This window comes from Lactuca sativa, chromosome 6, assembly GCF_002870075.4.
Source record: "Lactuca sativa cultivar Salinas chromosome 6, Lsat_Salinas_v11, whole genome shotgun sequence".
NCBI lineage: Eukaryota > Viridiplantae > Streptophyta > Magnoliopsida > Asterales > Asteraceae > Lactuca > Lactuca sativa.
Window position 1 is genome coordinate 159,836,187 of NC_056628.2, and position 72,089 is coordinate 159,908,275.

Below are 72,089 nucleotides of genomic sequence, written 5' to 3' on the forward strand. Positions count from 1 at the left end.
TCCTAATCATTTTTTTTTTGAAAAAGATTATTAATATATTTTTTAAAATTAAATTTAGGTTATTAATCAACATTTTTAATTTGTTTTTTATTTTTGCAGGAAAAAATGAAGAATATTTCAGAATTTTCAACCGACCAAGTATATCTATAATCTTATTATTTACTTATGTGTAATTAATTGATGTATTTTATTGATTTTATTAACATGGCTTTTTTTAGATCTCGTGGAGATTTAATGACTTGGGTGAAAAATATCGCACGTTCACAGGGTTATGTTATCATTACTAAACGATCAAAGACAATAACTAAGGACTCCATTTCTAAAATAGTATTTGGTTGTGATCGTGGTGGCATAGCCGGAAATAAAGATGCGCAAACAAAAAAATTAATTGTGCTTTCGAATTGGTAGGGAAGTATTTGAAGGCACACGATGGTTGGAAGTTAAGGGTTGTACGTGACGAACACAATCACGAACCATCAATGTACATTGAGGTTCATATTTTTGTAATGCGTTTGTCAGATAAATAAGCTCGTTTGGTGCAAGATTTTGACAGAGTTGGATGTGAAACCGCGAAATATTTTGCTAACACTAAAAGCGCAAAATCAAAATAATGTGTCTTCATTGAGAACTATATATAATTTTGTCCAAAAGTTGGGGAGATCTCGGCGAGAAGGCAAGACACCGATACAGATTGTTATGCACATTTTGCAAACTAAAGGGTACAACTTTCGGTATCGTGTACACACGATTACTAATGAGTTAGAAGATTAATTGTTTATTCATCCAAAATCATTAAAGATGTGGAAAGCATTTCCATATGTGGTGTTGATGGATGCTACATATAAAACAAACAAGTATAATCTTCATTTTCTAGAAATTGTTGGTGTCACTTCTACAAACAAGACGTTTTCCATAGCCTTTGCATTCATGCATAATGAAAAAACGAGCAACTATATATGGGCATTAACTTGTTTTAAATTGACGATTAATGATTCCTTTTGTCCTTGTGTTAGTGTCACTGATAGAGATTTGTCATTGATGAAAGCATACAGAGATGTTTTTCCACAAAGTAATCATTTACTTTGTAGGTGACATATATTCAATGATATAACAAAGCATTGCAGACAACGAATCAAACCACAAAAGACTTGGAATTCTTTTCATCTAAAGTAGACGGAATTAGTCGAATCTATAACACTAAATGCATACACGCAAAATTATGCAGACCATTAAACATTATCGTTCGAACATGCAGGTATTATTCTTTGAAGTCTTAATTTGTTTAACAATTATTATTAATTCATTCAAACTAATTTGTTTTTTTCTTCACCTTTTTGATGTTTTTGATTATCTTTATACTGTTTGGTTGGGGAAGTATGCTGAAACATTTGTATCGTTGTGGACTGAAAAACATGTCAATTTTGGAAATTCAACAAAAAACGGAGTCAAGAGCCAACATGCCAAGCTGAAAAAACACCTGGAATATACGAAATGTGATTTGGACAAATTCATACATGTTATTGAAAAAGTTGTACAATCACAAGAAACTGCTATCAAAGAAACTTTCACATGTTGCATAATCACTTATATGCCAAGTTTAAGGATCGTATATTTGAAGTACTGCGAAAACGTGTTTCAGTGCATGCTATGGATAAAATCTTGGAAGAGCTTCATCGGTCAAAAAGATTTGTACCAACTCTTGAGAATTGTGGATGTCAATAGCGGAAATGTTTTGGATTACCATGTGCTCGTGAACTTGTGATGTATATCGGTACATGTATGTTTAATCTATTGGATTAAATTGACATTTTTATACTTATAAACACTTTATGATATTTTTTTTGTTTGACTATAGGTTCACCTATTCCATTAGATTCGATTGATGCTTTTTGGAGAAAGCTTGATTTGACGCCTTCTATATCTGTGGAATATGGTGATCTTAATGTTGATCATCTTATGCAAAGGTTTAAATAAATATAAAACAATCAACCAGATCATATCAAATACAATTATTTAAGGAGAATGGGGGTGATAACAGATCCATCAACAAATTTGATCAATGAACCTTCGGTTAAGAAAAATAACCGTGGACGCCCAAAAGTAAAGCATGTCCGACATCAAAGTTAAGCTCCTCACAAATACAGTTGTTTAGACTTAAATAAGGAGCCACCACGGTATAGTTCATCATTCATGGACTTGAACGATGATCCGATCAGACATAGTTCATTCGTCATGGGTTCGTACGAGGAACCAATAGGCCAATGTTCATACAACATAAACTTAAACGAGGAACCAATACGTCAATGTTCATACAACATAGACCTAAACGAGGAACCAATAGGGCAGTGTTCATACCAGACAGACTTGAACAAGGATCCGATAGGCCAATATTCATACAAGATTAACTTGAACGAGGAACCACCATTGGGACATAATTCATTGTTGGATGAAATTCCATCTATATTTCATCCATACATCAAACATATACAAAATGTATTGGGTGACAATAATTGTGGTTTTCGATTAGTAGCCGTTTGTCTTGGATATGGTGAAGGTCAGTGGCTTTACATTCATCAACAATTGTTTGACGAGTTATTGAGTTCATATGACGACTATGAAAAAGGTTTTGTTGGATGCGATGAAGTAGTTACTTCATTTTCTTTCTTTATGTTAGGTCCAGAAGGTGTTGCGTCTTGGGCTCGCTATTTAGTCCATTTAGTCTCCGGTATGGGCCTGTCCATCCGTGAGTTATTTTATAGGGTTTTGTATTTATAGGTGCTTGCATGCATCCTAGAACGTAAGATTTAGAAGTTATTTCTATCAAGTATTTTGATCTTTATCTTTTGTAACCCTAATATCCTCTACAGCGGAAGTTCTTTATCGAGCTCTGCTGAGGATTGAATCAATCGACTCATTCGACATATTCAGATTCATTCTTGTGTTTTATATTGCTGTTATTGCTTTCGTGGTTTACCTGTTATAAGATCTAAACGATCAAAGAGTTTCTTAAACTCATCAATTGGTATTAGAGCAGGAGGCTGTGTAATTCATACACATCTCTTCTGTGAAAGAAGTGATTAGGGTTAATTCCGCATTTACTGATATTTATTGAGCTGTCACTCCATAATTGACGAATCTCAGTAATTATTCATCTTGCCCTAATATTAAGTATTACAAGTCTGATCTTACAACAGGTTAAACAATCAAGCATGGACGATTCTCAATCCAATCCTATAAACATCTCAAACAGTATAGGATCTACAACCAAGATTCCAATTCTCTACACTCAAGACTACGAGGTTTGGACGCATCACTTTGAAGACTACGTCATTGGATCTGAAGATAATGGGTATTTGATATGGGAAGCCATTGTGTCTGGACCATTTGCTCATTCACGAACATCCAGAATTATTAAAACTCAAAAGGAGTATAATGATTTGTTAAAAGATGTGAAAGATGTTGCTTAGGACGAAAAGGAGAAGTTTCAGTGCAACATCAATGCATTGAGATTGATTCGATTCGCTCTTCAATCTGACACGTTCAGATTGGTTAGTTCCTGTAGCACTGCTAAAGAAATCTGGGATCGGATGCGAGAGCTGTATTCTACAGATGAAGATCTGGAGCACTCAATTCAGACCTTACTTCTGTCTGAATTTGGAGAGTTCAAGCAAAAGCCAGAGGAGTTGGTTACACAAACATTCGATCGGTTTAATCATCTTCTTAGTAAGATGATCAAACATGACATTGAAAGAAAGCTGATCGAACAGAAGGTTACCTTTTTAAATGGTCTAAAATCTGAATGGCGGGCGGTCGTATCAACGGTTAAAGCACATGAATAGTTTAAATCTTATTCACTGGCGAAATTAGTGGGAATTCTGAAATCGCAGGAAAAGACGGTGTTGCAAGAGAAGAGTGTGGTCTCAAACTTGGGGTCCTTGGCCCTTCTGTCTAAAAGTAAGAATGCAGTAGAAGACGAAGATCTGAACCTGGGGGACTACGATCTAACTTCAGAAGATTATGCTATGATGGTGTCCAATCCCAAAAGGTTCATCAAGAAGAAGTTTCCTACCAATAAGAACCGAAATTGGCAGGGAAGCTACAGTTCTGAAAAAGTGAGGGAGGAGCCGAAGACTGAAGAACCAAAGAAAGAGGTGAAGGTGGAAGCAGATTCTGGTGTCAGCTGTTATTACTGTGGAGGAAAGAATCATTACGCCAAAGACTGTGTTTTGAAGAAAATGACAGAGAAAGATGAGGAGAAAGATGAAGAGGCAATTCTTATGAAAAAGCTGGAGGAGATTAAAAGGAAGAAAGCTGCTACTAATCCCTCTATGAATGCTCTTATTGTGCAGGGTTCGGCAGATGATGACGAGTTCGGTGGCGTACAGGTATGGTCGACCGATTCAGAAGACGATGAGGTGAGAAAGCCTTCGCATGGAAAGGCTTATGTTGCAAAAGATGATGAAACCAACGGAAGATGTCTGATGGTGACTGACGTATCTCAGATGAGGGGATATAATACTGATGGTGGAAATGACGAGGCCAAGGAGCGAGAGGACTTATGCTTTACAGCAAAACCTATCAGTGTGCAGATCAGTGAACTTGATGAACCGATCAAGAAGGTACAATCTGTTTTTGTTTCGTTTAAAATTCCACAAAAATCATATGAAAAGGAATTAAATAACTTGAATTCAAGACTTTCAAATCTAGATAGTTGTTTAACTCAAACTCGAGTCACAAATTCTAATCTGACTGACCAAATAAGCAGGGTGTCATCCAAGAGTGAGGAGCAAAGGATGTGGATTGAGCAGAAGGAGTCGGAGCTAATTAAGTCTAGGGATGAAAACATTTATTTGCAAAGAGACAATTTGAAATTGTTAAAATAAAGGAATGTTTTTTGTTTGATCGCTAAAAGACTTTATGCTAACATTACTCAACTGCATCTAAATTGTGAAATAGGGTAGAAGATACATCGCATGATTCTACCCTTCCTTGAGTTTAAGGAGGATGAAATCGATACCGAAGCATACAACTGTGAAAGTGTTGTATCTTTCGATGATGTCAATCCCACTTATATGTATGGTCTGGACAAAATAGAATCTTTTATAAAGTCCAAAGACCATAAGGACATGCTTAAAAATCTTTTGGATGAAAACGATAAGCTGAAACTCAGGACCGAAACCATACAAAAATTCAACTCATTGAGTGCCAATTTAAGTTCAGAAAATAAAATTGATGTTGAAAACGCATATGAACCTGATGAGGACGATGATATGAGTGAAATTTCTGTAGAGGTTGAAGTCGACTGTTCTGAGTTTGTCAAGAGCGAACCCGAAAACCACAAAAACCTGATTTCTGAAAATTCTGTGGAATTCGCTCGTTTGTCCAAAACTAAGTCCCCAGCCCTTAAAGAAAAGGCCGTTGTGTTTCAGAAGGTTAGAACTACTCCCAATCAGGTGTATAAGGTCACAGGAGTAACCGAACATCAAACAGCCGAACTCACTGCCATAGTGAACGAAGACAATGCAGATGGATGTGATGAGTTTTTCTGGTCAGCTCCCATAGACAATGCAGACGAAACGGTTGGTCTGTCGGGGCGAACATCGTGGAAGACCAAAGGTAGATATGTCCCCGAACCGCTGAATAAGCCTACCAACTTTGACATACCTGGTATAAGTGGCACAAAATAAATTCATGTAGAAGAAGTCACCTCCACAAGCGAATCCTCATCTATGAAAAGTGAACCAGCTGCCAAGAAACTGAAACAAAAAGCCAATATCCACAGACAACCGAAACAGGTGAAAAATCAAAAGCAGCAGAGAAATATTAGATACAAGAAAAATCTCTCAGAGCGAAAGCAGTTTTAGTGCTCTCAAAATCCTCATTACTCTTACCATGATAAAGATTCTAAGTAAGAGAGAAAGACTTTCGGGCCAAATGAAGCACAGAACCGAAAGGATAGGTTCTATCCCAAAAGCAGCAGCAACCGAAAAGCGAGTTTCGGTCCGCCAAGTAATAACAAGCAAAGACCTAATTTTAGTCCTTCAAGCTTTTATAATAAAAGACCAAGTTTCAGACCACCAGCCAACAACAACCAAAAATCCAACTTCGGCTCATCATCGAGCAGCTACCGAAGGTCTAGGTTCGGTCCCTCTAATGACCATAAACAAAAGGGTCATTTCGAACCTCAAGTCAGGAAAAACGCTCATTCTAAATTCTCGTTTTCTAATTCTTCTCATTCTAAACCCTCTTCTAAACCCAATTCAGTCTCCACACAAAATTCAAGATCATCAACGAACTTGAACGGAAAAATGAAGATTTCCTCAGTCAAGGAGAACCAAAAGCAGTCTAGTGGTCAAACACCAGAATCTGAATCCAAAACACCTGTAGCTAATTCTAACAAAATCAAAGTGTTTACTATTAAAAGAAAAGATGAAACAACCTTAGTTAAACGCACATATCTTGTTGATGTCTCTCTTACTATTCTTGTTCCTGTGAAAGGCTCACGTGAACCCAAGAAACTTTGGGTTCCTAAATCTGCTTAATTTTTGCAGGTTATTAGTGACGAGCAGTTCGACGAAGAATGGTACATTGACAGTGGCTGCTCACGTCACATGACAGGAAGGAAGGAAGAGCTAAGGGAGTTTCGATCTCTTCAAGATGGTGGCAATGTCAAGTTTGGTAACAACTCCTATGGAACGATAAAGGGTTATGGTATGATAACCAATGGAGACTTCACAATAAGAAAGGTGGCGTACATAGAAGGGTTGCAACATAATCTCATAAGTGTATCTCAACTAGTTGGAGGTACCGGTCTCAAAGTTTCATTCGACGACGAAGGTTCAGAGATTATAGAGAAGAAATCCAACAAGGTCATTCTCAAATCAGATCGAAAGGTGAAATGTTTCCTCTGAATCTCAGACCAATCAAAGGAAGTCCAGCCATATGTCTTTTGTCCAAAGCTCATTCTGACGAAAGCTGGTTGTGGCACCGAAGGCTCTCACATCTCAACTTCAAAGACATCAACAAGCTTGTCACTGGAGATCATGTTTGGGTCTTCCATTGCTCAAGTTTGATCGAGAACACTTGTGTGCTGTATGTGAAATAGGGAAACAAAGTCGTCAAAGTCACCCATCAATTATAAACACAAAAGTTGTTGAACCACTTGAGTTGCTTCACATCGACTTGTGTGGTCCATCATCAATCGAGAGCATTGGCGGTAGCAAGTACATTCTTGTTGTTGTTGATGACTTCTCATGTTTTACATGGGTATTCTTTCTGAAGCACAAATCTGAGGCCACTCCTAAGTTAAAGATGTTTATCAAGCAGGTTGAAGTGCAACTGAGAAAAGTCGTTCGAAACATTAGGAGCGACAATGGACTGGAATTCAAGAACAAAGAATTCGAAGACTTTTTGGCAGAAAAAGGAACCAGTCATAACTTCTCAGCCCCTTACACGCCTCAACAGGATGGTATTGTCGAAAGCCGAAACTGATCCTTATGTGAGGCGGCCCGAACTATGCTAAGTTTTGCTTCTCTTCCCTTATATTTCTGGGCTGATGCTATTGCTGCAGCTTGTTTTACACAGAACAGGTCTTATCTCAACAAGCGTTTCTCTCTCACTCCTTATGAGATCATCAATAACAGGAAGCCAAACGTAAAATTCTTCCATGTGTTCGGTTCACGGTGCTTCATCTTCAACTCCAAAGAACATCGTAACAAGTTTGATGTTAAAGCTGACGAAGGAATTTTTCTGGGATATTCTCTTACTTCAAAAGCATACCGGGTTTTAAATAAGCGTTCTAGAAAGATTGAAGAAACCTATTATGTGACTTTCGATGACAGCTACGTCAAGAAGCTAAAGACTACTGAAGAATCTATTGGAGAGATTTTTTCTCAAACAGGTCAAGTCACAGCCACAATTGCTAATCTATTTGATCAGTTCATTGACCTGTTCGATGAACCTGAGAAAGCCATTCTATCAGAAGCCAAGGCGGCAGACAACAAAATCGATCATCTGAAGCAGATTGTCAAAGATGCAGCCAAACAAATGGGAGAAGGAGAACAAGTTCAAAACGAACCTCCTCAGCACGACACTTTAGTTGAGGGGGAGATTTTATTTTCTTCAAATCAACCAAACTCACACTTTCAGGGGGAGAATTCTAGTCCTGTAGCACCCAAAAGCCCAGCTACACCCGAAAGTCCTGTAGCACCCGAAAGCCTAGCTACACCTGAAAGTCCTGTAGCACCCGAAAGGCCAGCTACACCCGAAAGTCCAGCTACACCTGAGAGTTCTGTTGCACCCGAAGGTCCAAATCAACCTGAAAATCCAAATGATTCATCATCAGTCGAGGGGGAGAATTCCGATATGTTCTATGATGACGATAGTCAATCTGAATTGGAAGAAATGGCCAACGCCGAATTGGATCCATCCTATGATCCAAACTATCCTCCCCTCATTAAATGGACCAGAGATCATCCTGTATCTCAGATAGTGGGTAATGCATCTGAAAAGGTCCTGACCCGATCCCAAGTGAAGGCAAAGCAAACCTCCCTATTTTCCAAAGTAGAGTTCTGTCTGTATAATTCCTTCGTATCCAAAGTTGAGCCGAAGACCGTCAATACTGCTCTTGATCATTCTGATTCGGTTCAGGCTATGAAAGATGAACTCAATGAATTTGAAAGAAATAAGGTCTGGCGTCTCATTCCAACACCAAAAGATGCCTCAGTCGTTGGTCTCAAATGGGTATTCAGAAACAAAATGGACAAGGAGGGTAATGTGATTCGAAATAAAGCTCGTCTTGTGGTGAAAGGATACTGCCAGGAAGAAGGAATTGATTACGAAGAAACATTTGCTCCGGTAGCAAGGCTGGAATCTGTTTGAATATTGCTTGCCTACGCTGCACACAAGAACTTCGAGGTCTACCAAATGGATGTGAAATGCGCCTTTCTGAATGGAGAACTTGAAGAAATGGTTTACGTAGAGCAACCTACAGGTTTTGTGAATGAAAAGCATCCAAATCACTGTTACATTCTAGACAAGGCAGTTTATGGTCTGAAACAAGCGCCTAGGGCATGGTATGAAACACTAACTAAGTTCTTAAAGATGTCTAAATTCAAACAAGGTTCGGTTGACCCAACCTTCTTTCAAAAGAAGGAAGGTAACCACCTTATGATAGTTCAAATCTATGTCGATGATATCATCTTTGGCTCAACGAATCCTAGCTTAACAGCTGAATTCAGAAAGCTGATGGAGACTAAATTTGAAATGAGCTCAATGGGTCTGATTAACTTTTTCCTTGGTTTAAACATTAGATAGGGACCCGAAGGCATCTTTATCGACCAGGAAGCATATACCAAGACTCTTCTTGCTAAATTTGGCATGATGGGAGATCCAAAGGTCAAAGTTCCAATGGCATTCGACACCAAACTCACACCATCCTTGGAAAAACCGGTAGTTGATATAACGCTATATCGACAAATGATTGGTTCCCTGATGTACCTCACAGCTAGCAGGCCCGATATAATGTTTTCTATGTGTTATTGTGCTAGATTTCAAGCGAATCCTCGTGAACCACACATGCTAGCAGTGAAAAACATTCTCCGGTATCTGAAGCGAACCACCTCCCTTGGTCTCTGGTATCCATCAAACTCAGGTTTCTTTGTTCAAGCCTACTCAGATGCAGACCTTGGAGGATGTGGTTTAGACAGGAAAAGCACTACAGGAGGATGTCAATTCCTCGACGGAAAATTAGTGAGCTGGCAATCTAAGAAACAAACATGTGTTTCACTATCTACAGCCGAAGCAGTATTGCAGCCGCTTCTTGCACATCCCAAGTGATTTGGATCCAAAGTCAACTCCGGGATTACGGACTCAACATGAAAAAGATCCCACTATATTGTGACTCAGAAAGTGTAATTAGGATCTGTCATAACCCAGTGCAACATTCCAAAACCAAACACATTGCATTGAGGTATCACTTCATTAAAGATCACGTAGAAGACGGAAACGTAGAGATTCAGTTTGTTCGAACTACTGATCAACTGGCTGACATCTTCACCAAAGCTCTTCCTGAAGCAAGTTTCAATAAAATTCTACAAGGGCTAGATATGATGGATTCGGAGTCAGTACCAAAAACTACTTCTCAAAACTAAAAGTTGGAAGCGAAATGAACCGAACGTTCGGGTTCGGTTCACGTGAGTGCCGAAATGAACCGAGCGCTCGGGTTCGGTCCTATTCTCTTATCTTCACTTATCACTTAAAGGTAGCTTCTTTGGTTGTAAACTTTTTGTACTCTTATTTCTCATTTATTTCTTTCTTTTTCAAAGTTTTTTTTACCGAAATGAACCGAGCGTTCGGTCTATTTCGGGTTCGGTTCCAAAGTTTTTTTTTATTTATTTTTTTTAACTCAAAAACTCCAAAAATATTTTTGTTTGTTTTTCTCTTTAAATCAAAAACTCCAAAAATATTTTTTTTGTTTGCTTGTGTTCGTTATTTTTTTTGTGGATAATTGTGGAGCACTTCTTGTTCTCACGTTTTTAATAGTTAAGTGTCCCTAGAAGCATGCTGCCGTATGTGTCCAAAGCCTCACCTGATTCTGAAAAATAGCCTTACTGACTTGGTATATACAACCCTTGTCTTCCCAATTAGGCTTTTATATTTATTCTAATCATGAGCTACCTTACTCTCTTCTCACATGAGATAAGAGTTTTCTGCTTGGTCCTTATTTTAACAGCAGAGGTACTTTGGTTTCTTTACACCATCTCCCATACTTTTCTCCATCCTATTCGCCTCATACACGTAACCCTTGAGACTCTCAGTAATTACCACTGAGGTTTATGGTCACACAATTTCTGTGTTCATGATCTTAGCTACGTGCCACTACGTGCTAAGTGAAACCCACAATTCAATACCTACTATGCATTGCCGGTGAACAATTAAATTTGCTCTAGGTTTCACTAAAGAATTGACGAATTCACCCATGGGGCTGTACCTTGAAATCTCTAAATTTTCTTTTTTGTGTGATTCTTATGAAATTGTTAAATCCCATAACATTTCTTCCCTTAGAATCCAGTTTTCATTTTTTTTTTGAGATTTCACCTAATAGTATTTTACACATGCCACTTAAATTCTCTTCAAACCTACTTGTTCAACAGACTACATTGGTCTCACAAGTACTTCAGTCGATTTCTGTCTTATGTCAAGATCAGGAATTCTGAACTGAAGCGAAAGCCAGCCACATTAGCCTTATTAAAAGACGCCTTTCAACACTTCTTAATAAGTGTTTGATCGTAATTCAACGGGAAACCACACAAACACTTTAAGGTCTCTCTTGACTTTGAAGGAAAAGATTCGTGCCCGGGATCCATTGTTTTATGTCTTCATTGACATCACAATTTCCCACATATGTATTGCTTTATTTCTTTTCTTTTACACTCTATGCACGAAAATCTTTTTGATTTTCCATAATTCTGGTTTCATTAGTTACAAGCAATTTTTGGCTATGGGATTTAAGGTTATAAAAGAGTTGTGGCTCACACTGTTACACGTGGTTATTTTGCTTTATGACGACAGCTCACTCTAAAGGGATAAGGTGCTGACTCAGCCGAAAGTCCAATCGGTTTGATATTTCAAACGGCGCTTGATGGGAAGGCGTGTGAAGTGGAACCGTTTTTGACATTTCAAACGGCGCCTGATGGGAAGGCGTGTGAACCGGGACAGTTTTTCTCTCTCCTGCGTAATCATCGAGGCTCTAAACTGTCACGCGTCAATCGCCTAAGGAAACTCTTCGCATTTCCCTTGAAGATTTGGGAACATATTTTTCTCTCTCTTCTCACCACGGTATAATAGGTAACTTCCACCACAATTTACCTCTTTACTGCATCAAATCTTCAGAGAGCAAGAAAGGCTTTGTTTCTTCTACTATTCATCATCTCTCCCAAATTCTTCTCTTCAATGGCGGACTCATCATCAGTTCATGCTACTTCTCACATTTTGCCAACCCGTCCTCAACAAAGCTTGATTATCGACCTCACTCCTCAAGTTTACGATGCATTCATGTTTCCAATCATGGAATGTCTCAAGTATTCGCCGCTTGTTCCAGCTCTCACCAAGGTCGAAACAGTTCCAATGGAGTGTCTCTCGCAAATATTCTCCACGGCCCACTATGACAAGTCTGTTGATTGAATCTTCTTCGACATTCTTGATCACAAGGCCTCCATCTCCAAGCAGCGATTCTGTTCGCTTTTAGGGTTTGAACCCGATGAATCTAGGGTTAACCCTGAATCCATCCCGGTGGGACAGTTGTTTTCCATGTTTTATAACATGGGATACACTGAAATTCTGAGGACGGTGACCAAATTCAAGAAATCTTGCCTTCCTCCTCAGTGGAACGACTTCTTCACCGTCCTGTTCAAGGGGCTATCAGAACGAAGTGCAGGTTCAGACGGGGCGAGTCGTCTGCTTATGACCATTCTTTATGGTCTGTACCATGGCATCAACCTTGATTATGGGTCAGTTTTATGGCAGCAGTTGATTCAGAGTCTAGCGTCTACCTCTCGCCATTCAGAGATCTCCTATGCCAGATTCTGGACGCTGGTCGCAAAGTGGGTGATGGACAAGTATCATGTTCCAATTGTTGTTGATTCTCCACTTTCTTCGATAGGTACTTTCCACACTACGAAGATAATTGTCTCTAATTCCTCTAAGTTTCAGTTTATTGGCTCAATCCCAGAGTCAATGTATGGGGATGTTCCAAGCGACAGCCGGATCATCAGAACTTACAAGGAGTTTCGTTGCTCTGGTCCTAGAGAGCTCACTCCTGACATGATTCAATCAATTCATGATGCTGATCGGCCTGCTCCTAGGGGAAAGAAGACTGACAAGGGAAAAGACAAGAAGGTTGTCAAAGGGGTGAAAGGTCCTTCTCTGAAGAAACGCAAACCCTCCAAAGCAGCTCAATCTTCTGCACCAAAAAAGAGGAAGACTCAACCTAGGCGAAAGCTTATTCTTGCCTCCTCCTCCAGTGAATCTGAGGAAGAGAGTTCAGACTCTGAAGAGTCCCTACGTGGTAACACTCCTCCATGTTCGCCTACCCCTGAGGTACATGTTTCCACTAGACCTGTCTCTCCTCCCCCAATCTCCATCTCTATTTCCATTCCCCCATAACCTCCACTACTCAAATACCACCCACTTCTATCCCTGTACCACATCCCATTTTTACTGAAGCTACCACAACAACCACCGCTGGAGTTAGAACCAACGTATCTAATACGGGGGCTCCTACTTTAGCACCCGAACCCACTACCACTACCGAACATACATCCGTACCCGAACCTACTTCCACAACCGAGCCTCCACCATCACCCTCATCTCCTGCTCACTCAGCAGATAATGAAGAACCTTTTCTTGGAGGAGAGGACATGAAATTTGACTCGGTCTATTACAGTCCGTATCAAATGCAAAACGATGATGATGATGATGCTCCCGTCACCAAGAAGCATCTCAAGGAGCTTCCTGAGAAAATCGATTCTCTCATTGCTTCCTCCTCTTCTTCCTCACAGTCTACCATCTCAAAGGCTGCTATTCAAGGGATTGTTGATACGTTTACTAAGGCTCATGAAGCCTCTATCAACTCTGCCACTGCCGCTATTGACGCCTCCACCAAGGCGTGTGCTGCTGCGACCGAAAAAGTCGAAAAACTATTTGTTGATGCTTCTTCTATTTTGCAGTCTTTACAGGAAACTGTTGATTCCAATGAACAGAAGCTTGCCTCTCTTGTCAACAAGCTGGCCACTTCAGTTGCCTCCGAACTGGAGTCCTTTGCCAGTCTTCGTCAATCTCTCAGCGATGACAACACATCGTTTAAGGCGAATATTGAGGAGCGCCTGACTAAGCTGCATGAAGACCTAGCTACCAGGAACTCAGTAATGGACGCTCTCACTCGTAAAACCACTGCTCTCAAGGTCAAGAGTCTTCAGCTTTTCCATTCTCAAAAGGAAGTTGAATCTCTTCGATCTGAGCGAGAAGTTATTTCTTCATGTGTTTTGGATGTCCACGCCGCCCTTTCCAACATCATTGAAGCCCATGATCCGATTATGAACTACTCGGTGAGGCGCACTCTTGCAGAAAAGCTTGCTCCTGCCCTTGCTCTCTTAAGCAAACTTGAAGGGCTCCTTGAGTTCGTGTCCAATCCGAAACAAGGGGGAGAAGATGTGTCTCAGTCCCAACCACCTCACACTTCTACAACAACTAAAGCAACCGAACCTCCTCCAACAGGTCAAGCCTCAGGTTCGGGTGTCAAAGATAAAGGAAAGAAAATTGCTAAAGACAGTGATGATGATGATAAAGAGACGATTGCGGATCTCTTAAAGAAACAAGGCCGTGATAAAGATGCTGACATGAGCGCTCGTGTTGCCAGAGAGGCTGAGGCAACCGAAAGGAAAATGAAGGAGGCTCATGACCTTCTTGAGAGTCGGAAAACCCTTTTTCCTCCGTGGACTCTTGAGAAGCTTTTGAAAGAGGGAATTGAAACTCCTAGCATTCTGTGGATCGAACCAGTGATTTCATTGGATCGTATCAACTCTGTCGATTCTCAGTTCGACATGTCACTGACCCGAAAAGCCTTCATCTTTCATGCCTTTGATAACGTTGCTGATGTCCCTCATCCTCATCCAAAGGTTGATAGGGAACTCGTTGAATTCTATCTGAAGTCTGCTCAACCACAGTATCAAACTTGGAGCGCTCAGAAAATCATCAACATTCGGGTCCTCAAGCCGTTTCGTGAGGGGAACTTCACGAACGTTCGGTTCAAAGTGCTGAGGGGTTCTGCTAAAACCGAACACGCGATATCACTTGCTGATCTTCCCAACCTGAATCCACATGACTGGATTATTTTGCACAACATCCTCCTCACCAACGAAGCTGAGTATGGTCCAATTATTGATCACTTCAAAAGGATGCTCGTATGCTACATTATGGAGGTTGTCAAGATGGATCAGGAGATCGCTAGCATCTTCAAGAAAAAGCCTATATTTCTCCTGTCGGCTCTGCTAGTGATTTGAACATGATACAGATGGGAAGAATTGACCCGAAGCGGAATTATGTCATGTTTACAAGGAACGAAGGCCAGAAATGCCTGTTCGCCTTGGCTGACAAACACCTTTACACCACTGCATGCTTGGAACATGTTTTGGGAATCATTCATCGATGCAAGCAGAATTCAGCAGATGACAAGAAGTATTTTGACGATATGATTCAGTGGTACATTCGCTTCAGACAGACCATCCTTGCTCTCATCCCACGTCTGTTTGATACCACTAAGAAAGTTCCTGCAGCTGGACCCAGCAAGCCGAATAGATAGTCTCGCTCCAATTGACGCAAAGGGGGAGATTGTTAGGTCCAGAAGGTGTTGCGTCTTGGGCTCGCTATTTAGTCCATTTAGTCTCCAGTATGGGCCTGTCCATCCGTGAGTTGTTTTATAGGGTTTTGTATTTATAGGTGCTTGCATGCATCCTAGGACGTAAGATTTGGAAATTATTTTTTCAAGCATTTGATCTTTATCTTTTGTAACCCTAATATCCTCTACAGCGGAAGTTCTTAATCGAGCTCTGCTGAGGATTGAATCAATTGAATCATTCGACATATTCAGATTCATTCTTGTGTTTTATATTGCTGTTTTTCGCTTTCGTGATTTACCTGTTATAAGATCTAAACGATCAAAGAGTTTCTTAAACTCATCATAGAGCTATTTAGAATTTCATGAATAGGGATGGTAAGAGTGTTATTGGACAAAAACGTCTTAAGGTTAGATGTGTAGAAGGTGTCGTGTACATTGTTGAGTTCTTGAGGCAACTTGAGTTGGTAGGATACCAAACCAATTCTAACAAGCATTTCAAGTGGTCATATATACCTATGATTTAGCTTTCCTTGCTTTGTGAATCTTTTGACAACTTTCCAAGGAGAGATCATAACTTAGTCTCCAAGTCACGCTTAATAACTCAGTGATAAACACCCATGCCCATAAAGAGCCTCAAACGGTGCCACTTAAAGGCGAGTGTGATAACTTCTCTGGTAAGAAAACTTAATCAAAGGTAGATGAGTATCCCATGTGTTTCCATAGTCTGCTGAATTTACGGTTTAGTGAGCGCTTAAAAATAGTGGTTATAAAACGTCCACCGTTATTTAAGTAGTACAACATGCATGCAATTATTAACATGGAACATACTAGGTACCACAAATGGATTTTGGATAACATCCCTTATGCCAATCCACAATGCTCTTCCTCAAACATTTCTTCCTTGATTTTCTTCCATTTCAACTTATCTTCCTTGAAATGTCTTGGTTTGCAACATTCATAGCATACTTTGTTTCTACCAATATTTGTTTTAGGGTTTGTGTTTCAGAAATACTTGTCTTTGTGCCCTTGCTTGTTGCAGAGGCGACATAAGTGTTCCTTTCATTTACCGAGATGGTGATAGTTGCATTGATCACACTTGGGGAGTTTTCATTTCTAGTGCTTTTATGGAATGGTTCTCATAGTATAGACTTTCTTGGTGTCTTTTTCTTTCCACGATGATTGTTCTGAGTTTCCCTAAGCATTATCATTATGTTTCCTTTATTACCCATAGTCCTTGTTGTATTACCCTCTTTGACCAAGGTTCTTTGACATACTTCTTTCTGTTAGACTAAAAGCTAACCTCTTGGCATTGTTGTAGTTATTGGGTCGGGAAGCGATAACCATCCTTTGAATCTATGGGCTAGTCCCCAAATATATCTTTCAGTATTCTTATATTTTGAAGTTATAAAATTTGTGATATGGTTATGAGATCATTGAAACGGATGGTTGAGTATAGTGGTGGTGTTGGTATCGGTGTTTGTTATAATGCCGATGTTGGCATGGTTTGTTGTTATTTTGCAGACCATAGTGTCAAGGGTATTGGTTTCCTTCTGAGTATCCCCTAGTCGATAACATAAGATATCGAGAGTTTAATCATTTAGGTGGTGGTCTAACTTGATGCTTAGTAGCAAACAAACTTGTTCTCTAATAGTCCTCTTGATTTTTGCATTTTACTCTTTTATATGAGTTAGTGGTCGAGGTGAGCGTCGCGCGCTACTAGAAGAGGCATAATGCTTTCCACTGGCTTATTAGTGACGGAGGTGGGTTGTTGAGTCTAGGATGACTTATACACCTCGAATGTAAGGGGTATCTCTTTATTGACTCTCCACTGTATCGGCCCGAACTTTTCCATTTCGTCATTGAGGTTAGTTTTCTATTATGTTTCATTGTTAAGTTACTTTTGGCAAGGTTAAATTTAAATTTTTGGGGCCAAAGTGCAAGAAAATGATAATTGATCATATAGAGGGGTCATGGGGTCATTTTTCACACTCTAAGGGCCTAAAATGAAAGTTAACTCATATTTAAGGTAGCCTAAAACCTAAAACCGGGACTTCAACCCTAGATCCAACGTCAATCTCTCTCTTTGAAGCTTTTTAGGCAAGAGTTACCATTTGTGAAGTTGTGTGAAGGTTTAATGAAGTAGAGTGGTGTTTTTCTGCTGTTCTTGGGAGGAAATCATCAACTGAAGATCAAGTCATCTTCTCTCCTCTATTCTCCTAGAAATATATCATATTTCTAGAGGTAATTGTGACATCCCCAATTTCAAGGCTAGAAAACACTGATTTATTTATGCTTTATTTAAAATCAGAGTATCATTTTGAAGAACAATATTGTGGAATTTGTTCCCAAAATATGGTAAAGATATTATCAAAGCATTTCCAACGAAATGTATTTTAATTATATTAAAAAATTTGGGATGTCATCATCAATATAGTACATAAGCATAAATGGAAATAACATAGGCCTTACAACATTTATTATTCTACTGGCCTATAACCCTTAAATCACCTATCTGATCATCACACCGGTTGTAACACCCCGACTTCCAGGTATAAAATTTAAAAGCTTAAACTCATATTCTTAGACCTACTCGACGACTTGGTTGCCGCCAACTCGTTGTGTAGAAGCAGATCAGGCTACGTGATTTATCAGGTCTATTCGATGAGTTGGAGGATCCCGACTCGACGAGTAGGAGCTGGAAAATTAAATCCTAATTTTTAGGGTTTGCACCCTATATAAAGGACTTAATCCGCCTCTTGTAGCCTCCCTTACCACTTCATTATCCAGAGAAGAAACCCTAGCCGTTATTTGTTGTTTCCTTGTGCATGTGAGACTAAAAGAGTGCTTTTGATGCATTTTATTGAAGAAGTTGAAGGTTGAGAAGCTTGGAACCGGAAGGAGCTTGTAGATCCAACATCTACAACGTTTGGACATCCATTTGAAGGTAACAAGTTGTTACCTTGAACATTCTAGCAACAGATCCCCTTTTTCTTGGGTTTAAGGCCATTTTTAGTAGATTTGTGGAGCATTTCGGGTGTTGGGTAAGATCTGGAGTTGTAACTTCAGATATGGGCTCCTCTAAGTCCCTATAGTCATAAAGTTATCAGATTTAGCAAGCCTTGGCCTTTCTATTTGGTTTAAACCTATCCCTTAGATTGGTTTTGGCATTTAGGACCATGCATGTACGTAAAGTTTGCAACTTTACGTGGAAACCATGCCCTAGGAGGTTAGATCTACAATTTGGAGCTTTAGGGTAGCTTAAAAACGTCTGAATGAAAAATGGAATGAAGGGACTCACGAGTTGCATGGTCAACTCGACGAGTCAGATGAAGATTGGCCATTGTGGATTTCGGCATGGACTTGGTGAGTCAGTGAGATGACTTGATGAGTCAGTTAGGGTTTTCTCGACATTAGGACACACATGGACTCAACGAGTTATCTGGAAACTCGGCGAGTCAACTAGGGTTTTCACGATTTCTCGAGTTCTGGAAGGACTCGACGAGTCAGTGAACTGCACTCAATGAGTTGGGTCAACATGGCTTGTTGACCTTGACCGTTGACTTTGACTTTAACCAATAATTGACCAGTTTGACTTTTGTGATTCGAGAGTTTGATCTTATCACTACAGTTCAAAAATTGTGAGGTAAGTTTTCGTCACTATACTCAAGGGTCTAAGGAGTCAAGGCTGGCCCTTTTCGATTGTTATCCGGATATGTTATATGCTCGAGTATCGTATGATCTGTTAGATCAGTATCCTAGTAGAATAGGATGATATTATGCTGTTAAGATATGTTAGATCAGTATCCTGGTAGATAGGATGGTATTATGCTGTTATGGTCTGTTAGATCGGTATCCTGGTAGATAGGATGCTATTATTATGTTGTGATATTTTAGATTGGTTTGTCTTTCTATAGACTGTTATGTGATTATCAAACATATGTGCACATGTTTGATTGGTGGTTGAGGCTTATCTGCTTTGTGCGAGAGCTAACAAACCTAGGCATTCCAACCCGATGGTTATGGGCCATGATTATTCCATCCCGAGGATGATTGGACTCGTAGTATGTGGGTATTCCAACCTGATGGTTGTGGGCTGAGGGTATTTCATCCCGAGGATGACTGGACCCATAGAATGTTGGCATTCCAACCCGATGGTTGAGGGCCTGGGGTATTCCAACCTGATGGTTGATTGGACCCATAGTATGTTTTTTGTGATTATATGTCTATTGTTGTGTGTATGGGTATTTTGGGGGAAACTCACTAAGCTTTGGGATTACAATTTTTGGATTTTGGTTCAGGTACTTCAGATGATCTCGGGAAGGCGAAGGCGTGATCGTACACCTCCTCACATTTTTATGATCTTGATTTTTGGGATACTCTGATGTTTAAACTATTTTGAAAACACTTTATAATAACTTAATGGTTTTGAATGGTTGAAAAAGTTTTAAATTGGCTTGATTTTTAAAGGTGTTACAAGTTGGTATCAGAGCCTTAGTTTGAGTGAATTGGAGGAACACTTGTGTGAATCCAGTCTCAAACTAAGGAAAAGATTTTCAAAATGATTTTAAAAAGGTTTTTAAAATAATTAAAGGAGGATGAAAAGTGTAAGATCAGCCGGAGCCAGTAAGTAGACCCCAAATTACCATGCAGTTATTTGATACTGAGATATGTTAGAACAACATGCTAGTACTAGGCTAGGGATCTTCAGGAATTGCATGATTATATGATGCCTGCTAGCCTAGGGTTTATATGAAATTGACATCATTATTGTAGTTGCTCAGTGTATGCATCATAGGTGGTACATAATTAAGATCTTATAGCTTGAGAATATTTGGTTTAGCTTTATTTCATGTTCTTTTGTCTGGTTGTAGGCTTAAAGTAGGACCGAGTATTAGAATGTCTATTGGGTTCAAAGTTATTTATGGCTATCATGCACTAGTGCTGCAGGGTTGGTGGAAGTTTCATGGATGGTTGAGTTGTGTGGGGTCGGTAGGCTAGTTATAAGATAGTTAGCCTTCCTCTAGGTGTGAGGATTAAGCGATCAACATGCATATGTAGATTGTTAGGGTGTTGTGATGATACTTGAGACAAATATGGGTAGGTTTGCAAGGTAGTATGGGCCCTTACTACTGAAAACATAGGACCCATATGCATAGGAAGGAAGTCAGAACCCCTAGGGTTTAGTTGGGAGTTGGTTCCCTATTATTTATGCATATTATCTGATATCTTCCTGGTATATTTTTAGTACGGTGGTTAAGAGGTGTTTTGTGACTGGATCTGGCTTGGGATCAGAGCAGGGCGGTCAGGATGCCCCGACAGCGCCCGAGACTATGGCCAGGGTGGGTCAGTGTTGACAGATGATCGTGTCAGGGAGATCATCTGCGAGAAGGTGGTTGAGATTGTTCGGGGTCAGATTCTGGAGATGTTCGGGTCTATTAAGACCGCCATGATTGAGTATTTTGATGAAAAATATGCAGCTCTTGTTGAGACGGCTGCCGCAACAGCTACAACAACTATAACAGCGGCAGGGGGAGGAGCCAGTCGAACTTTTCAGTACCGGGACTTCGATAACAGGAAGCCCCTGACTTTTGATGGGACTTAGGATCCGATCATAGACATGAGGTGGCTGTCTGACGTGGAGGGATGTTTCTTCACATGCTTATGTCCTGCTGACAAGAAGGTCAGATGTGCCCTGAACTTGCTATGGTCCGGGGCAAAGGACTGGTGGAGGTTGATGAATGGGTCGTGTACGGATGATCAAAGAGCTGCGGTTACTTGGGAGCAATTCAGGGACAGGGTACAGAGTTACAAGAGTTTTTGGATCAGAGATAGGGCAAAGGACTGGTGGAGTTTTTGAACTTGCTACATTCAACGGGTCGAGGGCGAGCGGCTGTTACAAGAGTTTTTGTATAAGAGACAGGGTACAAAGTTGGTGAAGGAGATCACCCGCATGTTCACTGAGAGGGTGATGTTTTGCCCGGTGTTTTCTTTCGAGCAGGCTCTGATGACACATTATCTGAGCATGATCAGGACTGATATCTGTCAGTTTGTTGCTACCCAACGATGTGATACACTACTGGAGTTACAGGAGGCCGCTAGGCGACGTGAGTTGGAGATTGAGTTATAGTTACGGGAGCAGAGGCAGGCCTCAGTGCAGTCACAGCTAGTGCCGAAGCCGTGAAAGACCTCTAATACTAGATCTAGAGGTCAGCCGAGCTGTACTTGTGGGAAGTGCGGGAAGGCTCATTCGGTGGTTTGCCGATTGGGGAGCGGGTGCCACAAGTGTAGCAAGCAGTGTCATCTTGCCGGGGATTGCAGGAAGCAGACTCCAGCTTCCAAAGTCAGACTTTGTTACCATTGTGAGCAGGTGGGCCATATGAAGTCCAGTGTCCCCTACTAGCTGCCAAGCTGGCGCAGGGTCTCGCACCGGCTACACTGAGGATTACTGATGGGAGTCAGGGTAGAGCAGCGCCCCTGAGGGATTAGGGACATGCCTTATAGCTTATGACAGAGGAGGCTAGGGTAGCACCAGACGTTGTTGCTGGTATGTATATATCCCTTACCTTACTGATTATATTTGTTTTATGCTTATATGTGTTGTACCATGTTAGGTACATTCTTAGTGAACACCTTACCTGCTTTGGTATTATTCGACTCGGGGGCAAGTCGTTCGTTTGTCTCTCAGGCATTTAGTAGGGAGTTCGGTTTGCCAGTAGGTGAGCTAGAGCATCTGTTGCGAGTCTCTATCGCCAACGAACACGGAGTTTCCAATTCTTCTGTCTATCGAGGTTGCATGTTGGAGATCTTCGTGGTATCTTTCCCAATAGACTTGATTCTGACTCCCATAGGGGATGTATGTGTGATCATGGTTATGGACTGTCTTAGTCGCTTCAGTGCCATGATCGACTGCGAGGGTCAGCGAGTGGTAGTTCGAACCCCAAGTAGGGGAGAACTGATTGTCTATGGCAAGGGCACCGGATTGGGATTAGGGTTTTGTTTGGCTACCAGGGCTCGACAATACATTCATGATGGGTGTTCAGGTTATTTAGCGTACGTGGTGGATACGCGAGTCAGGGATCACATTTCAGTTTCAGAGCTTCCAGTAGTCAGGGAGTTTGCTAACGTATTGCCAGAGGAGTTGCCCGAAGTGCCTCCAGAGAGGCAGGTCGAGTTTAGGATCGACCTAGTTCTAGGTGTGGTCCCTATCACCAAGGCGCCATACTGGTTGGCACCACCAGAGATGCAGGAGCTGTCATTACAGCTGCAGGAACTTTTGGGCAAGTAGTTCATTCGTCCTAGCAGTTCTCCATGGGGGGCGTCGATCCTCTTCGTTAGGAAGAAGGATGGTTCACACCGGATGTGAATTGACTACTGGGAGTTGAACAAGTTGACGATGAAGAACCATTATCCACTCCTGATGATAAATGATCTTTTCGATCAGTTTCAGGGAGCATCTTGCTTCTCCAAGATAGACCTGAGGTCCGGGTACCATCAGGTCAGGTTTAAGGAGGATGAGATGGAGAAGAATGCGTTCTGGACCCGTAATGGACATTACGAGTTCGTGGTGATGCTGTTTAGGCTCACCAACATGCCAGAAGTAGTTATGGACATGATGAATCGGGTCTGTGGACCGATGCTTCATCGCCCGGTCATTGTGTTCATAGATGATATCTTGGTTTACTCCAAGACCTGAGAGCTGTATGAGGAGCATCTTCGGGAGCTATTAGGAGTTTTAAGGCAAGAATGGCTATATGCCAAGTTCTTGAAGTGCGAGTTTTGGTTACGAGAGGTTCAGTTCGTTGGACACCTCATTAACCAAGAGGGGATTTTGGTCGATCCGGCCAAAATCGAGGCGGTTATGCAGTGGGAGGTTCTGAAATCTCCCTCGGATATCATAGCTTCTTGGGATTGGCTGGGTACTACCAAAGATTCATATAGGATTTCTCTAAGATTTCAGTATCCCTCACTCATCTGACTAGGAAGGGAGTGGATTTCCAATGGGGCCCTGAGCAGCAGAGGGCATTTGAGTTCCTCAGACAGCAACTTTGCGAGGCTCCAGTCTTGACTCTCCTGGAGAGGTTGAGGATTTTGTAGTGTTTTGTGATGCATCCATCACGGGATTGGGAGCAGTTCTCATGCAGAGAGGATGGGTGATAGCCTACGCATCACGAAAGTTGAAGTCGAACGAGACGAGATGCCCTACTCATGATCTAGAGTTGGGAGCGGTGGTATTCGCTCTCAAGATTTGGATACATTACCTTTATGGAGTCCGTTGTACCATATACACGGACCACAAGAGTTTAAGACACATCATGGATCAGCTAAACCTTAACATGAGGCGGTGCAGGTGGATGGATGTAGTCAAGGACTACGACTGTGATATCATTTACCACCAAGGTAAAGCGAACATGGTTGCGGACGCTCTGAGCCGCAAGTCAGCTGGATCTTCTACTCCAGCGACATGTATGAGGATATGAGTGGATTCTCCATTTTTGAGCTTGATCAGGGAAGCTCAGACTGAGGGTATGCGTCAGGTGAATTGGAAGCTTGAGAAGATTAGGGGTGAGAACACCCGGTTTGTGCAAGATAGATGGGTATTATTGACCCGTTATGGTTTGTTCTGGGTTCCGATGTCTGTTGGGGTCAGAAAATTTTTTCTGGAGGAGGCTTATAAGTCTCGCTTCTCTATTCACTCAGGGGCCGCAAAGATATACCAGGATCTGCGATTGAGTTACTAGTGTCCATGCATGAAGAGGGAGATTGCATGGTATGTTGAGAGATGCTTGACCTTCCGGATGGTCAAGGCCGCATGGTCAACTGCAGCCTCTAGTGATTCCCATGTGGAAATGAGAGCAAATCATGATGGATTTTATGACCAAGCTGCCGATGACAGCGAAGGGCTTTGACGCTATTTGGGTCGTCGTGGATCGATTAACCAAGAGCGCCCACTTTTTAGCGATATGGGAGAGTTCATCGACCGAGAAGCTGGCCGACTTGTATATCCGCAAGATTGTTTCTTGCCATCGGGTGCCGGTCTCTATTGTCTCAGACCACGATGTTCGGTTCACCTCCCGTTTTTGGCAGAAGTTCCACGAGGATCTGCATACACGGCTACACTTCAATACAACCTATCATCCACAGACACATGGCTAGAGTAAGCGGACCATAAAGACTCTCGAGGATATGTTGAGAGCCTATGTTATTGACTTCGGTGGGAGCTGGGACTCCTACCTACTCCTCGTAGAGTTCTCCTATAACAAAAGCTTTCATTCCAGTATTAGTGCTCCACCATATGAGTTGTTGTATGGACGGAGATGTCGCACCCCAGTCTGTTGGGGTGAGATTGGACATAGGGTGTTGGGACGGATAGAGGTAGTTCTACAGACCACCGAGAGGATTCTGTAGATTAGACAGCGGCTGCAGAACACTCAGAGTCGGCGGAAGAGTTACGCTGACAGACGCTGATCTGAGCTGGAGTTCCAGGTGGGTGACATGGTACTCCTGAAGGTCACACCCTGGAAGGGTGTGATTCGCTTCAGGAAGAGGGGGAAATTGGTTCCCAATACATTGGGCCATTCAAGATCGTTGCAGGGTTGGCAAGGTGGCGTATAGACTGGATCTCCCGGAGGAGCTTAGGCAGGCCACAATACTTTCCGTGTGTTACAATTGCGGAAGTGCATACTTGATGAGGAGGCAATAGTGTCGCTAGATGATATTCAGGTCGATGAGCGCCTGAATTACATGGAGAGGACAATGGTCGTTCTTGAAGGAAGGTAAAGGTTCTACATAACAAGAAAGTACCTTTAGTAAAGGTACAGTGGTAGCACCGGAGGGGATCCAAGTGGACATGGGAACCGGAGGCAGAGATGTGGGAGCATTACCCCCGAGTTGTTTATCGCAACAGACTTAGAGGACGAAGTCTAGTTCAAGTGGGGGAGATTTGTAACTCCCCGACTCCCATGTATAAAATTTAAAAGCTTAAAGTCATATTCTTAGACCTACTCGGCGAGTTGGTTGCCACCAACACGTCATGTAGAAGCAAATCAGACTGCATGATTTATGAGGTCTACTCGACAATTTGGAGGACCTCGAATCGCCGAGTCAGAGCTGGAAATGAAACCCTAATTTTTACGGTTTGCACACCATATAAAGGACTTAATCTGCCTTTGGTGGCCTCCCTTACAACTTCATTACCCAGAGAAGAAACCCTTGCCGCTATTTGTTGTTTCCTTGTGCTTGTGAGACTAAAAGAGTGCTGTTGGTGCATTTTGTTGAAGAAGTTGAAAGTTGTGAAGCTTGGAATGGGAAGGAGCTTGTAGATCCATCATCTACAACGTTTTGGAATCCATTTGAAGGTCACAAGTTATTACCTTGATCATTATAGCAATAGATCCCCTTTTTCTGGGGTTTAATGCCATTTTTAGTATATTTGTGGAGCATTGTGGGTGTTGGGTAAGATCTGGAGTTGTAACTTCACATCTAGGTTCCTCTAAGTCCCTATAGTCATAAAGTTATCAGATTTAGCAATCCTTAGCCTTCTCTTTGGTTTAAACCTTTCCCTTAGCTTGGTTTTGGCATTTAGGACCGTGCATGTACGTAAAGTTTGCAACTTTACGTGGAAACCATACCCTAGGAGGTTATATCTACAATTTGGAGCTTTAGGGTAGCTTAAAAATATCTAAATGAGAAATGGAATGAAGGGACTCGACGAGTTGTGTGGTCAACTCGACGATTTGGATGAAGGTTGGCCGTTGTGGGTTTCGGCATGGTCTCGGTGAGTCAGTGAGACGACTTGATGAGTCAGTTAGGGTTTTCCCAACATTTGGACACGCATGGACTGGAAGAGTTGTCTGGAAAGTCGGCGTGTCAACTAGGGTTTTCATGATTTCTCGAGTTCTGGAAGGACTCAACGAGTCAGTGAACTGCACTTAACGAGTTTGGTCAACATGGATTGTTGACCTTGACCGTTGACTTTGACTTTGACCAATAGTTGACCAGTTTGAGTTTTCAGGGTATTTTAGAAAATTGGGAATTTATGGAAGTGGTCATATGGTGAATATAGGTGGTGTAGTCCGTGGCTGTGATTCGAGAGTTTGATCTTATCACTACAACTCAACAGTTATGAGGTGAGTTTTCCTCACTATACTCAAGGGTGTAAGGCACGAAGGCCGACCCTTTTGGATTTTTATCCTGATATGTTATATGCTCGAGTATCGTATGATCTGTTAGATCAGTATCGTGGTAGATATGATGGTATTATGTTGTTAAGATCTGTTAGATCAATATCCTGATAGATAGGATGATATTATGCTGTTATGATATGTTAGATCGATATCCTGGTTGATAGGATGTTACTATGCTATTATATTCTGTTAGATTGGTTTGTCTTTCTATAGACTGTTATGTGATTATCTGACATATGTGCACATGTTTGATTGGTGGTTGATGCTTATTTGCTTCGTGTGAGAGCCAACAAACCTAGGCATTCCAACCTGATGGTTGTGGGCCGTGAGTATTCCATCCCGAGGATTATCGGACTCATAGTATGTGAGCATTCCAACTTGATGGTTTTGGACCGAGGGTATTCCATCCTGAGGATGACTGGACCCATTGTATGTTGGCATTCCAACCTGATGGTTGAGGGCTTAGGGTATTCCAACCCGATGGTTGATTGGACACATAATATGTTATTTGTGATTATATGTATATTGTTGTGTGTATGGGTATTTTGGGGGAAACTCACTAAGCTTCGGGCTTACAGTTTTGGATTTTGTTTCAGGTACTTCAGATGACCGCGGGAAGGAAAAGGCATGATCATACACGTCCTCACATTTTGATGATTTGGATTTCTGGGATACTCTGATGTTTAAACTATTTTAAAAACACTTTGTAATAACTTAATGGTTTTGAATGGTTGAAAAAGTTTTAAATTGGCTTGATTTTTAAGGATGTTACACTGGTGCTCTTGTGCCACTACATGTAATACAAGAAACTGAGTGGGTTAGTCTTGGGAGCCTGGTGAGCACATAGGGTTTTCAACCCACAATAATTATGTTCTTTATTTCATCAAATCATTCAAATCGATTACCCGTTCCCGCTATCCTCACTTTGTGTCCCTAAAGCATCTAATTTAAGGGACCTAGCCTTAGGATTATCTTCGGGATTGACAATAATGCTTAGGGGATTCATCAAAAATATATGTCAGTAAGGCAAGCATGATAGGGATGGAATACACCTGGTGAGCACATAGTTCAAAAACACCTACAGGTTGCGAGCCTACTAGCATTCCACTGGACTGTCTAGAATAGTCCGTGGTTGTCATCTATACTCCGCTACATGAGTGGATATGCTTTTGAGTCAAGGCATCTCATCATTTATCTTATCTTTCATCTTTCATTATCTCTATCATCTACCCATCTTTACCCAACGTATTTATAGGTATAAAATACATATATAGTTTAAATCAAGCAAAATATGTATAAATATTTCATCTAGCATAGATATTAGGAACACAGATAAAAGGAAGACATAGCATGTAATTTATCTTAAATAATTCATATCTATGTGTAAGATGAAAGTAACTATGCACTCACTTGTTAAAGTGATGACTCGAAATTCAGCCAACGCTGCGCTTCTAGCAACTATCTTTTCCTTTGACGTAACCTAGTGTCATTATCACTAAGTCTTAGTCTAATATTTAGTGTAACTAATTACTAGTCTATATTCGTTACTTATTCAAAGTGTACTTCAAGATCTATCAAGTAAGGAACAACTAGGTAGGATCATATCGGTGGTAGGGTCTGTTTGGTATACGAAGTATACTGTTTGGAAATCACACTTTAAACACCTCACTAAATCTAGCCTAGACATCATCCCCGTAAGTAGATCAATCAGTATAACGACTTGGAATCACTGATAAATCTTGTTGATAGGTTCATAATAACGATAATCAACTTAAACGTAAGTTATACTTAAAGTAGAATAAGCATAAGTTATACTTAAAGTCCGATAAAAATTCATAACTGCCTCGTTCGATGTCTGTTTTCGACTGTCTTTATATTGTTGGGATCCTATTAACGAGATCTTTATTCTCGTTTAGGTTGTGTTGGCTCATAATCGATCGATCTAAATTCGATTTCTGGGCTATATACTGTTACGATGAATCTTAGAAAAATCATTACTTCTCTAACGAAGCTATCTATGTTTGGAAATATTCATTTATATAAGCTCTGATACTATTTGTTGAAAATATATTATCTGATCACCACAAATAAAGGTTCGGATACCACTTACTGTGTGACATATATATAAGTTAAAGATATAAGATATATATATATATATATATATATATATATATATATATATATATATATATATATATATATATATATATATATATATATATATATATATATATATATATAAGGAATAAGAATTGCAGAAAAAATATAAATATGAAAGCTATAAATGACTGAAAGCTATAATAATATAAATGAGTGTATTTAAATGACGTAAAACTATAAATAATATAAATGATTGTATTTAAATGAAGTAAAGCTATAAATATTATAAATGGCTGTATTTAAATGACATATAACTATAATAAAGTATATAAGTATATAAACATATATGAAGTAGGTTCGTCAATAAATTGACTGAACTGGACTGATGGAACGACTAATCGATATTTGGACTCTTGGAGCGACTGGTCGATATTTGGAGTCTCGGAACGACTGGTTGATATTTGGGCTCTTGGAACGACTGGTCGATATTTGTACTCTTGGAGTGACTAGTCGATATTTGGACTCTTGGAACGACTGGTCGATATTTGTTCAAAGATCAGTCCGATATTTGATAAGTAACGAAAACTTCATCCAAAGCTCGGTTTTATATAAAACGGGTTGTTTACATAAAAGTACAAAATAAATAAGTTTATGTATTTTTATTTGAGGTATTTTTGGGTAAAGACATGTACACGAGTCGTGTAAAGGAAAGGGTAAGTGACACGGGTCGTGTAGGAGGGTTTAGTCTTGAAAAGTTGATGGAAACGGGTACACGGGTCATGTAGGATAAGGCACAAGTGACACGGGTTGTGTAGGAGGTTTTAGCACATGGGTCGTGTTGATTTAGGGAAAAACAACACGGGTCGTGTTCGTGCAGATCCTTGGTTACACATATCAAAAACCTTCAGTTTTTGGAAAATCTCTCTGGATAGCCAATTCTCTCTCGCGTCTCTTTGGGGTTTCCCGTGGTCAAAAGCATTCACCAAAATTCCTAGATGTAGGTAAGGTTCTAAAGAATTTGTGGTGAAAATCTCCCTAGTCTTATCTTTGATGTGTTGTGCCCGGTTTTTTATTTTTTTACTTGCAAATTCTGGTCTTGAAAACAACAAGATGGTGATAGTTGAGGTGATTTAAAAAGGGTTTTTTGAGGAGGTTTAAGGAGGGTATTTGGAGTGTGTTTGGTGAGTATTTTGAGGTTTCTTGGAGGTTGGAAGAAGATTGATATAAGGTTGATATAATGTGGTGATGGTGGTGAAAGTTTATGAAGATGATGATGAATAGTGATGTGTTTTGTTTTTGATCTTGATGCAGAAGGTTTTGGGGTGTTTCATGGTTGTGTTTTGGTGTTTGATGTAAGAGAAGTGTTTGCTGGTGTATGGTGTGATGAACAAAGATGGTGAATATGAAGAACCTTGAGTTTCAATGAAGAAGATGAAGATGGTTGATGGTCTTCTTCATTTTGCTTGTTGATGATCTTGGTGTTCTTCACTTCATTGTGTTTGATCTTGGTGTTCATCACTTTCTATATGGATTTATCTTATTCTTGAAGAAGATGAAGATGGTGATGTTCTTGGGAGTATTAGGTGATGTTGTAGGAAATTTTACAAAAACAACAAATGAACACACACTCACACTACATACTTACGTATACATATATGAGAAACAAATATCTAGTAGTGCACTTGAGATTTAGTTGAAAGTAATGGCTGATGGTTGTAGTAGGAGCTAGTATCAAAAACGTGTGTATGGGTTTGCTTCTTAATTCCTTTCCTTTGTTGACTTTTCCACACAACATACATATATAATACATACATATAATACATATATATATATATATATATATATATATATATATATATATATATATATATGTGTGTGTGTGTGTGTGTGTGTGTGTATGTGTGTGTGTTGTTGAAACTGTTCAGTCGCACAACTAAATTTTCTCGTCTATGTGTTTTCTATCATTCGCGAGTTTTTGTATTTTCCGTTTGATCACAAATTCATGCAACCTGAAATAACTGATAATATTTGTTTGATAATACAAAAAAAATTCATCTTATTTCAGTGATGGTCACATACAAGGTCAGATACAAAAACATTTTTCAACAATTTCCCCATATGTGATCATTGCTTGAATAAGGACAGTTATGATTTAATCATATTGACAGTTTTGAACTTTTGAAGATTCGAGATAAAAAGATTTGTCAATAGATAAGATATATAAAATATAGTGATTGTTTTGAAAGTTTGTGACTTGGTTTAACATATCTTATGTAAAATATTTTCAGAAATTTGTTTCCGAATCAAAGTCTTGGGTTTGGTTATCAAATGGTAGCCATATATGTATCTAAAGAAATTCCCTAAGATTTTATAGCATTATTAACGACGAAAAGTGGTCTAACAGGTCGATTCAGATGAACGCTCATAGGTATAGCTCACGCTTCACTTGGGTGTTTGGTTTTTCTGGCAGCAAAACAAATTAATGAGCACTAAAAATGAGTGATATCTCTCTCTGATGACTCACATTCATATTGGAGGTGTTCATCTATGCTTTTCCTGAAAGTCACTCAGTCTCATTATTAGATAATCAATCACATAAGACTGGTTTCAGCATTATTCAGCGGGTTTGTAACACCGAAATTTTCAAAACAAAATTTTCATTTAAATTTGCTTATCTCTTTAACACTTTTCATAAAAATCTCAGTTTTTATTTAAATTACAAGTCATGACTCTTTTGTTCAATCAATTAATAAACCAGGATCCTCCAAAACAAACGCTTCCTCTGGTGTGTACAATCGAGCCGGTGCCGTCCCGTGATCCTGAGAAAACCTGAAACATATAACACAAAACTCTGTAAGCACGAAGTTTAGTGAGTCACCAAAATACCACTCTAACACATATTAGCCACTCAAGGCTATAACTCTGTTGACCCTCTGGTCAGTGTGTCTCAGTGGGACCCTCCAGTCCCAACTCTCTATGGACCCTCTGGCCCTAACTCTATGGACCCAAAGGTCCTAACTCTGATAAATCGGAATCATGCATATCACATATCGCAATAAATCTCTTAAAATAAATAGCATACAAATACACTGGCACATAACTCTGTGGACCCTCTGGTCCTAGCTTTGTGGACGTTCCGGTCCTAACTCTGATATACACACAGCATAAATCACATAAAAATAATGCAGTGCCACACATCGCATAGATAGCATACAATAACTCTGTCACATAACTCTGTTACCACTCTAGGTAAAGTATAGTGAGAATACTCACATCAAACGAAGTCGGATGAACTCTCGTGCTCAACATCCCGACCTGGCATCCTCCTATTATTCAAATAACATCCCCGATCAACACTCTCTCATTGTCTTTGCTCTAAAGATTGGGTAGAAGACCATTCTACCCTTCCCTGAACTCTCTTAAGTCAGTCTTGATCAAAACCCTAAAGTCAACGAAAGTCAACGGTCAAACTTTGACCCGACTCGTCGAGTGCACATGTGCGACTCGGTGAGTCCACACGTGTCCACGGAATCCTCCTTCTAGCCTCGCTTGACACGTCGAGCCAACCCCTTGCTCGACGAGTTACGCCTGGTATGAATCGTGGGGCAACCCCGACTCGACTCCTCGAGTCCTGTCATGAACTCGGCGAGTTGCTCCTATGACAACACTCATCTAGCCTTTTGAGGTCAGATCCGTTCCTCTAATCCATAGACCTGACTTCCCTATGACCAATAACCACGAAAAGGTCAAATCTTGGTACACATGCAAGGCTCTCTATGCTTGTTTTGGTGAAATCCTTCATATCATAACAACCCTAGCTCATAATTCCACGGAAAAGGCATAAAGCAGAATGGAAGGGACTCTCTGGACCTCTTAAGGACCAGATCTAGGAATCATTTCACCATGGGACCTCTCATACTCTAGATTCAAGCTAAATAAAACATGAAGAAACCCTAGATTCATGAAATCAAACGAAGATGGACATGAATCCTTACCTCTCACATTAGCTCTGAATGAAATGATGGAAGATTTGAGTCCCACAAGACAGCCCAACTCGAAATCCTTCCTTCCCTTTGCTAAGACACCCCAAAGGATGATGAGTTCTCCCTCCTCTTGCACCACAAGCTTCCTCTCTGCTCTCTATGGTCTCTCAGGGTGTAGTGGCAGCAAATGATGGCCATAAGGACCTTTAAATAGGTCCTAAACCCGAGATATTAGGGTTTCTCTGCCCAGCACCTACTCGGCGAGTCCCTCCTCTGACTCGTCGAGTCCACTCATTAAATCCGTGTGAAAAACCCGACTCGACTTGGCGAGTGGGATCCTCAACTCGTCGAGTCTATCCTTTAATCAAAAGATTAAACTACACAATAATAACCCTGAAAATCCGGATGTTACAGGGTTTCTTCATTCATGCCATTAAAGTTCACTCTCTCTCCGTCGGGAAATACATATAAAGGGGTTTAGCAATGTTCATAGTGCAGTTTGCAACTAAGAATCTTCAGTGATGAAGGCTACAGTATCCTGGGAAATCCAGTGTTGTTGTAGCTTCTTCTTTGATGGTATTTTGTTTGTTGATCAATATCGATTTTTGTTAAAAGATATTTTGTTTTAGCATTGAGAACTTGCTACACTTGAGAAAATTGGGTTTTTGAGAGTATCTGTCTTGCGGGATTAAGATATCTTCTTTTGTGAAAATGGTTAAAACCAGATCACGGGATCTTATGATGTTTGTTTTGAAATCCATTTGGTTGAAAATTTTGTTTGAAAATACCAAATGTAGAATATTTTTTTTCTTTGGTATTTCTTCGATGAATGATTTGGCCTTTTTTTGTTGATTCGTCTTTATCTTGATTCATCTTTGAAGATTGGATGTGGATAGATCTTTGTTTTTCTTTGATAAGTGTTTGTTGAAATCCTTTTCATTTCGTCTTTTCTTGTTGATGGATCACGGGATCTCAAGATTTCATTTTTGGTTGGCTTATATCTAGGTAGGGATTGGTGGCATAAAAGACAGTTTGTCTAGTATATAAGAAGTGAATGTATCATCCCTGGTCATTTTGATATCTAAGCAAAAACTGAGACCGTGACAAGGTATAATCGGGTATACCTTATAAGCAATAGTGACACACCTATGATCACAAGAAATGAATTCCACAGTGATATAGATTGACGAGGTACAAATTCTCAGATGGGTTCTTTTTTTCATCTGAACCTCCTAACCTTATGTCCCTTGATTGTTTAAAATTTTCAATAATGAAATGAAATCGAAGGAAATAAAGTTATATACATTATGAAAAGTAGGAGATTTGAACCTTCACTCCAATTGAGAATCAATATGACTTAAAATCTTTATCGAGCATAAGCATCTGAAAATTAAGTCAAGAGACGATTAATCACAAGGTTCTATAAAAGCTTGTTATGGCAATTCTTTTATTATATTTTTGAAGATTTGTTTTTTTGAATATTTTTGGAAATATTGGTTATTTGAATGTTTTTGGAAATATTGGTTATTTGAATGTTTTTGGTATTTTTGAATAGAAAGCAATTTTCAAATGTTTTTCAATTTTCTTTTTGAATGAAAGTAAAAACACTTTTGTACAAGCAAAAAGTAAAAGTTTAAGGATGGATGTTATCTAGATTTAACATTCCTAGACGGCCTAGGAAATACTGAAACTTTTTTTCATCGAGAGCCTTAGTGAAGACATCGACAATTTGATCTTCGGAGTTGATGAAGTGAAATTCAATATAACCCTTTTGAATGTTGTCTTTGATAAAGTGATATTGAATGTCGATGTGCTTTATCATGGAATGTTGAACGGGATTGTGAGAAATGGCAATTGCACTGGTTGAGTCACAAAATATAGGATATGTGAGATTTTGAAGCCATAGTCACGTAATTGAGTTTGCATCCATATGACTTGTGAACAATAGCTGGCGGCAGCGACATATTCAGCTTCTGCTGTTGATGTGGACACACAAGTCTGTTTCTTTGAAGTCCAACTCACTAGTCTACCTCCTAGGAATTGACAGCTACCAGATGTACTCTTTCTATCTAGCTTGCATCCTCCGTAGTATGAGTCGGTGAAAGCGTTCAGCTGAAAATCGGATTTAGTTGGATACCAAAGGCCAAGTTTGGGAGTGCACATTTCATGTCCATTTGGAATACTTTGAAGTTCTTATGCGCAACATATGCAAGAAAGATGTGAATTGCTTCTATTCTGGAAACTGGAGCATACGTCTCATCATAGTCGATTCCCTATTGTTGTGAATATCCTTTGACTACAAGACGTGCCTTGTTTCGACAAATGATTCCTTGATCGCTAGTCTTGTTTCTGTATACCCATCTTGAACCTATAAAAGTAACATCGGGTGGGGTAGGAACAAGATTCCATATGTCGTTTCTTTCAAATTCTGCTAGCTCTTCTTGCATAACTTTTACCCAATCTGGATCTTTAAGAGCAAAATGTATGGTTTTGGGTTTAGTCATGGATAAGAAGGCTCCAAATAAACATTCATTTGTGGATGCGGCTCTAGTCTGAATGCCTGAGTTGGGATCTCCTATGATTTGGTCTGTAAGATGATCTCTTGTCCACTTTATTAAGCGATTCTATTCCGTTATAATAATTGGAGTTTCAGTATCCCATTGTTCTTCTCCGGGTGTTACATCTTGGAATAGGTTTGAAGGTTCCCTCATAAATGATGCATCGGGATTGTTTTGGCTATTTGGGGATGAGGTATTCAAAGGAGGATTTGGTGTTTGTTCCAAAGAGGAAGTATGTGTTGATAGTTCCCCCTCAAATTGATCTGCATCATTTTGGTTTGTTTGTGGAATAACTTCACCGGGTGTTCCTGTAGGGTTAATTGAAGTAGTTACAAGTTCAGAATTGTAAGCAGTTTTTGGTTGTTCAAAAAGTAAATCAAGATCGATTTCAATGTCTATGTCAGGAGAAGGTGTTTGTTGAATTGGATTTTGAAAAATATTTTCAATCATTTTTTAACCAAAATGTTCACGATCCAATTTCCTGATATAAAATTCATCAAAATGAACATCGGTACTTTTTTCAATTACTCTAGTATGTTTGTTCAATACTCGATAAGCAGCTGAAGAAAACGAGTAACCAAGGAAAATTCCTTCGTCCCACCTTATTTCAAATTTTTAAAGGTTATCTTTATTGTTCTTTACGAAGCATCGACAACCAAAAATATGGAAAAATTTGATGTTGGGTTTTCGGTTGTTAATGACTTCATATGCTGTTTTATAAACATGTTTATGGATTATGGAACCATTTTGAGTGTAGTAGGCTGTGGTTATTGCTTCTGCCTAGAAGTATTGTGGCAGATCAGCGAAGATAAGCATTGATCTTGCAGCTTCACATAGAGTTCGGTTCCATTTTTCGACAATACCGTTCTGTTGTAGAGTGTATGGGGTTGAGAAGTTATGTTCAATTCCTTTGTATTTGAGAAATGAATCTAGAGTCTTGTTTTTGAACTCTAAACCATTATCACTTTGGATTCTTCCAATAGGTTGTTTGAGTTTGAGCTTGATTTGTGTGATGAAGTTGATCATCTCTTCAGGTGCTTCTGTTTTTAGTCTTAAGAAAAAGACACAAGTAAAGCGCGAGCAACCATCAACGAAAACGAGAATTTACTTCTTCTCTTGTATGGTTTGGGTTTTTGCAAGGCCACAAAGGTCTATATGGAACAATTTTAGTGGTTCGGATACACTAGATTCTAAGATGCTTTTGTGAGTGGATTTGGAAACTTTTCCTTTTTCACATGCGACACAAAGAGTTTCGTTATCAAGCTTTAGAAGTGGTAGCCCTCGAACAAGATCATCACTGATAAATTGGTTGATGTACCCAAAGTTTAGATGGGAAAGGCGGCAGTGCCATAACCAACTAATATCTGTTGGGGATTTAAATAGCACACATATATCAGGTTTACCATAGATAAGATCCATGTCAAGTGGATACATATTTCTGACACGGTTAGAATCAACTATAACATCTTTGATTTTGGCGTGCATGATCAAGCTTCGTTGTTTGGTGAACAGAACTTCAAGATTGTTATTACACAGTTGAGAAACATTGATGAGGTTGTGTTTCAGGTCATCGACGAAGGCAACTTTCTTAATGGTGAAATTACCATTTGTTATGTTTCCATAACCCTTGATTTTTGATGTTATGTTGTTGCCAATGGTAACATCTTGATTGGTTTGTGTAGGTTTGAAGTCACGTAAGTAGTTCCGGTTTCCTGTCATATGCTTGGAGCAGCCACTATCAATATACCATGTATCATCATTGGGTTCTCCAGCATTAAGTACCTGTAATCAAACATAAAGTTTAGGTACCCAAATCTCAATAGGTCCTGGTTTGTCAGTTGTTATTTCATGTGCTTTGCTTAATGAATTTCTATTAGCATTTAACTTTGCGTTGTTGTAATAGTTTGGTTTATGATGATGGAATAGTTGAGGTTTGATTTGATTTATCAAGTTTACCCAAAATGTTATTTGTTTTCAAAAACCTGTAGGTTGATAAGATCTATGATTTTGTGAAAGATATCCTAGATGTAAAGGTTTATTTGAAAAGTTTTCTTCATATCTGGGATGTGATGGGCGGTTCTGAAAAGCTTTTTGATGATGATGGTTTGAAACTTTCTGATGTGATAGGTTTTGAAAGTTCCTTGAATGATGAAAAGTGATATCTTGAAAGAGGTTTTCAAAAGGTTTTCGAAAAGGTTTTGGTTTTTGTTTGGAAACTTGTTTAAGAGGTATGACGTAGGGTTGAACTGGTTTCTTTGGTTGGTTTTCAAAAATGTTTGGCTTGATAAGTGGGGTTTTGGTGACTTGAATTGATTTTTTGCTTGTTTGTTGTTTCTTGGAGTATTTTTGTCCCATACTAGTTTTCCTAACAATTGATGAACTCATTGTAGGAAAAGCAGTTGGTACAGAAGTACTACCATCCTCATAAGAGGAATTTTCTCCATTCTAAAGGTTTTTATGTTTAATGGTTCTGTCGGTATGTTTGATTCAGTGAGTTAAAGAACTAGCAGAGTCTGTTTCAGAATTTACAACTCTTTTGAAAGACTTTTTGGAAACAGTGAAAGCAGTATCATCTGGGCTACAATTGATAACTGTTTTGTCATATGAGTCTTCCTCATTAACAGATGTGAAAAGATCTGGTAGAGTGAATTCAGAGTTTTCACAATTCGTCATGTTTTCCTATTTTGCTTGTTCAATTTCAAAGGATTCTCTTCCAATTCCTGGTCTGTAATTTGTATCAATTTTGCCAGTTCCTAAGGTGTTTACCTTGGTGAAAATATCATCACTTAGTTTTCTAACAACTTTGATAGAGTCCATATTCCATATCAGTCTTTTTATTCTCGATTTTAAGAGAATTGATTTGTTTTAAAGAATCAGTCAGTTTTTCATTTAAAGTATTGTATTTATCAGTTGATTCTTGAAAGTCTTGTTTCAACTGACAGATTTCCATTTCTAAAACATATTTTATTTCATAAGAAATGACTGACTGATTTTTTAGTTCCAAATCCCTTTTCTGAATTAGGGTATGATTTAATTGTTCCAAGACGTGATTATAATCTTCTGATTTTCTTTCAACCTCTCTTTCCAATTTGCTTTTTGTTCTTGTTGATTCTCCAAATTTTAGTTGCAAGGTTTGTAACTCAGATTTGCAAATATCATAATTAACCATTGTGTAATGATATGTTTTGAGATCGGCTTCCATATTTTTCTCAATTTTGGTCATGTGGGACTCAAAAATTGTTTTGGAAAAACAAAGTTCAGAGATCAGAGACCATACCTGTTCTATGACGTTGGGAGCTATTGAAGGTATATCAACACCAACTACGCAGTAGAAGTTTGATTGTGCTGGTTCATTGTCAGCTTCGTCATCAGAAGTTGGCCAGTATTCCACGCTTGGTTCATGGATTGCCATCAATGCTCTTTGTTTTTCTTGGTTTTCCAGTTTCTTCAGTTCATCGGCTCTTTGAGCATAGTATGCCGAGTCTTTAATTTTGGTTTTGTTTTTGGCTTGACATTTTCTGGCATAGTGATTTGTTCCTTTGCAGTTGTGACACATAATCACTTCTTCATCACTGTCATCCTTTTGACTCTTAATCGGAAGTCTTTCAGGTGCTTGAGTTTGGTTTTGTTGGGAAGGTTGAGAAGGGTCTTGCTGGAATCCAAAATTTTGGTTGTTTTAAAAACCATTGTTTTGATTGTTGTAACCTTGATTTTGGAAACCTCTATTTTGATTTTGAAAACTATTGTTTGGATTGTGATTAGGACCTGAGTTGGGATCGTTTTGAAATCCCTAGTTTAGAAAACCTTGGTGTGAGTTGTTATGGAAGGAAGGTCTTTGAAAATTTTGTCCAAAGTAAGGTATAGGTTTAAAACCTGAGTTGTTTTGTCCAAATGAAGGTCTTGGTTGAAACCTTGAATTATTTTGTCCAAAAGATGGCTCTTTTTAAAAGTTTGGTCTAAAATTTGATTGACCATGATTTGGGAGAAATCTCTCAAGATTTGTGTTTGCAACCAATGCACACGTTTGTTGATAATCTGCTTCATCATTTAAATCAGACTGGAAGGTTTGGTTTTGAAAACATGTAGCCTGATTAAAATGATTAAAGTTTTGATCATTGAAAGGTGTTCGGTTTTGTGAAGTTGTGGACACAAGAGCAAGTGGTCCTCCAAAAGCTGTAGTGGTTGGTGGGTCAATCGAGGATTCATACGATTGAAGTTCTCCAGACAAATTGTATAAATAACTGGATTTCCCTGAATAATGAGTTTAACCTATACCTTACTTTGGACAAAAGCTGTAGTGGTTGGTGGGTCAATCGAGGATTCAGTATGAATAGCTGGATTTCCCTGAATAATGAGTTTAACCATTTTCCATCTTTCGAAAAAATTGTTTAAAAATTTGAGATTTATCTCATGTTGTGTGTTTTTGAAACTCAAATTTTTCATTTTGACCATAATAAGATTGAACCTATCATGAGCATCACGGATGGTTTTTGATGAAAGCATTTTGAAATTATCGAATTCATTCAAAACAGATGTTCTTTTGTTTCCGATAATTCTTTTATTTCCACAAAATCGATTTTTCATATTTTCCCAATTTTCATTTGCGGTTAACAGTATAATGTCATCCATTTGACTTAGAATACTGTGAGGTATTCCAGACACAAGTTCCTTTTTGGCTTGGAGTTCCAACTTTCTTCTCATTACGGTTTGAGTAGCTTGATTTGTAGCAAGAGTAGCCATATTTTCTGGAGTAATATATGTTCCTTCTACGCATTTCCATACATCTTCATTTATAGCGTTAAGATGAAGATTCATTCGGCCAACCCACAAATTATACTCTTCAGGAATAAGTATAGGTGCCCATGAACCAGATCCTAAGCTATTTGCAATAAAGACAGAGTTCATGTTGGAGTAATTTGCCAAAGACATTTTTTTTGAAATTTTGAAAGGAAAGCTTCTGGAAGGTTTATAAACGCTAACCAAAACTTTTCAACAAAAATTTCAGAGTAAATCACACAAGCTTTGATACCAATTGTTGGGAAATATTCTTTTATATCAGCTCTGATACTATTTGTTGAAAATATATTATCTGATCACAACAAATAAAGGCTTGGATGCCAGGTACTGTGTGACATATATATAAGTTAAAGATATAAGATGAAGATATATATATATATATATATATATATATATATATATATATATATATATATATATATATATATATATATATATAAGGAATAAGAATTGTGGAATAAATATAAATATGAAAGCTATAAATGACTGAATGCTATAATAATATAAATGACTGTATTTAAATGACGTAAAGCTATAAATAATATAAATGACTGTAGTTAAATGACATAAAGCTATAAATCATATAAACGATTGTATTTAAATGACATAAAACTATAATAAAGTATATAAGTATATAAATATATATATCAAGTAGGTTCGTCAATAAATTGACTGAACTTGACAGATGGAATGACTGGTCGATATTTGGACTCTTGGAGCGACTGGTCGATATTTGGAGTCTCGGAACGACTGGTCGATATTTGGGCTCTTGGAACTATTGGTCGATATTTGTACTCTTGGAACGACTAGTCGATATTTGGACTCTTGGAACGACTCGTCGATATTTGTTCAAAGATCAATCCGGTATTTGATAAGTAACAAAAATTTCATCCAAAGCTCGGTTTTATATAAAACGGGTTAGAACTGAAACCTCTTTTATACCCGGAAAAAAACTTTTATTCATTCCCTTGATTTGGCTATTCATTCTAGCAACAATTGTCAAACACGACATAGCAACAGCGGCTAGCTACTTCCTTAAGTTAGAAGTTACATAAAAGTACAAAATAAATAAGTTTATGTATTTTTATTTGAGGTATTTTTGGGTAAAGACATGTACACGAGTCGTGTAAAGGAAAGGATAAGTGACACGAGTCGTGTAGGAGGGTTTAGTCTTGAAAAGTTGATAAAAACGGGTACACGGGTCGTGTAGGATAAGGCACAAGTGACACGGGTCGTGTAGGAGGTTTTAGAAGGTTTTCAAGGTCAAAATACTGAACACGGGTCGTGTTGATTTAGGCAAAAACAACATGGGTCGTGTTCGCACAGATCCTTGCATACACAGATCAAAAACCTTCAGTTTTCGGAAAATCTCTCTGGAGAGCCAATACTCTTTCGCATCTCTTTCGGGTTTCCTGTGGTTAGAATCGTCAACAAAAATTCCTTGATGTAGGTAAGGTTCTAAAGAATTTGTGGTGAAAATCTCCCTAGTTTTATCTTTGCTGTGTTGTGCCCGGTTTTTTATTTTCTTACTTGCAAATTCTGGTCTCGAAAACAGCAAAATGGTAATAGTTGAGGTGATTTAAAAAGGGTTTTTTGAGGAGGTTTAAGCAGGGTATTTGGAGGGTGCTTGGAGAGTATTTTGAGGTTGTTTGTAGGTTGGAAGAAGGTTGATATAAGGTGGTGATGGTGGTGAAAGTTTATGAAGATGATGATGAATAGTGATGTGTTTTGTTTTTGATCTTGATGCAGAAGGTTTTGGGGTGTTTCATGGTTGTGTTTTGGTGCTTTGATGTAAGAGAAGTGTTTGGTGGCGTATGGTGTGATGAAGAAGATGAAGATGGTTGATGGTGTTCTTCATTTTTCTTGTTGATGACCTTGGTGTTCTTCACTTCGTTGTGTTTGATCTTGGTGTTCTTCACTTTCTATAGGGATTTATCTTATTCTTGAAGAAGATGAAGATGGTGATGTTCTTGGGAGTATTAGGTGATGTAGGAAGTGTTACAAAAACAACAAATGAACACACACTCACACTACATACTCACGTATATATATTTGAGAAACAAATATCTAGTAGTGCTCTTGAGATTTAGTTGAAAGTAATGGCTGGTGGTTGTAGTAGGAGCTAGTATCAAAAACGTGTGTATGGGTTTGCTTTTTAATTCTTTTGCTTTCTTGACTTTTCCATTTGTTGACTTTTCCACACAACATACATATATAATACATACATATAATACACACACACACAGATATATATATATATATATATATATATATATATATATATATATATATATATATATATATATATATATATATGTTGTTGAAACTGTTCAGTCGCACAACTAAATTTTCTCGTCTATTTGTTTTCTGTCATTCGCGAGTTTTTGTATTTTCCATTTGATCACGAATTCATGCAACCTGAAATAACTGATAATATTTGTTAGATAATACAAAAACAGTTCGTCTTATTTCAGTGATGGTCACATACAAGGTCACATACAAAAACATTTTTCAAAACTCTATATGTACGTTCTCGGTTTAATGTCTACTACGAATTATGTTTAGATCACTAAGGCTAGAAAGTATTTCTTAAAAAATTTACTCTTTACGATACGCGGAGCCGTGCCGGTTTAATCACGAAACTTCGACGGGTCATAACTTCTTTGTTATAAGTCGGATTTTAGCGTTCTTTATATCTTCGGAATCCTCGTCATGACTATTTCAAATTTATTCAAAGATATTTGGCGTAATTATTATTTTATTTTAGACGCATATTTTATTCCTATTTTATTATATTGTTATAAGCACGTATATAGCACATAAATCACATAAATCACATAATCACATAATACTTAAATAATTCCTCTTCATTACATAAAATAGGTTTCAATTGTTGGCCCTAACTATTAGATCATCGTAATAATTCTTAGCCTGAAATGTGGGCGTTACAGTAATTATATTGTTCTTCTCATCTCTTATTATTTTATTGTTTGAAGTCTTTTTGGTTGGGGTGGTGGCCATGTTCGTGCACTCATTGTAGTGTTACGGAAATGTTGGGGATGTTTTTGACACCCTAATTGTAACACTGTCAAAATTTACAACCAATATAAACTTTTCAAAAACAACCCATATTCATTAAGTTATTACAAAAAGGTTTTCAATTCAATTATTATCAGAGTATCCCAGAACATCAACATAAAACTGAGGAGAGGTACGATCACGCCTTCGCCTTGCATGGTCTCCCGAAGTACCTGATACAATACACTGAAACTGTATGCCCGAAAGCTTAGTGAGTTACCCCCAAAATACCAAGCACAATACCATACACATATCGTATCATATCATAAACTGAACAACCATGCATATCGAGTCTACATTGTGACTAGTCCGCCTGCACCAAGCCTTCAGTCCACCCCGTCCACTCTCTCCGAGTTTATAGTGTGACTGGTCTGCCCGCACCGGGCCTTCAGTCCACCTGGTCCACTCTCCGAGTCTACAGTATGACTGGTCCACCCACACCGGGCCTTCGGTCTATCTAGTCCACTCTCAGAGCCTCGGCATGTCTGGTCCGCCCTCTTGGGGGCTTCAGCTTATCCGGACCACTCGTCGGGCCTTCGGTCTAACTGGTCCGCCCTGGGTATGTTGGCCTACAACACAAAGCAGGACCCACCTCAACCCAACCCTAGTCCAAACAACCATGTGCACATAAACATATAATCATATAACATCTCACAACTAATCAAACCGATCCAACATATCACACAACATAGCAACATCCTTACCAGGATACCGACCTAACTGGTCACTAGCAGAGCATGATCCTATATACCAGGATACCAACCTTAACCAGGTCTCTAACATAGCATCATCCTATATATCAAGATACCGACCTTAACCTGGTCTCTAACATAAACCATCCTAACTAACAGGATGCAAACATAGCAAAGCAATAATGTAACGAACAATACCCGGATTTCTATCCGATAAAGGGCCAGCCTTGGTGCCGTAGACTCTGTCAGTATAGTGAGGATAACTCACCTGTAACTGCCGACTGAAGAAATAAGATCACGCTGCTCCAACCACCGACACGAACTCCACCACTGATGAATACCCGATAACTGAACTCAATAAATACCAATAATTACCAAAATACCCTTGGAAGTCAAACTGGTCAACCCTTGGTCCAAGTCAAAGTCCTCAGTCAAAGTCAACCTTCCTGGTTGACCCTACTCGCCGAGTCAACCCGTTGACTCGTCGAGTTCCTATGCTCAGAAACTCCCATGCCACGACTCAACTCGCCGAGTCACCCCAAGACTCGTCGAGTCCAACAAGCTCTGAGTCCCTTCCTGCTCAACTCACCGAGACATCCCTCGACTCACCGATTCACAACTCAACTAGAAAAGGTTAGGATTCCACGACTAGACTCACCAAGTCTAAGAACAGACTCGTCGAGTCCAAGGAAATCTTCAAGAGACTAGCCGAGTTGTTCTTCCAACTCTCCGATTCCATGCACATATTCATACAACTCGTCATGTGCACCTATGTCACTCGCCGAGTCTCTTCAGTTCTCATTCCAAATAGAGGCTTTTCCAGCCATGCAGGGACTCCAATCCATAGATCCACTCTTCTACAACCTAACCCTCACATAAAGTTGCAAACTTTACGTGAAAGCAAGGAGGTATAAGCCCAAAACACTTTTAGGGCTAGGGTTTAAGACAAAGGGCTTCACCAATGACTCTAAGACAGGAACTTTGTGACCTTTTGGGCCATCACTAGTCGAGATCTGAAGTAGTAACTTTAGATCTAAGCCTCAAACTCAAGAGAGATCCCAATCAAGCTATTGGATTCCAAATCAACCACAATTCATGAAATTACAAGGAAGTAGCTTAAGGTAATGTCCTCTTACCTTAGACATTAGTCTAAACTAATGTAGACTTCAGATCCATAAGCTCTCTTGATGCTTTCCTAAAATTCCTCCAACTTCTCTTCACCAATTTCTACTTCCAAGCTTCAATCTTCTCAACAAAGGAGTCTCTCACGATTTAGGGTTTCTCTGGAACACTCAGGGAAGATAGAGGCTGAAATTAAGGCATATTATTCTTTAAATAGGTTGCAAACCCTAGGAATTAGGGTTTCTCATTCCAGCACGGACTCTTCGAGTCCAGCCTTCGACTCGGCGAGTCGGTCACTTAACATGTGCCCGACACACGCTCAGATTCGACGAGTTGCAGCTCCTACTCGCCGAGTCCCTCTTTTCCAAACTTACACTTTACCCCCCTGAACTCTTGATTCTGACTTGCGATGTTACAATTCTCCCCCACTTAAATTAGGCTTCGTCCTCGAAGCCTGCTGCAGCACACAATTCCAGATAATACTCCCACAATGCACCTCCTGGTATCAACCGACCCAGGTTCCTCCGAACACTGCTATCAAACCTCTATAAAGTCCAACACTTCCCTCACAGAGTTATGACAACCGATTCAAGCTGGCCACTGGCTTCTTTCTCTGATAACAACCCTTATTAACCAATGATCACCCGATGATACTTTCATCACTCCAGATCACAACAATCACTTGACTCTTACAAAGCTAGATATCATCCGGAACCACCAGGTCCTGACCAGGTACCAAGCTGCTCCCCCGTTCCTCGACTGGCATAACCTTTATCCAATTCACTTCTGGGGCTTATCCTGCTTTCCTTTCCGAATCCAACTCGTTTCTTTCCGTGCTGACAAGATGGCACATCCTTCAGCTCCTGAGCAACTCCTATGGGCTCTCATTTACACTTCCATACTTCTATTGCACCTGATCCAAAAACCTCGGGTTGAACCCGACTCACTGACGATACCTCCATAAATCCCCATAATGAATTACTGCTACATACATAACCTCCTGCTCACAACCATACCGAAAATCCAAGGCTCCATCCTTGCATCCCATCCGAACTCCTCTGGTTCTACACCACCGGAAATTCTTCCGCAACCTCAACAGACACCCAATCCGGATGTGCTTCCATACCACTGGCACAATCACAATGCTCAAAAACCATAATTGAAATACTCTCAATTATCCATTTTCACTACTGCTTTCACTTCCGTGAACCAACACTCCCTCCCGGAGTTACATGCCTTTCCCTTTCCTTATCCAAGGAAGTCTACTTGAACACCTTGTTACTTCAACAAGTGCCACGGTGCTCACACCCCACTCTACACTATTCCCTTGTAGAGTAACCGCAATTCCATGCATCACACACGCTCTAAATCTACTCGCAAGGACTCTCGGGTCCATGCACCGCCTTCCACTAACATGATCAGTACCCGGGGACAGACCTACTGTTTGCTATTGCATCACAACATACTCAATCCATCTCCTCATATAGATCTATCAACACATACATAGTCTTCAGCATGATTGGACCGCCTTACCAGGCCTTCAGCCAATCTGGACCACTCTCAGAACCTTCAACATGTCTGGACCGCCCTCAAGGGCCTTCAGCCTGTCTGGACCGTTCTTCGAGCCTTCGGCCTGACTGGTACGCCCGCCGACCTTCGGTCTATCCGGACCGCTCAAACTATCATACATCATCCCTAACTATCCTTCCTGGGAATCTCTCTCGTACATACTATTCTAGCCCTCTAAGGGTTCCGAACTCTAACTCCATTTTATATACTCAAATCCCCGCCTAATCCTAGGCCTCACACAACCAATCACCTTTTCTGATAACCTTGGTCTGCACCCCGCCCCATTTGACTGCCACTTACTAATACCAGCCCACAATCTTGGCTGACTGAAACACTGCTGAATCCCAAATAGCTAATCAACCTCAAATACTTTTCGATCCTCCTAAGAATTTTCCAATTCTCCCCACCTAGAGCACTGACTTCCAACCACCAGTGACCCAACCAGCATCACTTAAACAACCCTACTCAACATATTCCCCTTTATCCGTGAACTGATTTCCTCTAAAACAAGCAACCTTCACGAAATCACATCCCAACATCGCAAATTGAACACTCCTCAAATTGAAAATGCTATACCCGACACCCAGACCAAAAAGCCTAATTCCCTACTAACAATCCCCATGGATGATAACCAACTAAGACTCCCAATACCAAAACCCTCAATCATACGATAAACCCGGCGAAAGGACGAACGAATACAATACCATGAATTATGTGAATGAGACTAGCAGATATACAATACTCCATAATAACCACAAGATAACAAGATAACAAAATGGAAACATACCCGTAGCTGCATCTGGCTCTTCCCTGACCTCCTCAGCAGTAAGCTGAAAAGCTCGACCCTGAGCCCTCGGAGGCTCCACTCCACCCTAATCTCCACCCCTAATCCTCAAAGGGGTCGGTGCTAAAGCCTGCACCGGTCTAGTAACAAGTTGTGGATAGTTGGACCTCAAGTGACCAACCTGATGGCAATGATAACAAATCCTCAAATCTTGAACCGGGGCTGACTGCCGACAATCCCTCGCATAATGCCCCTCTCTCCCGTACTTGCAGCACGCACCACCAGACCTACAAACTCCGGTATGAGCCTTCCCGCACTTCTCGCAAGTGTGGCTGCTCTGGCTTCCCAAACTGGAATCAACAGTCTTGGACCGTTCCGACACTGGCTACGACTACGTCGGGGTCTGCCTCTACTCTCTCAATTGCAACTCAATTTCCAACTCATGCCACTGAGCGGCCTCCTGCAACTCCAGTAAGGTCTCACACCTCTGCGTAGACACAAACTGCTTGATCTCCCTCTTGAGCATACTCAGATATCAGGACAAGCAAACTCAGGGCAAAACATTGCCCTCTCAGTGAACATCTTGGTGATCTCCGTCATTGACTCTGAATCCTGCCTCAGTTCCAAGAACTCCTGAGCCAACCTCTCCCTCTCAACCTGTGGAACATATCGAGTACTGAACATCTCCCGAAACTGATCCCATGTAACCGCAACCCGCTGCTCATCTAAATACGATCCCATAGTCAACCTGCACCAATCCTTTGCACCGATCCTTAAAATGTTTAGAGCACACCTCACCCTCTGATCCGCAGGGCATGAACACGTGAAGAAACACCCCTCCACATCCGACACTGCCTCATAGAAATGACTGGATCCTGAACCCCATCAAAAGTAGGGGGCTTCGTATTATCGAAGTCCCGATACTGAAAACCTTGAACCGGCTCCTCCACCTGCCGCTGCCACAGCCACTGCAGCTACCGCGGCAGCCGTCTCCTGTAGAGCTGCATAGTGCTCATCAAAATACTCAACCATGGTAGTCTTGATCAACCCAAACATCTCCGGCATCTCCTCCCTGAGCATAGCAACAATCTCATCATGTAGGATCTCACGAATCCTGGCATCCAACTCATCCGTACTCATCTGACCAATGACCTCGGGTGGCGCTGATCCACCCTGACTGCCCTCTCCTGATCCCGATCCTGACCCGGATCCATCCCCGACATGCCTCGTAACCACTATATTGGAAATACACCACCAAAAAATCAGATGCTTCCCCAATAACCCGGGGACCAACTGCCAACCCGACCCTAGGGGTTGTGATTTCCTTGATACGCGTATGGGTCTTGTGCTTTCAATAGTACGGGCCCATACTACCTTCCACACCTACCCATATTTATATCAAGTATCACCACAACACCCTAGCGATAAACATATACATGGCAACACTCAATCCTCACCTCTAGAGGAACTGCTAACAACCTCACATAAAAGGGAACCCTAAGCTAGCAGGCATCATATAATCAGGCAATTCTACCATGCAATTCTTGAAGATCCCTATCCTAGTACTAGGATGCTGTTCTAACACATCACATAATCAAATAACTTGTATGGTATTTTGGGGTCTACTTATTGACTCTGGCTGATCGTACCTCCGCATCCTCTTCTACTTATTTTTGAAAACCATTTCAATTTCACTTTAAAAACTCTCCTTGATTTGAGACTGGATTCACACGAATGTTCCTCCAATTCACTCAAACCAAGGCTCTGACACCAACTTGTAACACCATGAAAATTTACAACCAATTTAAACTTTTAAAAAACAACCCATATTCATTAAGTTATTAAAAGGTTTTCAGTTCAATTATTATCATAGTATCCCAGAACATCAACATAAAACTGAGGAGAGGTATGATCACGCCTTCGCCTTGCCACGGTCTCCTGAAGTACCTGAAACAATACACTAAAACTGTAAGCCCGAAAGCTAAGTGGGTTACCCCCAAAATACCAACCACAATACCATACACATATCGTATCATATCATAAACAGAACAGACATGCATATCGAGTCTACAGTGTGACTGGTCTGCCTACACCAGGCCTTCAGTCCACCTGGTCCACTCTCTCTGAGTTTATAGTGTGACTGGTCTGCCCGCACTGGGCCTTCAATCCACCTGGTCCACTCTCCGAGTCTACAGTATGACTGGTCCGCCCAAAACGGGCCTTCAGTCTATCTGGTCCACTCTCCGAGCCTCGGCACGTCTGGTCTGCCCTCTTGGGGCCTTCAGCCTATCCGGACCGCTTGCCGGGCCTTCGGTCTAACCGTCTGCCCTGGGTATGTTGGCCTATAGCACAAAGCAGGACCCGCCTCAACCCAACCCAGTCCTAACAACCATGTGCACATAAACATATAATCATATAACATCTCACAACTAATCAAACCGATCCAGCATATCACACAACATAGCAACATCCTAACGAGGATACCGACCTAACCGGTCACTAGCATAGCATCATCCTATATACCAGGATACCGACCTTAACCAGGTCTCTAACATAACATCATCCTATATACCAGGATACCGACCTTAACCAGGTCTCTAACATAAACCATCCTAACTAACAGGATGCAAACATAGCAAAGCAATAACATAACAAACAATACCCGGATTTCCATTTGATAAAGGGCCGACCTTGGTGCCGTAGACCCTTTCAGTATAGTGAGGATAACTCACCTGTAACTACCGACTAAAGAAATAAGATCACGTAGCTCCAACAACCGACACGAACTCCACCACTAATCAATACCCGATAACTAAACTCAATAAATACCAATAATTACCAAAATACCCTTGGAAGTAAAACTGGTCAACCTTTGGTCCAAGTCAAAGTCCTCAGTCAAAGTCAACCTTCCTAGTTAACCCTACTCGCCGATTCAACTCGTTGACTCGTCAAGTTCCTATGCTCAGAAACTCCCATGCCATGACTCAACTCTCCGAGTCGCCCCAAGACTCTTCGAGTCCAACAAGCTCTGAGTCCCTTCCTGCTCAACTCACCGAGTCATCCCTCCACTCACCAATTCACAACTCAACTAGAAAAGGTTAGGATTCCACGACCAAACTCACCGAGTTTAAGAACAGATTCGCTGAGTCCAAGGCAATCTTCAACAGACTCGCCATGTTATTCTTCCAACTCTCCTAGTCCATGCACATATTCATACAACTCGTTGAGTGCACCTATGTGACTCGCCAAGTCTCTTCAGTTCTCATTCCAAACAGAGGCTTTTCAAGCCATGTAGGGACTCCAATCCATAGATCCGCTCTTCTACAGCCTAACCCTCACATAAAGTTGCAAACTTTACATGAAAGCAAGGAGGTATAAGCCTAAAACACTTTTAGGGCTAGGGTTTAAGACAAAGGGCTTCACCAATGACTCTAAGACAGGAACTTTGTGACCTTTTGGGCCATCACAAGTCTAGATCTGAAGTAGCAACTTCAGATCTAAGCCTCAAATTCAAGAGAGATCCCAATCAAGCTAATGGATTCCAAATCAACCACCATTCATGAAATAACAAGGAAGTAGCTTAAGGTAATGTCCTCTTACCTTAGAGACGAGTCTAAACTGATGTAGAATTCAGATCCACAAGCTCTCTTGATGCTATCCTCAAATTCCTCCAACTTCTCTTCACCAATTTCTACTTCCAAGCTTCAATCTTCTCAACAATGGAGTCTCTCACGATTTAGGGTTTCTCTAGAACACTCAGGGAAGATAGAGGCTGAAATGAAGGCATATTATTCTTTAAATAGGGTGAAAACCCAAGGAATTAGGGTATCTCATTCCAGCACGGACTCGTCGAGTCCAGACTCTGACTCGGCGAGTCCGGTCACTTAACATGTGCCCGTCACATGCTTAGACTCGACAAGGTTGTAGCTCCTACTCGCCGAGTCCATCTTTTCCAAACTTACACTTTACCACAATGTATGAGACCCATCTAGATGTTCTTAGAACCACCTTTCTAGTCAAAATCCTCATATGGATGGTCAGAAATCAAACTATAACACAAAATTTCGTAAATCTTGAAGTTGCCTGTCACATAAGCCCGACATACCTAAAGTAAGCACTACCCGCCTGACAAAGAGTATCATCCACTTTTTGTTTAATGTTGTTTTAGATTTGGGTCTTCTTGTCCTATTGTAGGGTGGTATTTGCTTACTTGTAGGGTTATTTCCTATGTTCCTAACTCATTTCTTATGGGCTAGAGACTTATTTCTTATGGTTGTTTAAGTACATGTATGGGAAATTTCAGGATCTAATACATATGTATGGTCTATTTGATTATATGAGGTGTTACAACCTAGGATTATGAGATGTATGAAATATGATTTTATGGAGTAATACAGAGACAAAGGAATTAGGAAAGCTTTTACATGGTAGAATCCTTAAAATGGTTATATTATACATGAAAAGAGTGTTAGGATCATGCTAGTGGTGAGGAATGCTTTTGATGCTAAAATATGATATTTTGCATGCTATATTTTTTGTTTTGACATGTTTGAATGGAACTAGGAAATTATGCTACAAACTTTGTTGTCAAAACAAACATCTCTTTACATGCTTAAATGCGATGTTATGTGGCATTTTGAGTATATACCTTTGTAGTATGACATGTTGTAACACTTAATTTCTAGGTATAATTACCTTTATGAATGTGTACATTTATGTTTTAAACCTAACTGTGTGGTGGCCACGACATGGAGATGATAGCACCACGACATGGTGACACCTAGTGAAACATGCATTCTCTTGGGTGCCACGACGTAGCAAGATATTGGCCACGACATGGCATCCGTCTGCATGCAAAATGCTAATTTTTCGGGTCTTAAGCACTATTTAAGGTATATGCTGGCTAGAGTCTGCATACCGTCAACTTTCATCACCTCGCTTTCGACCCCGAAGCATCCATAGCCTCCATTGTTGAGTTTTTGAAGTTTTATGGTGATTCTTGGTGAGTAGAAGAAGAAGGTATCCATTGTGAGAAGATCCGACAAGAAAGTTCCTCCTCCACATTCTAGCACATATTTTGGACCACTGTGAATCTTCAAGATCTAATCTTTATGTGCCATTTTTCTAGATCTACACTTTTATGGCTTGTTCTTCATGTTTGGGTTAGTTAGGGTGGTGGGATCTCATAAGTTTGGCAACTTTATAAATCACTGAGGTCCCTTTGAGGTCATATGTTCCATATCTGAAGTATGATTGAGTTTCGATTCCTTGCATGAGGTTTTGACCTCATTTTTATCCATTTTGACCTAGTTTGAGTTCAAGAAATGCATTGAACATTCATGTCAATAAAGCATTGGTTTTAGTACTTATTATGTGAGAGAAATCCTTACAGAAAGTATGGATGTGTAGCTTGATGGATTAAGAGCTTAATAAATTAAGCTGGCCAGGACAGATCCCACGACGTGAATATTTATCCTCCATGATGTCGCATGGGTGGTCTTCACGACCGTTTTGTCGTGAAGTCACCACAAAGTCGCAAAATCTTGGTCACGACGTGGTGTCCGACTGATGGACTTTTTGATGGGTTTGTTAAGTGTAACACTTGTAGATCCGGGCTAGTCAATTTAGAGATAATAGGGGTCGAAAATGACTTTTCGGCAAAATATTATTAAGAATAAATAATCTCAACCAAGTTTTAGTATATGTTACAAGGTTTCCGTACATATAAAGAGTGTCGAAATCCGAGTTATAGCGAAGAAGTTATGATCCGTCGAAGTTTCGCGACGGAACCGGCACGGCACCGGGAAGCGTAAATAGTGAATTTATGATAAAGCGAGTTTTAGCCTTATCAATCTACATGAAAGTCGTAGAATACGTTAAACCGAGAGCGTCCATAAAAAGAACGCCCTAATCTGACTTCGTATGAGGAAGTTATGATTTTTCAAAGTTTCAGATTAGCAGTGTCAACCCGAAATTCGAATAATAGATCGAGCGGTTTTTCACCGACACGACCTAAACGAGAATCGAAGATCTCGTTAAGATTAGCGTGACGAGAAAAAGATGGGTGAAAACGGACGTCGTATGAAGAAGTTATGAGAATCTAACGAACCAATCATGTCCCGGCCTGGTAATAATGTAAATTTTAAAATAAAGTCAAAATTAGCCGACGGAGTCTAAATGAAAGTTGTAGAGCACGTTCCTGCCTTCACGTGGATATAAAAAACGTCGAAAACGGAGATCGTACACAAAAGTTATGAATTTCTAAAGTTAAGTGTGCAATTTGCGAAGCCTGATGCAATAATGATGACATGACATGATCTGGACCGTCGCTTGCTGATCACGACTTCCTTCGGATGAGAGACACGCCGCCCTCGCATTATGCCTAGCGTCCGAGCTTGGGTACGCGTCGCGTATAGCTGCCCTCTGCGGTTACGAGACATCCACGATGACCCACCCCCTTCGCGACATGTCTTGTACGACCGAGGTTACGCCCCGCGTCCGAGGACCTATACGCCCGGCGTACGTTCGGGGACCAGCCTATAAAAGGGCTGCGAGGGCTGCCATATTTTCTCACAAATTCACCCCAACTTTCTCTCTCTACTTTCTCTCACTACCCCCTAACCCCCTCCTAAGCCTAGGTAAACTCCCTAGCACCCAAAGGAAGCCCCGAGGCTCCCGGAGTCCCGAGAAAAATGGTCTTTCGGTTTCGAAACGCTGCTCCTAGCAAAGCCCGGTTTCCTTTAAAATTCGTTCTAAGTGAGCTACGCTTACACAATTTTAATATAGCTTTCAAATAATTATAGTAATGTTATTAGGTCGTTAAAATAATTAGTTAGGCTATTATTATGAGTTATATAAGTATCGTTTAACGCTTATATAATAGTAATAATAGTCACACTATTAATTAGTCGCGGTTATCGTTAGACTAAACCCTAGTGGTATTGATACTAGGTTTTATCGAAGGAGAATTGTTTTGAGAGTATCAAAGTGTTGTCCCAGTGCTGAGTCACCGCCTTTGAAGTGACTGTATAGTCCCTTTCATGAACATGATTTTAATACAAGTATTGATTGAATGTATTAAATATATGTTTATGTGCGAATTATTTGATGTTGTTTGAATTTCGTGTTAAAGAACATACCTGGTTATTTATAATGACTTAGGTTAATGAGTAAACCTAAAATTTGCTATGAGGGTCATTGGGTAGTATCTCTTTATGAGTACGAGCGAGATATATACGGGGAATAGAACCCTTAAACATGTCATTGATCCAGAAGCACGGATTAGACATAGTCATTCATCCCTAGTCCGAGAGTATGGATTGGACTCAGTCAACTGTCGTTAATCCGAGAGTATGGATTGACACATGGTCAGTTGTCCTTAATCCGAGAGTATGGATTAAGACGTAGTCAATTGTCCTTAGTCCGAGAGTATGGACATGACATAGTCATCTCTCATTAATCTGGGAGTATTGATTTAGACATAGACCAATTGTCCCTCATCCGAGAGTATGGAATAGGTACAATCAAGGACTAGAGGGCATGGATTAGATCCGGAGTAAGTGGTAAAATTTAAGGTCCGTGAGTAGGGATAGTCTCGTTGTGAGGATTTACGGGGTAGGGTAAGAGTCGATTATATATATGGGGAAACCGTATATTGTGTGGATTTATATATATATATATATATATATATATATATATATATATATATATATATATATATATATATATATATATATATATATATATATATATATATATATGTTATAACATTGTGGGATTGACATCCCTATGTACTCACCAGGTTTCCCAACCTGACCCACTCAGTTTATTTATATCCCATGTGTTGAAATGAAGTCACATTACACTGAGAGATTAAGGAGATATAAATCACTAGTGATAATGAATGTAAGTTCTGTTTATGCTTATGTTTCTCTATTGACGATGACATCCCAAATGTTTTAAAATGAATAAAAAATACTTTTCTTTGGAAATGATTTCATAACGTCTTTATCATGTTTTACTAGGAACAAATTCTGCAACATTTTTATTAAATGAGTTATTCTGACTTTTATAAAGCATAAATAAAAATCGGTCTTTTCTGGCCGTGAAAATGGGGATGTCACAGTTGGTATCAGAGAATTAGTTTAAGCGAACTAGGAATATGGATTTATGTCTAGACTTAAACTTAAAATGCTAAGCGATGATTGTGAGGTGTGAGCACTAGCTTATTTTAGGAATGATGCCTAAATTGCTTTTACGTGCTAAATGGTTTGTTATGCTATAGTTTGATCAGATCTATGGTCTGTTGCCGAACGGATGTGGAAACCTTATGTGTTTAAGATTCTAAGCATTTAACTATGATATTAGAATTAGCATATAAACGTTTCGGAGTGATAAGGATGATTTAAACGTCAATCCTAAATACAGATCTAGATTCACCTTATTCGGTGTATAGATCAGGATGGCACGGACCTGTAGCGGAAACGTGAATGCAAATGGGAACCGAGATCAGCCCCCAATGATTGAGCAAATACCGCTTGTCGTAGCGCCGCTGAGCCAATAACGATGGCCGGAGTGCAAGTGATGATCAAGGCGATGTTGGATCGTCAAATGGAGGAAACCAGACGTTTTCTCCAACAAAATCGAGAGGAAGCGACCATACAGATCGAACAGCCCAAGTTGAATGAAGGGCAGACTGAGGAGGGGAACTATAGTGGAACCGTTGGTCAAGTCAACCCACCAATAGTTCGACAAAACAACCAAGATGACGGAGTCGAGAGGAATGGATGCAAGTACAATGATTTTTTGACTTGCAAGCCATCGACTTTCTCTGGAAAGGAAGATCCGATCGTGTAACACCCCAAAGTTTGGAAAGCCAAGAAAAGAAAGTAAAGGAAACCCTAAATTTAAGAGGGACTCGACGAGTCAAAGGAAGGACTCGGCGAGTCGGAGCGGGATCCGGGTCGATAAGAAAGAGACCAACTCGACGAGTCGGCCAAGTGGACTCGGCGAGTCTGGTCTGTGCGAGGAAAACCCTAAATTTGGGGCTTGGAGCCTATTTAAGCATCTTAATCTTCTTCCTAGGGCTCCTTTACAGCCTCTTGCACCCAGAACGCCACACTTTAAGCCCCCATTGTGTTCATTCAAGCTTTTAGCCATTTTGAGTGGTTTTAAGGAAGAAGAAGGAGTGGGAATCTTGGAGGCATCAAGGAGTGGCCTTGGATCTGAAGTTTGGGGAACATTTCAGAGCATTGGAAGGTATCAATTCGTTTCCTTCCTTTAGATCTTCTTTGGTTATGAGTTTTGGGGCTTTTAAGCCATGTTTAAGACCAATCTTGAGCTTGAGGTCCAGATCTGAGGTTGCTACCTCAGATCCATGTTTATTTTGGTATGTAATCCCATAAAGTATCAGCCATTGAGTGGAAATTGGAGTCTCTTGGTCCAAAACCCTAGCTATGGGTGTATTTTGCCTAGATCTCATTCTCTACACGTAAAGTTTGCAACTTTACGTGGGAAATAGGCTTGGGGAGGGTAGATCTATAGTTTGGAGCTCATGCATGACTCGGAAGTCCTCTGCATGTAAGTGGATCTTAGTGGACTCGACGAGTCCTTCGAGTGGACTCGGCGAGTAGCTTGAAGATGAGGAGGAACTCGACGAGTGGGATGAACAGCTCGTCGAGTCGGATGAAGATGGGCATGAACTCGGCGAGTTGGATGAACAACTCGTCGAGTTGGATGAAGTTTGTCGTGTGCTCGGCGAGTCTGTTCTTAGACTCGGCGAGTCAGGTCGAGTGGTCCCAAACCCTTCGAGTTAAGACTCGAGTCAGCGAGTCGAGCCAGGACTCAGTGAGTTGGTCAGGACAGGAATCGGGAATCGGTAAACTCGGCGAGTCAGGGGCTGACTCGGCGAGTAGAGTCGCGAGTGGAAGGACTTTGGATTTATGAACTCGGCGAGTCAGTGGGGTGACTCGGCGAGTAGGGTTGACCTGGAAGGTTGACTTTGACCAGAGTTGACTTAGTTGACTGTCAGACTAAGTGTTATATGTATATTGATAGCTCGGAGAGCTAGAGGAGCAGCGGTTCAGGGGATTGTCGAGTAGCAGCCAGAGGTTTATCAGCAGGGCTCAGCAGTTCAGGTGAGTTTCCTTCCAGTAGGAACGGGTCTAAGGCCACAATGCCGGCCCGTTTAGCTAGCAGTAGTTTCGGATGTTGATCTGATACAGCAGTTAGTATGTTTGATGCCTTCGTGGCTCAAACAGGAATTATGTGTTATGTGTTCCGGGCTACGGCCCGATGTAGTATGCAGTATATGTGAGTTTATGTCAGTTGATATGCTATGATATGCTGTAGTCAGTTAGCTTCGGACTTCGGTCCGATGTCAGTTTCGGACTTCGGTCCGATGGAGGGGACAAGGTCCCAGATAGTCAGCTTTGGACTTTGGTCCGATGGAGGGGGCAAGGCCCCAGTCAGTTAGCTTCGGACTTCGGTCTGATGTCAGCTTCGGACTTCGGTCCGATGGAGGGGACAAGGTCCCGGATAGTCAGCTTCGGACTTCGGTCCGATGGAGGGGGCAAGGCCCCAGTCAGTTAGCTTCGGACTTCGGTCCGATGCCAGCTTCGGACTTCGGTTCGATGTAGGGGGCAAGGCCCCGTTAGTCCGGACTTCGGTCCGATGCAGTGGGCAAGGCCCAATATGTGTTTATATGTTTTGTGTGTTATGTGGTAGATTGGGGGAGCTCACTAAGCTTCGTGCTTACGGTTTTCAGTTTTGGTTTCAGGTACTCGGTTTTCAAAAGAGGAGCTCGGGAAGATTGCAGAGCACACACCATAGTCAGTTAGCCTGGGAATGTTTGACTCTGATAATAATATTATGTTTTGAATTTAATACTCGAAAGTTATGTTTGACTTATGATACGTTTTATAAATCCAGTTTTAGTAATGTTTTAAAAGAAATTTTTAGTCGTGATTTTTGGGTCGTTACAAGTTGGTATCAGAGCCTTGGTTTGAGGGATTCGGGCGCACTCCTGAGTGTGTCTGAACTCAAACTAAGGAAGTGGTATATAGTTTCAAAAGAAAAATCGTAATTACAAAAGAATTTTGAGAAAAGAAAACAATTTTAGAAAAAGCAAAAAGAGTTTTGAAAAGAGAAAAGGGTGTGGTGCATGCAATCAGCCGAGCTCAAGTAAGTACTCCCAATTTACCCATACAAGTTATATTATGATTATCAGTATCGGTTTCAGTTTCAGTTTCAGTTCCAGCTTCAGTAGAACAGCATGCTAGAATAGGACTAAGGATCTAGGATGATGCCTTATGTGCCTGCTTTATGTGTTCAGCTTTATGAGAATTGCATGCTAGTATTGAGTAGACAGCAGTAGGATAGCCTGTGTAGGTTATGCCTGATAGCATGAGCTTAGCATTGTATGCTAGTGCAGTTTCTTGTTATGAGAATTGTTTTGCCTGAGTATGTTTCCTTTATCCGAATGCTGCTTGCTTTGTGCTTTGTGGGACTCTGAGTGATGAGAGTTAGCCATTAGGTGAATACGTTTCATCACATGTTATCAGGGTTGAATAATCTCATAGTGTTGGATTTGGTCCTATTGCGCAGCTCTCGTTTGAGTCCAACCGTTCTAGGGATGAGTCTTTTACTTGAAGGATTATCTGAGCCTCGTCACATGTGATGGTATTCAGGTAGTGACTAATTGGCATTACTAGGAGGCCTTCAGCAGCTGAGGACTGTGTGGGTAGAGTCAGAGGTTCCCTAGGGCAAGCCTAGGATGAGAGTAGCCGAGATCAGTAGAAGAGTAAAGGGGACTGTGTGGAGTTGAGGTAACTCTTGAGGAAAGTATGGATAGATGTGGAAGGTAGTAGGGGCCCATACTACTGAAAGCAGAGGATCCATACTCGATTCAAGAGGGGCCAAGACGAAACCAGGAATGGGGTAGTGAGTGAGAAATCCCTCAGCAGTATTATGTAAATTGATCAGGATTTTGTTATATTTTCAGCATGGTGACATTGCGCGAGCTACCAGTTAGCAGTTCAGGTGTCGAGGAGGGGTCTGGCTCGGGCTTCGGAGCCGGGCAGCTTGATGATCAAATGAGGGATTTCATTTCCGCAGAGATTACGCGCAACATCATTGATCAGACTCCAGTGATTTTCGGTTCGGTTAGAGAGGCCATCGTGGAGCTCATGGACAGTCATCTTGAGGCCTTTAAGGCCGGATTAGTTTCAGGACAGATTGGGGCTCGTCTAGGTCCCGAATCTTTTGGAGTTCAGGGATCCATCAGGGAGGGAGATCCCATTTCGAGTTCCTGCCATCGGGGGGCAGGGGTGAGTGGGGAATTCTGTCTCCAAGAGAGACCACTGCATGATTGGATAGTTGAGGAAGTTTCGCGAGCCATTTGCGAGGAGCTGCCCGACATGGTTGTGAGGATCACTGATAGATTAATAGCGAGGCTTCAGGATCAGACATCTGTTGTTCAGTTAGCAGGCGTTGCCGTTGGGGTAACGCAGGAGCGAGAGTCGGGCAGGGAGTCAGAAGGGAAAAGGAAAATCGATGAGACTCAGGTAGCTACAGGTTCGGGTAAGAGGCCCAAGGGTCCAGATTTGAGGACGAGGAACTATCAGAGCCGCAGTCGATGCGGGAAGTGCGGAAGGACGCACATGGGTGTGTGTAGGCGAAGGAGTGGTGGCGATGCTGGGTGTTTCAAGTGCGGCCAGATCGGTCATTTTAGCAGAGACTGTGTTGTTACCATCGTCCAGGGGCTTGATCCGTTATGTTTCCATTGCAGTCAGAGGGGCCACAAGAAGGCCCACTGTCCGAGTTTGTATCCAGCAGGGCAGGTGCCAGCTCCTGCCCTTGGGACTTCGAGTACCGCCAGCAGTTGTCGAGGCCCGGCAAGGGTGCCCACGGCTCAGAGCCGAGTTTTCCGGTAGATTTCAGCAGGAATTCGAGCAGCACTGAGTAATGAAGGTGCGTAACTTTTGTTTTTCTGTCAGCTTATGTCATGATTATATTGTTATGGTTCTGCATCAAATTGTGGTATAAGTATTGTGTTATTGTGTGGCTTGCTTGTGATTATGTTATATGCCATTTGCATACCTCGGATAATTGGTTGGTAATTAGGGGATGTGCTCTTATGGAGAAGGTTTCGGAGGATGCAATAACTATAGCATGGTTGGGAGAGATTTGGTTCGTTTCGCTAGTTCGGAGTGGTTAGTGTTGGGATGGATTGGTTAGATCCCTAGCTATGGCAGGCTTGGGCTCCTTAGCAGAATGATTATAGAATGGCAGCAAAGATCGGGATCTCTTTTGAGTGTGAAGCAGCAAGGGGTAAGCAGGATCGAAGTGGGGGAGAACCCTCCGGGGATACATGGATAAGAGTCTCGTAGACTCAGGATGAGTGTGCGGCCTCTGAGAAGAAATGGTAGTAGCACAGTTTTGGATGGATTGAGAAGTTCAGAATTTGGGGAGTTCGAGAACTTTTCCCAGCAGTTAGTTCATGTAATCGAGATGGTTAGAAGCTGGTTGGGAATCCAGGATTGGAGGACCACCTGTCGGACGCATGAGAGTCGGAATGAAGATCCTGAGAACGGGTAACAAGAGATGTTTTCGTATTAGTAGCCAGTGTCTGAGGCAGCATGCAGGTTGCGTAGATTCAGGACTTGGGAGGTTGGAAACTTCCCAACAATAGCTTCTTGTATCCGGATTAGTAGACGGTTGGTTTGGGAACCAAGCCGAAGGATTCCTCGACGAAGCGCTAAGTATATCAAGGATATAAGATGTCGAGGATGATGCAGAATTCAAAGTCTAAGGACTTTTTTTTTTAGAAATCGGGATGAGGAATCACTAGCGGGACTAGGGATAGTCAGGATGTTCTCGAGATAGTGGTAGTGTTGTAAGTCTGCGGGGGTAGCCGTAGCATTCACAAGCAGTCAGATAGCAGTAGTGGTGTGGTAAGTCTGCGGGGGTAGCCGTAGCATCCACTAGCAGCCAGATAGTATTAGAGAGTTGTAAGTCCGCGAGCGTAGTCGCAGCCTTTTATCAGATTGGTAGGTAGCATGAGCGCGTGTTAGACGCGGGAAAGCAGTTGTACCCACCAGTTCGGGTGCAGCAGTGAGGATATGGGAATCCACGGGTTAGCTTTCGGATTTCCCAAAGGGATCAGTTATGGCTGAGTCAGCAATTTGGGCTATAGATCGTCACATCAGTTATGAGATCAGAGTCGCAGTGGACCGTTGGGGTTCGGGTATGTTGTGGGCTACCGTCAGTCTGGGAGCCATCATGTTGTTAGTCGTGGAATTGATGATGTCAGGAGGTGACGTATGAACCCGATCGGTTGGATCGGAAGGTTGCTAGAGCCACAGTGCCAGGATAACTAGTGGAAACTAGTCCTAGAGGAAGATTTCGTTCAGGAGTCGTGGAAGCGACTAAGTGAGGAGTCCCTTGACTCCACAGTTGGGTTGGAGTTCAGTGTTTCAGGCAGCTCAGTGTTTTAGCCAGTTCAGTGTTTCAGGCAGCTCAGTGTTTTAGCCAGTTCAGTGTTTCAGGCAGCTCAGTGTTTTAGCCAGTTCAATGTTTCAGGCAGCTCAGTGTTCCAGCCAGTTCAGTGTTTCAGGCAGTGCAGTGTTCCAGCTAATTCAGTGTTTCAGACAGTTCAGTGTTTCAGGCCGTTCAGCGTTTCAGTCGGTTCAGCGTTTCAGGCAATTTAGTGTTTCAGGCATGTTCATTATTGCAGGTAGTTCAGTGTTTGGAAGGTTTCAGGGTTTTGGGTCAGTATTAGTTTTGTGTTGGAATGCAAGTGCTGACGGTATAGTTGGTTGATTTGGAAATGGCAAGTCTCTCTCAGCAGGATCAGTTGAACCTTCTGCCAAGTGTAAGTGGTCTGTAAGGATAGCTAGGCAGGTAGCTTTTCATTCAGGAGGAAAGGCTCGAGTAAGTAGGAGATGAGTAATCGGGTGGGATAAAAGCAAGCTGGTTCCAGCAGCATCGTTTCAGTATGAGCGGCAGGATGGATAGAGCAGTTATAGATAATCGAAGTATCTTTAGAAGTCGCGGGAAGAGACTAGGAGTTTGCGATGGAGTGTAGTGACCGGTGGGAGTCCGGTAACTCAGATATAGGGAGATTGGTTAGACCAGAGTAGTCTCAGTACATCCGGTAGGCGGATGGGAGGCATCAGAATTGTCAGTCGGAGGAAGTAACGTTGAGGAGATTATGGGAAAGAGAAGGATCCAGTATGTTCCATCGGTAATGATCGGCATGGTGAGTGGCTGGAGTGTCGGACGAAGGGGTGTTAGATTTTCCAGACAGAGAGTTGGAGGCAGTTCGCAGGCAGTTGATCATAGCAAACTTCGAGGACGAAGTTTAGTTTAAGTGGGGGAGAGTTGTAACACCCCAAAGTTTGGAAAGCCAAGAAAAGAAAGTAAAGGAAACCCTAAATTTAAGAGGGACTCGACGAGTCAAAGGAAGGACTCGGCGAGTCGGAGCGGGATCCGGGTCGATAAGAAAGAGACCAACTCGACGAGTCGGCCAAGTGGACTCGGCGAGTCTGGTCTGTGCGAGGAAAACCCTAAATCTGGGGCTTGGAGCCTATTTAAGCATCTTAATCTTCTTCCTAGGGCTCCTTTACAGCCTCTTGCACCCAGAACGCCGCACTTTAAGCCCCCATTGTGTTCATTCAAACTTTTAGCCATTTTGAGTGGTTTTAAGGAAGAAGAAGGAGTGGGAATCTTGGAGGCATCAAGGAGTGGCCTTGGATCTGAAGTTTGGGGAACATTTCAGAGCATTGGAAGGTATCAATTCGTTTCCTTCCTTTAGATCTTCTTTGGTTATGAGTTTTGGGGCTTTTAAGCCATGTTTAAGACCAATCTTGAGCTTGAGGTCCAGATCTGAGGTTGCTACCTCAGATCCATGTTTATTTTGGTATGTAATCCCATAAAGTATCAGCCATTGAGTGGAAATTGGAGTCTCTTGGTCCAAAACCCTAGCTATGGGTGTATTTTGCCTAGATCTCATTCTCTACACGTAAAGTTTGCAACTTTACGTGGGAAATAGGCTTGGGGAGGGTAGATCTATAGTTTGGAGCTCATGCATGACTCGGAAGTCCTCTGCATGTAAGTGGATCTTAGTGGACTCGACGAGTCCTTCGAGTGGACTCGGCGAGTAGCTTGAAGATGAGGAGGAACTCGACGAGTGGGATGAACAGCTCGTCGAGTCGGATGAAGATGGGCATGAACTCGGCGAGTTGGATGAACAACTCGTCGAGTTGGATGAAGTTTGTCGTGTGCTCGGCGAGTCTGTTCTTAGACTCGGCGAGTCAGGTCGAGTGGTCCCAAACCCTTCGAGTTAAGACTCGAGTCAGCGAGTCGAGCCAGGACTCAGTGAGTTGGTCAGGACAGGAATCGGGAATCGGTAAACTCGGCGAGTCAGGGGCTGACTCGGCGAGTAGAGTCGCGAGTGGAAGGACTTTGGATTTATGAACTCGGCGAGTCAGTGGGGTGACTCGGCGAGTAGGGTTGACCTGGAAGGTTGACTTTGACCAGAGTTGACTTAGTTGACTGTCAGACTAAGTGTTATATGTATATTGATAGCTCGGAGAGCTAGAGGAGCAGCGGTTCAGGGGATTGTCGAGTAGCAGCCAGAGGTTTATCAGCAGGGCTCAGCAGTTCAGGTGAGTTTCCTTCCAGTAGGAACGGGTCTAAGGCCACAATGCCGGCCCGTTTAGCTAGCAGTAGTTTCGGATGTTGATCTGATACAGCAGTTAGTATGTTTGATGCCTTCGTGGCTCAAACAGGAATTATGTGTTATGTGTTCCGGGCTACGGCTCGATGTAGTATGCAGTATATGTGAGTTTATGTCAGTTGATATGCTATGATATGCTGTAGTCAGTTAGCTTCGGACTTCGGTCCGATGTCAGTTTCGGACTTCGGTCCGATGGAGGGGACAAGGTCCCAGATAGTCAGCTTCGGACTTTGGTCCGATGGAGGGGGCAAGGCCCCAGTCAGTTAGCTTCGGACTTCGGTCCGATGTCAGCTTCGGACTTCGGTCCGATGGAGGGGACAAGGTCCCGGATAGTCAGCTTCGGACTTCGGTCCGATGGAGGGGGCAAGGCCCCAGTCAGTTAGCTTCGGACTTCGGTCCGATGCCAGCTTCGGACTTCGGTTCGATGTAGGGGGCAAGGCCCCGTTAGTCCGGACTTCGGTCCGATGCAGTGGGCAAGGCCCAATATGTGTTTATATGTTTTGTGTGTTATGTGGTAGATTGGGGGAGCTCACTAAGCTTCGTGCTTACGGTTTTCAGTTTTGGTTTCAGGTACTCGGTTTTCAAAAGAGGAGCTCGGGAAGATTGCAGAGCACACACCATAGTCAGTTAGCCTGGGAATGTTTGACTCTGATAATAATATTATGTTTTGAATTTAATACTCGAAAGTTATGTTTGACTTATGATACGTTTTATAAATCCAGTTTTAGTAATGTTTTAAAAGAAATTTTTAGTCGTGATTTTTGGGTCGTTACAGATCGGGGTCATGGATTGGATCTCGGAGATGGAGTTAGCTTTCATGGCGTGTGGTTGTAGAGGAAAACTACAAACCACGTTTGCAGTACGCCAGTTCAGAGGAGGCGCGGTTCATTGGTGGAACACTCTAGGGAAGACTCTAAGCCCTAATGAGCCCCTACAACTAACGTGGGCAGAGTTTTTGGTGCAGTTCAAACGTAAGTACTGCTCAGCCCAAAATCTGCTCGAGCTAGAAAACCAATTCCTAACCTTGAAGAAAGGATGAATGACCATCGATGAATACACTAACAACTTCATGGACAAGATGGAGTTTACTTTGCGCCTTGTCCCGGACGAGCTGACAAAAATTGACAAGTTCGCAAAGGGACTTCCATGGGAATATGCGGTGCCAGTAGGTCTGGTACCTACTTTGGAGGCAGCTATCTGGGCTGCCAAGTCTGTTGAAGATATGATCAAGGGAAGAGCCGCCAGCAAGATGGAAGTTGGCGAGAAGAGAAAGTTTGAAGGATCTTCAAGGTCCGACGAGAAGAAAAAATTCTCGAAGTCTGAAGAAGGAACGCAATGGTGTGACAAGTGCAGAAAGAAGCACATCGGGAAATGCTCTAAAGAGATGACCTGTTTAAATGCGGGAAGACTGGTCATTACGCCAGCGAATGCACAACCAAGAGAGAAGTCTGCTTTAAGTGTGGTGAAGAGGGACACTTCAAGCAAGACTGCCCAAAGAGAGAAGGGGCTACAAAGCCAAATGTGCCACCAAAGCCAAAGGCGAGAGCATTTCAAATGATCCTTGACAAAGTAGATGACAATGCAAGGATTTATGAGTGAAGGCTTGACATCAAGATAGCGAGTTATGAAGTAGTTGTGTAGATAGTACCATGTGATGTAGTCTGTTAGAGGCATAGTCTAGGGTGAACTTGAACACCTATGTAACCATTTCAAGGAATAATATAAAACCTTCGTTTTGATATTCGATGTGTTAAGTTGTTATGTGATTTTCTTGTATGGTGACTTGGGAAACTGCGGGATGATACTTGGGACGAGTATGAGTAGGTGTGAAGGTTAGTAGAGGCCTATACTACCGGAAGCGCAGGACTCACGCTTGGATCAGGGAAAGTCACAAGGTTGCCAAAAAGCTAGTAATTGATTTCGTTTTATTCGAGCATGTCATTACCATTGTTTCGGTAATTACTAAGAGGATGATTGTTTTTCCGACCCTAGTGGTCATATCGAATTGAGTCCGACTACGATAAGTATGTTACGTGGTTCAGAGAACCATGTTTGATGTAGCATCTGAATTAAGCCGGAAGATTGAAATAAAAGATAATAAAAGCGATTGGTAGAGGTATCACGATAGTTGCTTTTAGCTAGAAATTCTACCTTTTTAAGATATGATTTAGAACATCAAGGAAGGTATAGTCTGTTCTGGAATTTGACTCTAAGAGAACTGAGTCTAAGCTTTGCAATATGCGATGATAGGTCATTAGAAAATGACACATCGATCCATTGTAGTAATAGAAGAATCTTATCTTAAGTTTGTTAAGAATAAGAAGGAGTCTCTGATAAAGAGCGAGTTTGTGACATGAAGGTCATGATTGAAAATGTAACAAGACATAGAGAACAAGTGCAAGATCAAGCACCGCATGCAGTCAAGAGGACCGGGAGTTAGATACGAATTCGAAGAAACATAGAAAGTTACGATTATTACCTAGGATGAAGATATAACGTATGAAGTTATCATGTGAGCCCTGTTTCGTTGATGATTTCGGGACGTAATCATCCTAAAGGGGAGATAATTGTAACACCCGTAGATCCGGGCTAGTCAATTTAGAGATAATAGGAGTCAAAAACGACTTTTCGACAAAAAATTATTAAGAATAAATAATCTCAACCAAGTTGTAATATATATATATTACAAGGTTTCCGTACATATAAAGAGCGTCGAAATCCGAGTTATAACGAAGAAGTTATGACCCGTCGAAGTTTTGCGACGGAATCGGCACGGTACCGAGAAGCGTAAATAGTGAATTTACAATAGAGCGAGTTTTAGCCTTAGAAATCTAAACGAAAGTCGTAGAATATGTTAAACCGAGAGCGTCCATAAAAAGAACGCCCAAATCTGACTTCGTATGAGGAAGTTATGATTTTTCGAAGTTTCGGATTAGCAGTGTGCAGCCCGAAATTCGAATAATAGATCAAGCGGCTTTTAGCTGACACGACCTAAACGAGAATCGAAGATCTCGTTAAGATTAGCGTGACGAGAAAAATATGGGTGAAAACGGACGTCGGATGAAGAAGTTATGAGAATCTAACGAACCAATCATGTCCCGGCCTGGTAATAATGTAAATTTTAAAATAAAATCAAAATTAGCCGACGGAGTCTAAATGAAAGTTGTAGAGCACGTTCCTGCCTTCACGTGGATATAAAAAACGTCGAAAACGGAGATCGTACACAAAAGTTATGAATTTCTAAAGTTAAGTGTGCAATTTGCGAAGCCTGATGCAATAATGATGACATGACATGATCTGGACCGTCGCTTGCTGATCACGACTTGCTTCGGATAAGTGACACACCACCCTCACATTACGCCCAGCGTCCGAGCTCGGGTACGCGCCGTGTACAGCTGCCCTCTGCGGTTACGAGACGTCCATGATGACCCACCCGCTTCGCGACATGTCTTGTACGACCGAGGTTACGCCCCACGTCCGAGGACCAGCCTATAAAAGGGCTGCGAGGCTGCCATATTTTCTCTCAAATTCACCCCAACTTTCTCTCTCTACTTTCTCTCACTACCCCCTAACCCCCTTCTAAGCCTAGGTAAACTCCCTAGCACCCAAAGGAAGCCCCGAGGCTCCCGGAGTCCCGAGAAAAACGGTCTTTCGGTTTCGAAACGCTGCTCCGAGCAAAGCCCGGTTTTCTTTAAAATTCGTTGTAAGTGAGCTACGCTTACACAATTTTAACACAGCTTTCAAATAATTATAGTAATGTTATTAGGTCCTTAAAATAATTAGTTAGGCTATTATTATGAGTTATATAAGTATCGTTTAACGCTTATATAATAGTAATAATAGTCACACTATTAATTAGTCGCGGTTATCGTTAGACTAAACCCTAGTGGTATTGATACTAGGTTTTATCGAAGGAGAATTGTTTTGAGAGTATCGAAGCGTTGTCCGAGTGTCGATTCACCGCCTTTGAAGTGAGTGCATAGTCCCTTTCATGAACATGATTTTAATACAAGTATTGATTGAATGTATTAAATATATGTTTATGTGCGAATTATTTGATGTTGTCTGAATTTCGTGTTAAAGAACATACCTGGCTATTTATAATGACTGAGGTTAATGAGTAAACCTAAAATTTGCTATGAGAGTCATTGGGTAGTATCTCCTTATGAGTACGAGCGAGATATATACGGGGAATAGAACCCTTAAACATGTCATTGATCCAGAAGCATGGATTAGACATAGTCATTCATCCCTAGTCCGAGAGTATGGATTGGACTCAGTCAACTGTCGTTAATCCGAGAGTATGGATTGACACATGGTCAGTTGTCCTTAATCCGAGAGTATGGATTAAGACGTAGTCAATTGTCCTTAGTCCGAGAGTATGGACATGACATAGTCATCTCTCATTAATCCGGGAGTATTGATTTAGACATAGACCAATTGTCCCTCATCCGAGAGTATGGAATAGGTACAATCAAGGACTAGAGGGCATGGATTAGATCCGGAGTAAGTGGTAAAATTTAAGGTCCGTGAGTAGGGATAGTCTCGTTGTGAGGATTTACAGGGTAGGGTAAGAGCCGATTATATATATGGGGAAACCGTATATTGTGTGAATTTATATATATATATATATATATATATATATATATATATATATATATATATATATATGTTATAACATTGTGGGATTGACATCCCTATGTACTCACCAGGTTTCCCAACCTGACCCACTCAGTTTATTTATATCCCATGTGTTGAAATGAAGTCACATTACACTGAGAGATTAAGGAGATATAAATCACTAGTGATAATGAATGTAAGTTCTGTTTATGCTTATGTTTCTGTATTGACGATGACATCCCAAATGTTTTAAAATGAACAAAAAAATACTTTTCTTTGGAAATGCTTTGATAACGTATTTATCATGTTTTACTGGGAACAAATTTTGCAACATTTTTATTAAATGAGGTACTCTGACTTTTATAAAGCATAAACAAAAATCGGTATTTTCTGGCCATGAAAATGGGGATGTCACATTAGGTTACTACAAAATGATCAATGTGGAAAATTACTTAACAATTTTGGAAGGAACATGCAACCTAAAAGGATGTATGTCTTTCACATTTCGACAACATACTTTGAATAACAAAAAATTAATATGCATCCTAGTAATTTCGAAAATAAGAAACTAAAGGTACTTACCTCAAAATTGTTATAGCAAACATGTTACTTCAATCCTTCCTTCAAGAGCTTGGAAAGCTAGCACCAAAAGGACGATGCCTCTAATGGCTCACACCTAATCCCTAGAATTAAAAGATAAGTGAGTAGAGGTATAATTTTAGTTCATAAGCTTCTAAGAAAGAATAGTCACCAAAATTCATGCCCAAGGGATCCTAGTTATAGTTTAGGTAACTTAAGGTCAAAACAAGTTTTGAATAATGAAATAATGGATTTAATTCCATTCAAATCTTTCGTTACTAATATCTAGGAGGTTTTTGGAAGGGATCCCAAAACCGTCCACGCTTGGATGGTTGTTGAATTGTCTCTTTTGTTCAACTATTGAATTACAATTCACCCATTGCACATTTAATTAATTCAAGTTAATCCTAAATGAATTTTATATCTATTTAGATTAATAATTAACCAAGTCTAATTGATGTCATATTAACTTATTAATCACATAATACACTAACAATTCAACTATCTATTTCAAATTACTATATTAATAATACAATAATCTAAAAAGTCACCCTTTCTCTACTAATGTCATTCCAATCAAGTTCTAGTTATGAGGATAACCCAAAAAGGACTTTGCTTCTATTTGCAAGTTTACACTAATTTAGTTATGAGGTTAGACACCTTAATCCAATAGTCTCCCACTTAGATAAGTCTATAACTACAATTGTAAGTATAATAAAAAAAAATATTGCTTTCCAAAGCCAATGTCAAACTCTGATTTAAATCCAACGTTGGCCCTATGATAAGTGGTCAGTTATTCATTCGTTCTATAAAATATCACACGAACAGAGTCATGGATTAAATGATCAACCTCATGTTCATTTATTTGTTTCCTAATTTCCTTATTTATGAACAATTTAGACTACAAAATTGCACATATTAATTTAGTCCGGAGAAAGCACCTAGTTTTCGTAGATCAACTCAAATCACTGAGGGGTCCACATATATTGTTTTTCCTGTTAAGGAAAAAGGAATGAATAAATTTGAATGTATAACTGTACCCTTTACTTACCAAATAATATATGACATTACGTTTTATAAAATCATGTTACTGATGCGTTTTTGCAATACCAATGCACAACCGACTTGTACATTACAACTTTATGTATCTTCGTTTGAGGAATAGAATATATTATCATCTTAGAATTACTCATGATTAAATCCATGAAGTAATATCTAAGCGTGGATTTATCCAATGCTCAAAATCTCCATTTTTCTAAGTACTTATGAATATTATAGCAATCCAGGGCAATGCCCAATCACTATGGACAATCTATAATCAATTCATGATAGTCTTGATTCACTACTTACTTTCGAAAGTATGAGCGACTGTGGAATTTAATTGACTATCGTATCATACCCATTGATTATAAATAAATCCATATTATTTAATCACCATAACAATTACGAGTTTATTCATTGTATAATGTTTCAACTAATCAACTAACCACTTGAATTAGTGTAACATCCATAAAATTCATGCAAAATTTAAACTTTTAAAAAACCTTTCAAATACCAAGAGTTATTACAAATTTTTTTGCAAAATAGTTTCATATCAGAGTATCCCAGAAATGCAAATCAAAATGTGAGGAAGTGTATGGTCACGCCTTCGTCTACAGTATGTTTGGTCCACCAGCACCGGGCCTTCAGTCCACCTGGTCCACTCTTTGAGTCTATAGTATGACTGGACTTCCCGTACCGGGCCTTCAGTCTATCGGGACCACTCTCTGAGCCTCGGTATGTCTGGACCGCCCTCTCAGGGCCTTTAGCCTATCCGGACCGCTCGGCGGCCCTTTGGCCTGACTATGTGCCCTCCTGGGCCTACAGTTTATCTGGTCCGCCCTGGGTTTGTTGGCCCACAACACGAAGCAGGACCCACCTCAACCTAATCGCCCATACCAACAACCAATCATGTGTACATTCATATAAACAAGTAAACATTCAGATCTAATAGATCACTAATCATGGCAACCATCCTATAACCAGGATACCGATCTAACCGATCTCTAGCATAGCAACCATCCTATAACCAAGGATACCGATCTAACCGATCTCTAGCATAGCAACCATCCTATAACCAAGATACTAATCTAACCGATCCCCAACATAGCAACCATCCTATAACCAAGATACCGACCTAAACCAGGTCACTAACATAATAGCATCGTAACAACCAAGATGCTTATCTAGCAGATCAGTAAAAATATCATGCTAATATCTGGATACAAATCCGATAAATGGTCGACATTGGTGCCTTAGACCATGTTGATATCGTGTGGATAAATCAACTCGCAATGCCGATCTAAACTGAAGAGTCGAACTCCCAAATCGTTGTCTCACCAAAAATCCCGAACTATCCAAATAATGAATATCAAGTCAATCAATGGGAATATCAATCTTGACCAAGAGTCCTACAACTATTCATAGTCCATTTTTTCATTTCCTCTAATTTGGGCCAAGGCCCAATACCAAATCCATGATCCATAAGTCCACATATCTAAGGCCTATTATTGGCCCAATTTTCCAACTTGAGCCCAACTCCCTAATTAGGCCTCATTAAAAGATCCACATTTAAAACTGGCCCAAACAACATTATTCAGAAAGCCCAGGAAGGCCCAAGTCCAATTAGTACAAAAAGCGGCCCAAACTCGAAGCCCAAATCGTCAAATGCCCAACAGAGGGTGTACACTGGGCATACTCCTTTGGTATGTTGGACGTACCCCTCCTTGTGTTGACCACCATCGGGGTGGTTGACCTAGCACACTGGGCGTACTGGATTTACGCGGGGTGTACATGAGCTGTTCTTAAAACTCTAATAAGTGCTTAATGGCTTAAGAACTTAAGCCCAACTTT